Here is a 68,629-nt window from a genome sequence, read left to right as displayed (position 1 = left end):
TGTTCCTGAGTTGTGCAATACTATAGTCTTCAACTACCAGCGGGTTTTGAATCATGAGCTTACAGGGCTCCACTATATCAAAACAATTCGTATATCAAAAACACATAAAACTACGCTGAGAAATTCGTACGTTTTCTAATTAGCCTACCGCAAGCGATTTGAAAAAGACTTTGAATTTTAGATTCAAACACCAAAACATAAGTATAACATGGAAAGGAAGCACCAATTTGGAAACACGTCAATTATGTAAAGTGGTTCGTATCCCAAAAGGAAAGCGCAACGGTTTCATTCAGCAAATCCCTCACATCCGTCACCCATCAAGCAGACGGCAATTCAAACAGGAAGGAAGAGAGAGGATAGACAAATCTAATTGAGCCACCACCGCAACAACCATAAAACGTAAACCACCCCCCCAAGCAAAAACCATCAAACTGGTTAACAATAATCACCAAGCACAACACCCATTCAAAACTCACCTAACATGACCACCAAAGCACCAACAAACCCACGTCCTGAACCAGTATTGACAGTACCCCAACAAACAACCATTCACAGCCCCAGTACCTACAACATGACCACCAAGCAAACCAACCCATTCAAAACAGTAAAAAACATGTCCCACCAGACAAACACATTCAAACAGTAGAACTAACAATGACCCACACAGCAACAACCATTCAAAAGCAGAAACTAACAAATGACCCACCAAGAAAACAACCCATTCAAAACTGTAAACTAACAAGAACCCATCAAGAAACAATCATTCAAACGTAACAACAATAGACCCACCAACATACACCCATTCAAAAACAGTTAAACAACATGCCAACAAGCAAACACCCATTCAAAAACAGATAACTACATGCCACCAGAACAAACCCATTCAAACTAATACAAAACCCAAAGAAAACAACCCATGTTCGAAAAACAGAACAAAATAGACCACCAAGCAAAACAACCCAATTCAAAACAGTAAACTAACATGACCCCCACATCAACCCATTCAAAACAGTAAACAACAATGTCCCCACCAAGAAACAACCCATCAAAAACAGATAACAATGAACCCCCAACAAACCCATTCAAACGTAATAACAAGACCGCACCAAGGAAAACCATTCAAAACAACTAACAATACTCACCAAGGAAACAACCCACCAAAAACAGTAAACATAACAATGACCCCAAAAACCATTAAACAGCTAAACTAACACTGACCCATCCAAGAACCCATTCAAAAACCAGTAAAACATGCCCCAACAACCCATCAAAAACAGGAATAACAATGACCCCAAGCAGACACCATTACAAAACAGTAAACTAACAATGAAACCAAAGAAACAACCCATTCAAAACGAAACTAACAAAGACCACCAACAAACACCCTATCAACAGTACTACGCAAACAGTTATAGTAGGGGAATTAAAAACAACCTCTATAATAAGAGTATATCCACTTGATGCGCGCGCGTAATAATTGGTGTACATTCATCATGACAATCACCTCTGACTTGGAGCCAAAGCCTCAGTAAATAATAGTGTTTAATTCAACTTCTGTAACACCCAATCCTATATTCGGTGTAATACACAGACAGAACAAGTTCTAATCAGAGAACTGGAACCCCTTAACACGTTACTTCCAAGAGACACCGCTGACCACATTGGCAATACATTTAACCAGCGAGTATTACTCAGCCTTCAGCTATAAGCATAACTTCATCTCATTCTTCTGTGGCAACGGATGTCATACAGGATACTCTTAAAAAAGAGAACCTGAATTAATGCCTCATTCACTCAAAGCATTGCACAGACCTTGCATTGATGATTCTCTGGGAGTGATGGACTTCCAACATTTGAGCTTATACCTATCATCTTGCTTTATGTTCGTTCCCAAACTCGTCTTGGTGAATGTTTTTTTTTGTCCCACACTACAACTCTTCAAATAAATCACTGATGGTAGATCTGTTATTTGAATCAGCTGCTTATGCTAGGCAAACCAATCACATTCACCCTTAGGCGAGAGACCGAGTTTGGGGAACCTATTAGTCATAGAACGAGATACATTAGATCAGATTCATCTGCAGCTAAGGAGATGGCCTCTATCCACTAACACTGTGGCTCTCACTTGCGGCAAATGGAAATCTGTCCACTAGACACTGTGGCTCAACGTCTGTCAATGTGATTCTGCCAACGAGACACTGTGGCTTCAACTTCGTCAATGACATATCGTCCACTGACACTGGGCTCTACAACTGCTGTCAGAGGACCTCTCACGAGCACTTGGCTCTCAACTGCGTCAGATGACGTCTGTCCACTAGAACTGTGGGGCTCTCAACTGCTGCAGATGAGACTTCTGTCCACTGAACACTGGGGCTCTCACTTGCTGTCAATCGAATCGCCACGAACACTGTGCGGTCGCTTGCTTAGATGACATAGTCCAATGAGACACTGTGGGCTCTCAGCTTGCGTTCAGTGTACACTAAACTGACATGACCATTGTGTGATCTAAACATATCTCAATCACTATTGTTGAATCTTTTTTTTCCAGATCACACCAAAAGATACATTCAATATACATCGATTGGGATGGGAATTATGCTCTTTTTGAATTACGTTGCTGGTTCCAGACTGGGTTGAACTGATGCCTGATGCATGCCAGTTGGCTATGAGGCATAATTAAGTATTAGGTCATGTTGGAAGACGTAATGGAGGTTGACATGTCAGTACAGGAGGTCCATCTGCCAGCCAAGGAGCTCTCCAGACTGCTAAGACTCGGTGTGCCACTCATAGTTTGCTGTCTGATTCTACAGTACTGATATGACTAGTGGTTTGATCCTCAACCATTTAGACACAATGGATGGTTGTCACACTATTTGGATAGTCCATCTGTAGAGCATCCAACTGCAGAGCATCTACAGATGGACTATCCAAATAGTGTGACCAAACATTCTGAAAATGCCAGTGCTGTTCTTGTAACAACAACAAAAAATCTGCTTTGATTCTGACCCGTCACCCACTGACAAATGTTTCCCGGTGCGACTATTTTATGTTCTATCAATATCACCATTTAATTATTAATTGTGTATAGTGTTTAGTTTGCATTATCATGGATGTCACATTAATGATTAAATACTGGAGCCTGATCAATCACAGACATTTTTATCCTCTCGGGAGGTGGCAAACTCAATAGCAAGCAGGTTCAACAGATTGAAGGATTTAAAAGCTTAACACATTTCCCCAACAGCTGCGCAATGAATCATTCCTCTGATGTTACCTTTGTCCTCCTCTCTTCTCCTGTGCTGCAGTAATGCCTTTAGGAACTGTGTCTCGCTGTGTTCACTGCATACAGACCTCTTAATTTCAGGGTTTAACCTGAGATTGTTCTTGTTTCACCCACACCTGTTATTTTCCACGTGCTGGTGCTGATACACTTACATTCAACCAAGGTTGTTTACTGTTGATGACAGATTGCTATTGAATTCAGCAAACAACGCTACAGTAAAGTGTGTACTTCAGCATAAAATGTCAAATATAATTGTTTGTAGAAAATATCTGTTGTGCCCGCTGTTCAGCATGCTATTTATTGATCACCCACTGCTTTCCTTTGAAAGACTTGCTCAGGGGACAACAACATTACAACACACACACACACACACACACACACACACACACACACACACACACACCACACAACACCACAACACACACACACACACACACACACACACACCACACACCACACACACACACACACACACCACATACATTGTCCTGCAGGATTTCAGATACAGAGCTGTTCGTCCATAGAGATACTACGTCAAAGTTGGGTTGGATAAAAACAAAGTGGTTTTGTATTGATGTGTCAAGAACGCTACAATAATTCACTGCGTTTCCAAATGCTGAGGAGAATGCCTGTCTTATTGTGACAAGTGGTCAAACCATGAAAGGCACCTGTATATTATAACTTCATTGGACTTTTTAGGGCTTTATTTCTAATGACTATCATTAATTTGTGCATTTCCATTGACGTGTGCATACTAGTGCTAAAAAATATTTGAAAAGAAATGCCACTGTAAGTAGCGTATTAATGTTATTTTGCTAAGCAAATGTATTAAGAGTAAAAAACTATATACTCAATTACAGAACATCTTACTATGACTCAAATGACATACATTACTATAACTCAAAATACAGACGTCTTACTTTAACTCAAAATAGAGACATCTACTATAACGTAAATTACAGACATTTACTATAACGTAAATTACAGACATTTTACTCTAACTCAATAACAAATATCACACTTTATCTCAAATTACAGACATCTTACTATGACTCAAAATACAGACATCTTACTTTAACTCAAAATACAGACATCTTACTATGACTCAAATTACAGACATCTTACTATAACTCAAAATAACAGACATCTTACTTTAACTCAAAATAAACAGCCTTACTTAACTCAAATAGAAATTATAACTCAAAATACAGACGCCTTACTTTAACTCAAAATAGAGAACATCTTACTATAACGTAAATTACAGACATTTTACTATAACTCAAATACAGAACATCTTACTTTAACTCAAAATACAGACGCCTTACTTAACTCAAAATAGAGACACTCTTCTAACTCAAAAATACAGACGCCTTACTTTAACTCAAAAATGACATCTTACTATAACGTAAATTACAGACATTTTACTATAACTCAAAATACAGACATCTTACTTTAACTCAAAATACAGACGCCTTACTTTAACTCAAAATAGAGAATCTTACTATAACGTAAATTACAGACATTTACTATACTCAAATTACAGACATCTTACTTAACTCAAAATACAGAGCCTACTATAACTCAAATACAGACGCTTACTTTAACTCAAAATAGAGACATCTTACTATAACGTAATTACAGAATCTTACTATAACTCAAAATACAGACGCCTTACTATAACTCAAAATACAGACATCTTACTTTAACTCAAAATACAGACATCTTACTTTAACTCAAAATAGAGACATCTTACTATAACGTAAATTACAGACATCTTACTATAACTCAAAATACAGACGCCTTACTATAACTCAAAATACAGACATCTTACTTTAACTCAAAATAGAGACATCTTACTATAACTCAAATGACAGACATCTTACTGTAACTCAAATGACAGACATCTTACCACAACTCAAAATAGAGACATCTTATTGTTACTCAAATTAGAGTCATCTCACTTTAACCTAAATTACAAACATTTTACTATAACTAAAATTGCAGACATTTTACTATAACTCAAAATAGAGACATCATACTATAACTCAAAATAGAGACATCTTAATATAACTCAAAATAGAGACATCTTACTATGACTGAAATTACAGACATCTTGCTATAACTCAAATTTCAGACATCTTACTATAAATAAAATTAGAGACATCTTACCAAGACGTCTTACTATAATTCAAATTAGAGACAATTTACTAAGACATTTTACTATAACTCAAATTAGAGACATCTTTCCAAGACATCTGACGATAATTTAAATTAGTGACATCTTACTATAACTCAAATTAGTGACATCTTACTATAACTCAAATTAGTGACATCTTACGATAACTCAAATTACAGACATATTACCAAGACGTCTTACTATAATTCAAATTAGAGATCTGTTTACTAAGACATCTTACTATAAGTCAAATTAGATACATTTTACTATAAATGCTTTCCTGCAGTCAAATGACTTCGTGGCCTCATGGGAGGAATGTTATTCATATTTTTCATGATTAATCATTGTTAATCATTATTAACATTATTTTAGAAACCTGCCAAAAATCCAGTGTTTCTATGTCAAACGGTTTTGTTATATTTCAGTCTTCTGTGATGTATATAAAGTGTAATATTGGGATGCAAACTCAAAATGTAATACATTTCAACTCTATATCTGACATGGTCCAGGTGTCTTCTTTCTTTAAACCCATAACCATGTGTTTGAGGTGTATACTTTTGTATCAAAGTAGATTTGTTTAAGACTACCAAGAAACATTGTGTGACCCTGATTAAGCTCTCTGCAGTAAAAGGATAACTGAAGAACAGAGAAAGAAGATGAACAGTAATCATGGCCAATGGCAAATAGAAATATCTGGTTATTCCATTCAAGTGCCCTAAAAAATTCAATTGGGTCTTTTTAAAGCTGAAAATCAATAGTTGGCATACTAAGCAATCATTTTGACCTTTACCTAAAAAAGTATGATTGCAGCCTATGACATGCATCAAACTGAGACCCTCTGGCAAATTGGGTGGGCAAATAACACAAATTACATCCATAATCACTGTATAGAATTAAATTCCCATTCGCTTTTATTGACCATATTTTTGTACAAATCAAGAAGAATCCATTTGTTATGTCAAAAGGTTTGAGTGTGTCAAGAACTACAACGCTGCTGGGTTTTTCACGCTCAAGAGTTCCCTGTGTTTATCAGCAATGGTCCACCACCCAAAGGACATCGAGCCAACGGCCAGACAGTGGTTGAAAATGGGTAATTGATGAAAGAGGACAAAGGAGGCAGACATGAATTGTGCAGAGCAACAGACATTACAACATTGGTGCTCAAAGACCCATAAAAGAATGCACAACTCGTCGTACCTTGACATGAATGGGGTATTGCAGCCGACGGACCTTACAGAGTTCCACTTCTTTCAGCAAAAAACGAGAAACTGCGGTTGCAGTGGGCTAAAAAACGAAAACACTGGACACTGGATAATTGTAAAAATAGCCTGGTCTGATGAATCCCAGTTCCTGCTGCTTCACTCTGATGGGAGGACTAGGGTATGGATAAAACCACGAGTACATGCATCCATCATGCCTTYTGTCTACATTGCAGGCTGGTGGCAGGGCAGGCTTAWTGCAGGGGCTTACCGGGGCAGAAATTAAAATAAATTAATAAAGGAAATATTTACAGTATATATTGTACAGTATATGTAATATATATATATATTACTGCCTATCACAGGAGGATTCAGGAGCCCGCTCTTAATGAGTATAGACAGACTGTCTTGTCTGCTGCCACTCTGCTAATCGTCGGTAGGGGGCACACGTGGGTAACTGGAGGGCCCTGCCTTGATTGGGCAACTGACTAATAAAAAATAAACTGCATAATAAATAAATGTGACTGGTCAATTGTGTGAGTCAGGGGCTAGGCCCAAGATGCAATAAAAATGTAAATGACTTTACTTTTTTWAATTAGTATTATTTTATCCAACCACAGGAGCCCTCACTCAATGTTCCAAGTACACTAGAGAGCACCATTTTGCCACAGAATATCAATAGTTTCAACAACAAAAAATAACTGTGGATTAAGTTTTATTACAAGCACATACAGGTAACTGCCAAAATAAAGGAAACACCAACATAGTGTCTTAAAAAAGTGTTAGGCTACCATGAGCTGCCAGAACAGCTTCAATGCGCCTTGGCATAGATTCTACAAGTGGACCTAAACCATGTCAGGATAATGCTCCCCACACCATAACATACTATTGGTATACCTCATTTACTCAAGTGTTTCCTATATTTTGGCAGTTACCGGTTGCCCAGAGTTGGAAAGGTGACAATTTGGCCAGCATGCACGTCAAATATACAGCTTGTTGCGTTGTGGCCATAGACATATAATCCATAGAAAGGTTTTGGAACCTCTTACGCTGGCATTTTGACAATTAAACTCATGGATACTGTCACGCCTGCTCCCGCTCCCCCTCTCTGGTGCTCGTGGGTGCCAGGCAGCCCATCATTATGCACACCTGTCACCATCGTTACGCMCATCAGRGTTTCATGGGACTCACCTGGACTATTACCTTATTGATTGCCTCCCCTATATCTGTCACTTCCTCAGTTTATTCCCCGTGTGTGCATTAATATTGTTTTCTTCCCCTTGTCCGGACGCTGTACGTGTTTTGTTTCATCMCTTCTCGTCTCCCAGCGTCTGTCCTCACAGAATGCAGACACCAATATTGGAAGCATCASGGAGTTGTTTTCGCTTTTTGTTGGCGTTGGTGACGTCGGGTCCGGGTGCCGCTGCCGAAGGAACCAGGGGTGCCTCAGCTGGCTCGTCGGGTTTCCATGCTTTAGCTGGCTCGAAAGGTTTTCTTGCCTCGGTTGGCTTGGCAGGCTCCCATCCCATGTCATGGCTCAGCCGGCTCGTCGGGCTCCCACACCTCAGTCGGCTCATCAGGCTCCCAACCCACGTCATGCCTCAGCAGGCTTGTCGGGCTCCTATGCCTCGGCTGGCTTGTCGGGCACCCACGCCTCAGGCCGCCCGTCAGGCTTGCCCAGGTGGGATGCCGGGGTGCCTCTAGGGGGGGGGGGGGGGGGGTACTGTCACGACTGCCCCGCTCTCTGGCGCTCGGGCTGCCAGGCTGCCCATCATTACGCACACCTGTCACCATCGTTACGCGCTTCATGGGACTCACCTGGACTATTACCTCTATTGATTGCCTCCTCTATATCTGTCACTTCCTCTAGTTTCTTCCCCATGTCTGCATTATTGAAATATATGCTTCCCTTGTCCAGACACTGTCCTTGTTTCGTTTCATGTCCATTATTTATTAAAATGTTCACTCCATGTACTTGCTTCTCGTCTCCCAGCGTCTGTCCTTACAGGTACACTAGCAACGCATGCCAGTCCTGAATTGAATGAGGAACTGCCATCTAGTGATTATATTTTTATGGTTGGTTGTCTGTTTGCCTTATGCAAATTTCAAAATATACAATTTCTAAATACAATCGTTGGAAAACATACAGTTTGGAAAGCAAATGCCAACTGCCTAAACGAGAAGACTAATCTGTCTGAAGAAACCAATAGAAAAACTTTTTTCAACAACTCCCAATTGTTTGGGAACAGCCAGCACTGTTTTTTCAAAGTAGCTAATCTTGAGATAGGCTGTTGCCAAGATGCACGGCCATCACCGTGAGTAATAGCCTATGGCTTCATCTTCGTCATTAGATGAGTCAGTGTGCCACTGGACATTTTATTTAGTGGCCTATAATGTAAACTCAGCAAAAAAGAAACGTCCTCTCACTGTCAACTGCGTTTTATTTCAGCAAAACTTAACGTGTAAATATTTGGTATGAACATAACAAAGATTCAACAACTGAGACATAAACTGACAAGTTCACAGACATGTGACTAACATAAATGGAATAATGTGCCCTGAACAAAGGGGGGGTCAAAATCAAAAGTAAGAGTCAGTATCTGCTGTGACCACCAGCTGCATTAAGTACTGGCAGTGCATTTCCTCCTCATGGACTGCACTAGATTTGCCAGTTCTTGCTGTGAGATGTTACCCCACTCTTCCACCAAGGCACCTGCAAGTTCCCGGACATTCTGGGGGAATGGCCTCAGCCCTCACCCTCGATCCAACAGGTCCAAGACGTGCTCAATGGGATTGAGATCCGGGCTCTTTGCTTGCCATGCAGAACACTAACATTCCTGTCTTGCAGGAAATCACGCATACGAACTGAGCAGTATGGCGGATGGCATTGTCATGCTGGAGGGTCATGTCAGGATGAGCCTGCAGGAATGGGTACCACATGAGGGAGGAGATGTCTTCCCTGTAACGACACAGCGTTAGATGCCTGCAATGGACAACAAGCCAGTCCGATGATGCTGTGACACACCGCCCCAGACCATGACTGACCCTCCACCTCCAAATCGATCCCGCTCCAGAGTACAGGCTCGGTCTAAACGCTCATTCCTTTGACGATAAACAACAAATCCAACCATCACGCCCTGGTGAGACAAAACCGCGACTCGTCAGTGAAGGGCACTTTTTGTCAGTCCTGTCTGGTCCAGCAACGGTGGGTTTGTGCCCATAGGTGACGTTGTTGCCGGTGATGTCTGGTGAGGACCTGCCTTACAACAGGCCTACAAGCCCTCAAGTCCAGCCTCTCTCAGCCTATTGCGGACAGTCTGAGCACTGATGGAGGGATTGTGCGTTCCTTGTGTAACTCGGGCAGTTGTTGTTGCCATCCTGTACCTGTCCCGCAGGTGTGATGTTCGGATGTACCGATCCTGTGCAGGTGTTGTTACACGTGGTTTGCCACTGAGAGGACGATCACCTGTCCATCCTGTCTCCCTGTATATACGTGTATTAAAGTAGTGAAAAGTTAAGGATTTGGTCCCATATTAATAACACACAATGACTACATCAAGCTTGTGACTACAAATTATTTGGATGTATTTGCTATTTGTTTTGGTTGTGTTTCAGATTATTTTGTGCCCAATAGAAATAAATGGTAAATAAAGTTGCTTTATTGTAAATAATATCATATGTTTCTAAACACTTCCACATTAATGTGGATGCTGCCATGATTACAGATAATCCTAAATGAATCGTGAATAACGATGAGTGAGAAAGTTACAGACACACAAATATTATACCCCCAAGACATGCTAACCTCTCACCATTACAATAACGGCGGAGGTTAGCATTTTTGGGGGGGTATGATATTTGTGCGCCTGTAACTTTCTCACTCATCATTATTCACGATTCATTCAGGATGAATGAGTGTACAAAACATTAAGGACACCCCCCCCCCCCTTTTTGCCCTCAGAACAGCCTCTGTTCTTCAGGGCATGGACTATACAAGGTGTCGAAAAGCGATCCAAAAGCTGGTCGATGTTGACTCCAATGCTTCCCACAGTTTTGTTATGTTGGCTGGATGTCCTTTTGCTGGTGGACCATTCTTGATACACACTGAAATTGTTGAGTGTGAAAAACCCAGCAGCGTTGCAGTTCTTGACACAAACCTGGGTGCCTGGTACCAACTACCATASCCCATTCAAAGGAAGTAAAATATTTTGTCTTGTCCATTCACCCTTTGAATGGCACACATATACAATCCATGTCTCAATTGTCTCAAGGCTTAAAAAATATTATTTAACCTGTCTCATCCCTTCTTTTACATTAATTGAAATGGATTTAACAAGTGACATCAATAAGGGATCACAGCTTTAACCTGGATTCACCTGGTCAGTTTATGTCATGGAAAGAGCAGGTGTCCTTAATGTTTTGTTTACTCAGTGTATATTGCCTTCTAATATTGTACAATCTGTGTTTCGCTTCATTGGCCTCGTCTATTGTTTGTTTGAATTCAAGGCCCTAGTTGGTGGTGGTGTGATAGTGTGGGGTGTGTTTTCATGGCACACACTGGGCCCCTTGATTAAAGTGGAGCAATGTCTGAATGCCACAGGATATCTGAACATCATTGCCAATCAGGTGCACCCCTTCATGGCAGCAGTGTATCCATCTGCAAATCGATTTTTTTCAGCAGGATAATGCCCCATGCCACAAGGCTAGGATTGTCCAGGAATGGTTCCACGAACATGACAGTGAATTCAGCTTACTGCAGTGGCCTGCCCAGTCACCAGATATCAATCCAATTGAGCATCTGTGGGATGAGATGGAACGAGCTATTCGGAGTAGAGATCCATTACCAGCCAACTTGATGAATTGAGGCTGTTCGGAGGGGAAAAGGGGGTGCAACTCAATAAAGTTATGAACGAAGGTGTTGAGTCATTTATTATTTATTTGTCTTATTGAGTCATTTATTCCTGATATTGCATCTGAKCCTGTAGATGTCCATCAAATCTTTCTTCCGTCTGGTGCTTCTTTAATGTAGACTTGTACAACAGCCAATTTGCTAAGTCGTCCTTAGTTAAGCTAAGTTTAATATCAGCCTTCCCCTGKAGCCAGTGATTACTCATCAATTGACCCCTCCTCACGCTCATCCTGAACAGATGTTCAGAATTACTCAAAGTACTAAAGTGATCGCTGACTCTGATATTTAAACACTTTCATGCACACCGTGGGGCTCTTGGCTCCAGATGTTGCTTACAGGAATTCATCATGGACGCTCTCTGAGCCTTGACACGCTGTCATGGTTGTAATGAAGACTGGAGATCAAGCCTCTGATGGGATTTCTCTCATCAGACCTCATGGTTTCAACTATTTTTTCTTCTAAGTTCATCGGACTTCCTTTATGTCTGAGATGGAGTTGATGGGCAAAAGGATGACCTTGCTGTAAAACAGTATTACCCATCTCAGGGCACTAGAAGGTATCAAATCAAATCAAAATGTATTTGTCACATGCGCCGAATACATCAAGTGTAGACCTTACTGAGAAATGCTTACTTATAAGCCCTTAACCAACAGTGCAGTTCAAGAAGAGTTAAGAAAATATTTACCAAATAAACTAAAGTAAAAAATAATAAAAAGTAACACAATAAAATAACATTAACGAGGCTATATACAGGGGGTACCGGTACCAAGTAAGTGTGGGTGCCTGGAGTCTCTGACAATATTATGGGCTTTCCTCTGACACCGCCTATTATATAGGTCCTGGATGGCAGGAAGCTTGGCCCCAGTGATGTACTGGGCTGTACGCACTACCCTCTGTAGCGCCTTACGGTCAGATACCAAGCAGTTGCCATACCAGGCGGTGATGCAACCGGTCAGGATGCTCTTGATGGTGCAGCTATAAAACCTTTTTAGGATCTGGGGACCCATGCCAAATCTTTTCAGTCTCTAGAGGGAGAAAAGGTTTTGTCATGCCCTTTTCATGACTGTCTTTGTGTGTTTGGACCATGATAGGGGACTAAGAACACACCCCTGAGGGGCCCCAGTGTTGAGGTTCAGCTTGGCAGACGTGTTGTTGCCTACCCTTACCACCTGGGGGTGGCCCGTCAGGAAGTCCAGGATCCAGTTGCAGAGGGAGGTTTAAAGACCCAGGGTCCTTAGCTTAGTGATGAGCTTCATGGACACTATGGTGTTGAACGCTGAGCTGTAGTCAATGAACAACATTCTCACATATGTGTTCCTTTTGTCCAAATGGGAAAGGGCAGTGTGGAGTGCGATTGAGATTGTGTCATCTGTGGATCTGTTGGGGCAGTATGRGAATTGGAGTGGGTCTAGGGTATCCGGGAGGATGCTGTTGATGTGAGCCATGACCAGCCTTTCAAAGCACTTCTTTGCTACCGACGTGAGTGCTGCGYGGCGGTAATCATTTAGGCAGGTTACCTTCGCTTCCTTGGGCACAGGGACTATGGTGGTCTGCTTGAAACATGTAGGTATTACAGGCTCGGTCAGGGAGAGGTTGAAAATGTCAGTGAAGACACGTGCTAGTTGGTGCAACATTCACAAAGCCGCAGGTACTCAAAGCCGCGGCTTTGTGAATGTTGACCTGTTTAAAGGTCTTGCTCACATCGGCTACCAAGAGTGTTATCACACAGTCATCCAGAACAGCTGGTGCTCTCGTACATGCTTCAGTGTTGCTTGCCTCAAAGCGAGCATAAAAGGCATTTAGCTCGTCTGATAGGCTCGCGTCACTGGGCAGCTCGCATCTGGGTTTCCCTTTGTAGTCCATAAGAGTTTTCGAGCCCTGTCACATCCGACGAGCATCATTTACCTTTTGAGTTCATCAGTGGCTTAGTTTTTGTATGGGCCTGATAAGTAACCTCATAGGGAAGTACTTGAATCCCTCAAACTATAAAGTGCAAGGACCCTAACCCTAATAACACCTACACAATCAACACAGACACACAGATGATCCGGCTTCCTACTCAGCTACAATATCAATACAGCACTGGTCACAACATGACTACAGCTATCTGACATGGCCTCAGACTACAGACACATCTTACTATAAACAGGAGCGTGGGTAGATGTGGACTCATCTGCCAATGATAGTTCAATTGAGTACAGGCTTAACTGAATGACAACAGAGACAGAATGCAATATGGAATTTTATTGAATAGTTTGGGGTAGGACTCATCTCCAGAGGCTGATGACAGGTTTCCCTATCTGAGGCAGATGGCATTGAAACCCCTCCCCCTGGGAGAACGAGGTTCAGATGACAGGTCTTTGGGTGGTGGGGAGGTGGAAGGTCATGGGAAGACTGTTGTTTCTAAACAGTAAGTGGGTGACATAAGGTTTGAGTTGACATATAAATACTCCCCTAGATTTATGCCCTTTGGTTGAAAGAACGGAAAGTGATTATTGGACGAGTGAGCCCATAGGTTAATCATCAAGCGTGATGGAATTGCCTTAGTGTTCCATGCTCATAGGTTGAAGTTAATAGGTGAATGACATTCCTTGCGCTTGCTATTTGTGAATGAGGAGGAAAGACGTGATGCTATGCTGATGAGGTAACGTTATGACACTACCTTATAAATACAATGACTTGCGAAAGTATTCACCCCCCTTGGCATGTTTCCTATTTTGTTGCCTTACAACCTGGAACTAAAATGTATTTTTTGGGGGGGTTGTATCATTTGATTTACACAACATGCCTACCACTTTGAAGATGCAAAATATTTTTTGTGTGTGAAACAAACAAGAAATAAGACAAAAAAAAACTGAAAACTTGAGCATGCACCCCCCCAAAGTAATTACTTTGTAGAGCCACCTTTTGCAGCAATTACAGCTGCAAGTCTCTTGGGGTATGTCTCAATAAGTTTGGCACATCTAGCCACTGGGATTTTTGCCCATACTTCAAGGCAAAACTGCTCCAGCTCCTTCAAGTTGGATGGGTTCCACTGATATACAGCAATCTTTAAGTCATACCACAGATTCTCAATTGGATTGAGGTCTGGGATTTGACTCGGCCAGTCCAAGACATTTAAATGTTTCCCCTTAAACCACTAGAGTGTTGCTTTAGCAGTATGCTTAGGGTCATTGTCCTGCTGGAAGGTGAACCTCCGTCCTAGTCTCAAATCTCTGGAAGACTGAAACCGGTTTCCCTCAAGAATTTCCCTGTATTTAGCGCCATCCATCATTCCTTCAATTCTGACCAGTTTCCCAGTCCCTGCCGATGAAAAACATCGCCACAGCATGATGCTGCCACCACCATGCTTCACTGTGGAGTTGGTATTCTCGGGGTGATGAGAGGTGTTGGGTTTGCGCCAGACATAGCGTTTTCCTTGATGGTCAAAAAGCTAKATTTTAGTCTCATCTGACAAGAGTACTTTCTTCCATATGTTTMGGGAGTCTCCCACTTGCCTTTTGGCGAACACCAAACATGTTTGCTTATTTTATTCTGGCCACTCTTCCATAAATCCCAGCTCTGTGTTAAAGTGGTCCTATGGACAGATACTCCAATCTCTGCTGTGGAGCTTTGCAGCTCCTTCAGTGTTATCTTTGGTCTCTTTGTTGCCTCTTTGATTAATGCCCTCCTTGCCTGGTCCGTGAGTTTTAGTGGGCGGCCCTCTCTTGGCAGGTTTGTTGTGGTGCCATATTCTTTCCATTTTTMAATAATGGATTTAATGGTGCTCAGTGGGATGTTCAAAGTTTCTGATATTTTTTTATAACRCAACCCTGATCTGTACTTCTCCACAACTTTGTCCCTGAKCTGTTTGGAGAGCTCCTTGGTCTTCATAGTGCTGCTTGCTTGGTGGTGCCCCTTGTTTAGTGGTGTTGCAGACTCTGGGGCCTTTCAGAACAGGTGTATATATACTGAGATCATGTGACAAATCATGTGTGACACTTAGATTGCACACAGGTGGACTTTATTTAACAAATTTTGTGACTTCTGAAGGCAATTGGTTGCACCAGATCTTATTTAGGGGCTTCATAGCCAAGGGGGTGAACACATATGCATGCAACACTTTTCCGTATTTTACTTTTTTAAATTTCACTTCACCAATTTGGACTATTTTGTGTATGTCCATTACATGAAATCCAAATAAAAATCCCTTTAAGTTACAGGCTGTAATGCAACAAAATAGGYAAAARGCCAAGGGGGTGAATCATTTTGCAAGGCACTGTACCTGCTATGCTGATGAGGGAACGTTATGACACTACCTTATAAATACCTGCTATGCTGATGGGGTAAGACAGGAAGCGATGTGAATTATATTGTTTTTACTAGATGGATTAAAACTGACAAGCCATTCAGATCAGCCTTCCTGATTTAGTAAACTACATTACCTGAGCCSTGACTCAGTCTTTCCCTGAAGGGGAAATCTGCTCCCAGAGTGTCAATGAAACTAGTTGTTAGTTGGAAATAATATGATATAAAAAGGTGAATGTCACCGTCTCACGGACGGAATTTCAAATGATCATCCGTGCTCCATTTGTCACACCTCCTAACAAAACYAGTTAAAATGACAGAGATACCTGTGGATGGAAAAGAAGAGAAGTGTTTTGATGAAAAGGTCTTGAGTCTCGGGATATGAAGTGAGCTGATTTACCTAATAACATTTCTTCTTTGTTGGCCTGCAGCTAAAGACTGGAGATATAAATCTGAACAATTTGTGGAACATATCCATTTGGCCCCCAGTCTAATGAGGTGGTTGAATTTAGCAAATCAGTCTAAGGGTCAAAATGATTGCAATCGGAAACCAGTCTAGCCCCTGTCAGTTTGACTTATTAACTCATTGAGTATGTTTACARGCACAGTAATAATTCGATATTAAACTAATTATGGCAGTAGGCAGATTATGCAATAGTCATGTAAACACCTTACTCTGCTTATCTTAATTGGCGTAAGGACAAAWTTGAAGTAAGCATACGCCAATTAAAACACCTGGTTTTCTTAGGACATGTAAACACCTTAATCGTCGTTCCAGCTGTGTATTTGATCTGTGCAGGTGCTAGCACACGTTGTCCGAGCCTCCCTCTTTAGTGCGAGTGAAGTGAGTTCGGAACAACTGAATGTAAGCCAAAGGAGGTTAGTGCACCTTTGTATTTGTTATGGATCCCCACTAGTTCCTGCCAAGGCAGCAGCTACTCTTCCTGGAGTTTATTATGGATCCCCATTAGTTCCTGCCAACGCAGCAGCTGTGCCTATGCTTCACAGTCCCTGCTGTTCCATAAGGGGCATTTATTTGTATCTGTTTTTTAAATCTAATTTTACTGCTTGCATGAGTTACTTGATGTGGAATAGAGTTCAATGTAGTACTGCTGCACCTCCCATAGTCTGTTCTGGACTTGGGGACTGTGAAGAGACCTCTGGTGGCATGTCTTGTGGGGTATGCATGGGTGTCTGAGCTGTGTGATAGTCGTTTAAACAGACCGCTCGGTGCATTCAACATTTCAGTACCTCTCACAAARACAAGTAGTGATGAAGTCAATCTCTCCTCCACTTTGAGACAGGAGAGATTGACATGCATATTATTAATGTTAGCTCTCTGTGTACATCCAAGGGCCAGCAGTGCTGCCCTGTTCTGAGCCAATTGCAATTTTCCTGAGTCCCTCTTTGTGGCACCTGACCACACGACTGAACAGTAGTCCAGGTGCAACAAAACTAGGGCCTGTAGGACCTGCCTTGTTGATAGTGCTGTTGATGTGTACAGACTTCACCCCATCCTAGCTACTGTTATAACAATATTTTTGGACCATTTCCATTTACAATCCAGGGTTACTCCAAGCAGTTTAGTCTCCTCAACTTGCTCAACTACCACATTATTCATTTCAAGATTTAGTTGAGGAAGAACGGGCTCGTTATAATGACTGAAGCGTAATCAGTGGAACATCAAACACATGATTTCCAGGTCCATTTGCTCCCCTTTCACGTGCGTAAAAAATTACGCACGTGAACGATCGTGTACACGCTGGAATTAGAATGCACAGTAGTGAATGAGAGAAAACAGACGGACTGTCAACGGAGTCGCACGCTTCAAATTAGAAAGCAAGTCTATTTTTATCGAGTCTGCGTGAAGCAATGCTGATGAAGTGAGCTGATAAATTGCCAGGAAATAGACTGTGCATTGTTACGTCGGGAGTTGTGACATGTATATGTAAAAATTGTCTATTTAGTGTTGATAAGTTGAGCTGTCAGTGCCAATAATACATGTTTGAAAACAATAACTTTATGCCTACCTTTGTTGATTTCGAGCACAGGCATATAGCCTAGGCAGGCTATGGCTGGGAAACTTGAGGAACTCCATTCAAGAGAGAATAATGTTATGTAGAAAGAATGAGACTAGCTAAGTTCTTTATAAACTGCTACAACTCTAGTCACGTTCGTCCCCTGTTTGCTGCTATAACAGCCTACACTCTTCTGGGAAGGCTTTCCACTAGATGTTGGAACATTGCTGTGGGGACTTGCTTCCATTCAACCACAAGAGCATTAGTGAGGTCGGGCACTGATGTTGATCAATTAGACCTGGCTTGCAGTCGGCGTTCCAATTCATCCCAAAGGTGTTCAATGGGGTTGAGGTCAGGGCTCTGTGCAGGCCAGTCGAGTTCTTCCACACCGAACTCGACAAACCATTTATGTACAGACCTCGCTTTGTGCACGGGGCATTGTCATGCTGAAACAATAAAGAGCCTTCCCCAAACTGTTACTACAAAGTTGGAAGCACAGAATCGTCATTGTATGCTGTGGTATTAACATTTCCCTTCACTGGAACTAAGGGACCTAGCCCGAACCATGAAAAACAGCCCCAGACCATTATTTCTCTTCTACCAAACTTTACAGTTGGCACTATGCAGGTAGTGTTCTCCTGGCATCCGCCAAACCCAGATTAGTCTGTCGGACTGCCAGATGGTGAAATGTGATTCATGTCCAATGGCAGCGAGTTTTACACCATTCCGGCCGACACTTGGCATTGCGCATGGTGATCTTAGGCTTGTGTGCAGCTGCTCGGCCATGGAAACCCATTTCATGAAGCTTCCGACGAACAGTTTTTGTGCTGATGTTGCTTCTAGAGGCAGTTTGGAACTCGGTAGTGAGTGTTTTTACGTGCTAGGCGCTTCAGCACTCAGTGGTCCCATTCTGTGAGCTTGTGTGGCCTACCACTTCGCGGCTGAGCCGTTGTTGCTCCTAGACGTTTCCATTTCACAATAACAGCACATACAGTTGACCGGGGCAGCTCAAGCAGGGCAGACATTTTACAAACTGACTTGTTGGAAAGGTGGCATCCTATGACGGTGCCACGTTGAAAGTCACTGAGTTCTTCAGTAAGGCCATTCTACTGCCAATATTTTTCTATGAAGTGCTGGGTGCTCTATTTTATACACCTGTCAGCAACTGGTTGTGGCTGAAATAGCGGAATCCACTAGTTTMAATTGGTGTCCACATACTTTTGTAGTGTATAAGGGGAGTCAAAAGGAACACACAATAATAATTTACAAGGTCTACATAGCGAACATAACAAATGCAACTGTTTATTATGGTTTTCCCTTCAATTAAATTGGCATACGCAATGTAGTGTGTGAATTGACGCTCTCTAATCTCGCATGCAAATGTTGACGCTGGGGTCTCTCTGTGTGGTTTCGGCTTTAGAAGTAGTTTTCACATACAAACTTTATATGTCGGAACACAGAATCAAATATGCTTCACAAAAATAACATTGCCATTGTGGTAGAACGTTTATTTTGGTATGTGATTTTTCTKAATTTATCAGGTAGCATGATTTCAGATGTGTCCATGTAAACATGATTATTAAGGAAATCGTTTTCCTTGCAAAGCATGTAAACGTTTTAATCGAACTATCCACAACAATCACATTATTGTGTGCGTGTAACAGCACTCGTTGAATTCTCGAATGAGCTCTGAGAGACCACCCACGTAATCTGTTTATCTGAGGCAAATTATATTAGGCGTACAACAGTCTGTGATACTCATCTTCATACCAATCCCATCACCAGATGTCAACAATGCCTATCATCAAATCAAATAATGCCCTCCCTGTAAACAGACAAGGCGGGGACCGACAGGTGAAATAACAGAGAAAAAACTAATTAGGAAAAAGGCTCCATGAACGTATCACGAATAAGCTATACCGATATTGTGTTTAGGAAGACAGCAATATTCTTAGGGTTTTATGATTTGTAAACCCCGAATAGCCTGTCATATTGCCGGTGACCGGGTCTTTTGGGCTGGAACGCACTACTCTTCATCAAGCCAATCCATTGTGTCTGTGACAGCCGTGGAACGGGGCCGGTGTTGCACATACAACGCAAATGATTGCATTTTCCTTTTTGGGCTGCGTGCGCCTCGATGAAGTCGCTCATAGTGCTGTACTCATGTGTTCGCCGCGTTGCGGGAGCGTGTAGCGGCCTATCAATTTCGCATTGTCACTTTACAATCTTTTAAATCATACAACTTTAAAGTTATTGGTTTTACTTCATTAGTTCTGGTCCATTACATCGTCATCCAAGTAGTGGCACCCAAATTAATAGCAAAGTCTACATCTACAAGTTCATCATTAAAACCTCAGTAGCATAAACTGGTGATAAAAGCTTTTTTTTATCTGGGCTCTTATTGGATGAGCTGCTGAAAAGGTTTCGCTGTCAGAATATGGGGGGCTGTGAAGGGAGTTTACCTGTGTTCTTCCTAATCATATTTTGAGTCATAGCAGTGAGTATGCTTTGCTAGGCTCCAGGGAGCCTATTTAAAGAGATCCATCATTCTCTGAGAGGCCGGGTCTACAGACTTCACAAGAGCTCCAGTGACAAGCAGCAGAGCCTAACAGACCTAAATCCATCATCCCAATCAGCTATTAAAGGAACCCCAAATTATACCATGAAAACGCAATACCCCACACAACGCAACCCACACACACCCCCCAGTGTCAGATGATTTATAACCTGACGATACTGTACCTCAGATAGCTCATATGTCGATTTTTAGACCTGCCAGTTTGGGGGCATTGTTAGGGTATTTTGGATGGGAGTTTACGATGCGTCAGAGATGATCTAGCTCTGGTGGTGGGTGGAGAGGAGTTTGTCTGCCAGGGTTGTGACAGTCAGGATGGTGCCCTTAGCCCTTTTCTCCTCACCCGACTGAGTCGCCCCCGCAGAGGGTAATGATGGAACCCTCTGTGCAGCTAAGAAATACAGCACTGCGAGAGAGCCATCAGATCKAGACAGTATGTCGAAAGAGAGGCACCAATAAAAATGACTCCCTCACTCTTTCTTTGTCTCTGTCTTTTTATATATATTTTTCTCATTGCCTGCTTCTCTCATGATCGGTACCTTTCAAAAAGCTATTCTCAAAGTCTCGCTCTTCACTTTGGTAAACACTACATCACCCGCTTGACTATTGTATCGTAATGTAAAGCCAGCCAGTGTTCCTGTCAATATAAACGGCCTTGTAACTTATGGRCGTTAGTGTCTTGGCGTTACAGCTTCTGTTTTAGTTGCTGAAGGTKCTGGTTGCACTGTTTTATCAGTACCCTTGTGGATGAGCGGCAATGAAAATGAGAGGAAGAAAGGATGCACAATAACTGTCAATCCATTCTCCTTTCAAAACTCTTCTGAGACACACTAAATACTGCTTCTGTATTGGAGCAGAGCAGGGGAGATGTTTTAGAATTCTCTTGCCGGCGTCTGTCTCTAGTGGGAAGACATCCGGGCTCTAGATCATTTGCGCTGTAAATCCCCATTTATTATTAAGCCTCACAGTGTTGAAACTGTGGCACCTTTTGAGTTGAAGTCATTGGTAAGGAGGTCATGTTATTCAGACAAAGCTAAGGTTTTGCATAACTATGATTAAGGCAATATTTTTGCGTTTGAGGCTACACTTTWAAAAAAAGGTGCTATCTAGAATCTTTGAAGAACCCTTTTTGGTTGCAGGTGGAACCCTTTCTACAGAGGGTTCTACATGGAACCCAAAAGGCTTCTACCTGGAACCCAAAAGGGTTCTCCTATGCGGACAACAGAAGAACCCTTTTGGAACTATTTTTTTTTCTTCATTTGGCCATACGGTTGTCCTTGTGCAAATAAAGATGTGAATGTTTCCAGACTGGTGGGTTTAGTCATTTCCACAGTTGTCTCTGGCCTTGGTAATGATTATGTTCTATGAGACGAAACTTGAACCTCATCTGTCACTCCCTGCAGGACGCGGCACATTGTTTTTAATAGAAAATGCCAGATGTAAGAATGGCCTATTGATTTTTTCATCATCCTTATAATGACAATCAGCTCCATAAGTATCTGGGGAAATTCCAAGTGCCATTATTTCAAAATGTCATGATCAGTTCCTTTTCCCACCAGGGAATAGAAYAATGTTGAGAATTTCCAGAGGCATGAATAGCTGTCTGCTCAGAAACTCCTTCTCTGAATGATGTTATTAACCTCTCATTGTAGGACCCCAGTTTCACTGGGATCTCTGGATGAGGGGGGAGGCCACAGTGGACACACACTTGCTTACTGTCTTCTATTTGTGGCTGAATATACTACTGTACCTATGGGTGTTTACATTCCAATCGTCTTCAGAAATAATTAAAATTCATTCATCGCCTCTCTATTCCCATTCAGTGTTTGAAATGTGATGGCACACACTTATTTGATCACCATGATTACTAATCCTATGCCATTCCCCCATTGTCACGCAACCGATTCATCACCCAATGAATGTACTGTTACAAAACAAAATGACACAACATATTGAAATCACTTACACACAACAAACAAACATATAGGGACGCACACACACACACACACACACACATACACCACACACACTCACACACACAGACACACACACACAGCAGCATCTCAGATACATGAGCCAACAGTCTGTCTTGGGGGGAAACTGGTAAACGTCTCTGCCACTCTTCCTGTCACATTTGTCCGGGAAGCAAAGACTGTGGTTTCCCAATAAAGCCTCTCTCTCTCTCTCTCTGACACTTCACTGGGTATTTGAAGTTCAACATGAAAACCCCTGACAGAATTAGAACTTTGTCCGTATTTCTCATCACATATCACCTCATCAATGAGGTGAGGACCTTGCTTTTCATCCCGGCTCAACAGAACAGCCTGAAGGAAGCAGACACCACCTTGAGCTCTCTCCATCTATCACTTTCATCTAGATGTGGGGAGAGACACGAGCTCAGTGTGGCAGACATTTACAAGAGCTTCAATGTAATATTGTGAAATGCAGAATTGAATAACTACATTTCACATAATAACTTACATCTGCTATAATGCTGCTGAGTCATAGACAGGTGGCTAGAGCTACATGAATGGGTCAGTTTAAGGTATATTTCATTGTGCTTTGTCCCTGGAGTCAGACAACAACATGTAGGCCTACTACCATTTCATGTGAAGTAAAGTCTAAAGATGATATGTCTCTTTTCAGCTCTAGTGGTGAAACAAAAAAACCTTTGAAACAACGGGAAATGTTCCGATAGCCATGATGTGTTGGACATGTCAGATGCAGTGTTTGCATTGGCTTCTAAAAGCCATATGAGTAGTGTTCAAAGTCAGACTAAACACAAACACATGTCAGACGCCTAATAGCAGGTGGAGAGATTGCAGACACATTGAATTCAAATGGCAGCCTGACAGTTTGAATTTGCTGATTCACTAAGTTCTGACATAATGAATCACTTTGGTCCCATAGCGGGGACATTAAAGTGATGAAAGGAGAGTAAAGGCGTAGCARGGGTGTATCAGTCTCACCTCTCTAATTGACGACCACCGCTTTGATGGATTGGAGATGTCAGAGAAAGGAGGCAGGATCGATAAATATTAAAGTTGATGGCTTGTTTTTCCTCAGGCCAAGTCCTGTACAATAGGAAAGACTATGATTCCATCTCACAGTGTTAAAATGGTTCTCTGTCTAGAGGACAAAACCTAATTCGGCATTGAATGAATGACAGTCGTCATTATGGACGAAAGGCAAGGGGTGTGCCTYGGTCCACCTAACAAGACATGTTTTTTTTAATCAGCACCTCACTGAATGAGAGCTGGCTTACGTGCATTTTTCATGGCTCCTGTGATTGTGACAGTACAGTACAGTAGAGAAGAAACAGAATCCCCTATGGGAATACGGATGGACAGTTCTGGAGCACGTCACTGGGTAAATCCATTTTAATTCAATCACTTTTTGGCAGCACCCCTTTTGATTTGAACGAAACCTTCCGTACAGTACATGTTTGCCCATGGTAGAAGTGGTAAGAAAGGGACTTTTTGGCYTTGACCCATTTTGCATATCCCACCATACCATGAGACATCCGTGACGATCACTGGAAAAGATCAACGTTTGCATTTGATATCAATTTAAAGCTTAAAACAAACAGTTGTCAAACTACAGTATTTGCTAATAWWTWTWTTTTTTTWATGTAATAAAAATTGTGACATTATTTAACCTTTAATGTCAATAAATACTTAAAAATGCGTAAAAACTAAAAGAAAAAACATATTTGCATATGTTGGAGGTTATTTTTTTATATTTAACTAGGCAAGTCAGTTAAGAACAACATCTTATTTACAATGACAACCTACCGGGGAACAGTGGGTTAACTACCTTGTTCAGGGGTAGAATGACAGATTTTTACCTTGTCAGAKCGGGGATTCGTTCCAGCAACCTTTCAGTTACTGACCCAACGCCCTAACCACTAGGCAACCTGCCACCCCTGTTTAGACCCTATTTTACATAATATTAGGTTTGGTAAATGTACAAAATACAATTTTTATTTCCACTTTCAAATGGTACCACAATCATCCGTAGGAGACCATTTAAGTTGGCATTCGATGGTGGGTGGTAGCTCTTTATGGTAGTAATTATAAGTAAAAATGTAAATTCAATTTAAATGTCAGTGATGTCCCAGTTAAATTGCAGTCGTCTGAAGAGACAGGTCCATTCTATGGATTTTATTACTATGATTGAAATGACACCCACCCTGTATTCAAGAACATGTTGTGTCACAACACAAAACCTCAGATGATGTAAAGTAGGGTTTAAGCTACAACACATGCAAATCTGAAAAAATTGTCCTAACCCTACCCCCCCCCACCCCCACCCCCACACACACACACACACGGTCTAGAAATTATACAATTGTTTGACAACCCTGTGTGTAAGCTTTTAATTATATAATTCTCAAACGTAGATTCTAGTGATAAAGACATGGATGTTTCATGGTAGGGTGGGGTATGCAACATTGGTCAACTTTAAGAACCTCTATCTCCTGAATGTTTTTGCATTCAGGTCCAAAAAGTCACTTTCTGACCACTTCTTTCATGGGCAAACATGTATGTTTTGTTTAAGTCAAAAGGGAAGCTGTCAAAAAGGGAATGAATTCATATGGATTTACCCCACTGGCAGAGGGCCAAGCARGCCTGATCCACAGCACAGGTCAGTTTCATCATATCATATCAAACACATTCAAGCACATTTACATTATATGTAAACAGTAAACACATGAATGTCTAAAACATTGTTTTATAACCTAGTAAACGCATGACTGTTCTATTCCAAACAGTTCCTGGTCTGATCCTCTTGGCAATAAGTGACAGTTCTCTTGTTTGCTTGATACGCATTACACAGGATTGCTCAGCCACTGCTGTCTCATCACATTGTTCCTTCCTGGTGGAGGGAGGCTGAGGCTTTTGACAACTAGAGCCACCAAGCCACACCAAGATTAGGTCTGGGCTGGCAGGACAATCCCACAACACCTCTGCCAGCCTGCATGCCAGCCTGCATGCCAACCTGCCATCCTGCCTACTACCAGGGGGAGGAGGAGGGGGGCTGATGGCTGCTACACATGGATGCTCCTTATGATGCTCAGCAGTCGAGCTGGGCAACACATCAGCAACACATAACTATATGGCCGGCTTCCTCACCAATCAGATCAATTCAAGCAGAGAAGACTGCGATTTTCCAAGCAAGGAACCCACTCACAATGTGTTGTCATTAAGAGTCTATCACCTACATCAGGGATCATCAACTAGATTCAGCCAKGGGGGYAAAAAATCACGAGCGGACGGACAGAGGGCTGGAAGACAATTACAAATAATTTGTAGACTGCAAATTGACCGCAAGAATCCCAAACTTAAATAATATTTCACTAAAACAGTCATTTCAAACCTTGCTTACATTTCTATGCYATCACATAGTGTAAATCTCTCCATTATGTTTGGTAATTAAGATGGAGCTGATTTSCTGGTGTTTTTACAGTTTTTATGTCCAACTATAAAAAACGAAATTAAATGTTTTTGTGGCTCAGAAAACTGAAATCAACCACGGCCAAATTCAGTCCGCGCGGTCTGCCAGTTGGGGAACACTGTCCTACACCATCCGTTGATTTATAAGAAAGAGGCATACCAGAACTCCAACGTGGCTTTATCTAGGCTGACCTTTGACCTCTATTGCCTCTCTGACCTCTATCACAGCATCATYCTCCCTCCAGGTCTTCAACACCTTAATAACACCACAACCTTCTAGGACAGTTTATGGCACACAGTAGACCATTTGTCATATCATGCCTGTTATTGAGATAATGGATAACTGAACCAGGGAAATGTATGTATTTTTTATGTTTTTGTGAACAATCTCTAGGAGTAATTRGAGTTTGAGTACTCCAGGGTTCTACATTTGTCATGATTATTCGATAGGATATACTGTAGCTTGGTTTGTGAAAATGTATGCCTCAAAAGTCTCCTGTGTCTGTGTCAAAAGTGGATCTGCTGGGAAAGGACTTGACTGAAAAACTGAAGTGCATGTGCATCAATTTATTTTCCTCTAACCTGCTGTACAACTGAAGGCTAACCTTAAAGGAAGCAAACGTTAAGCTTAAATAATCTTAATATTTTTTATATGCACATTGTGACCACAACTACGTTTGAGAAATCTTTTGAATGGTGACTGGGGCCACATAATTGTTTATGTCATAAGGAACAGAGATACTTGTTTACACAGTCACCTAATATTCCTCCACACGGAGGTGGATCTTCCTGTACATTGCCTCTTTAGGGTTATTTGTAGTGAAAGGATGGCCTGGAATGGCTGTTTAGATACATCTGTTTTCAAAAGCAGGCATAGCTGCGGGAAGATGTTTTGAGTAGGGGGGGCTGATTGTGTGTGTGTACAATTTCTAATGTGATCAGTAGCCTAAACATAGGACAAGATTCGGTAATAGTAGTCACTGCAGCCTAAAGTAAATTTAAATCAATTTGCCAAAATTATACATTTTACTCCTGTCTAGACATAAATAATATAATTCAAAATGCTTCACCTGAGAGCATGACTTGGCCACAGAGTATCATACGCTTCTTTTAAAGCTGTGGATTGTTTCAAATCCATTTGGGCAGTGTATGTGGCAATAGGCCTAGCTGATTATTGYGATGCAGCTGTCAGTGAAAAGCAATTCATCTAAAATATGTGTGTATGATAATGTGTCTTCAGTATCATTTGAAATGTAGAGACAAGAAGAGGGAGAACAAACAAACAAAATGTCAAAACACAAAAATAAAATAACACCATACAAATAAAAAAGGACAAAACAAAACAGATTAAAGACAAATCGTTTTCAGTATTTCCAAATGAAAACCGTCTATTCAAATTTCCTTCTCAAAGGCTACCATCCCAGAGGGAAAGAGATAAAAAGATGGAGCAGGGCAATGTTATCTCACATTGTTGTTAATTAGCTCTTGCCAGTGGGAGATAGCATCTGACCAATTGACCAGAGTTTTGGTCTTGGCCCCACGAAGTCTGGCAGTGGATCTTTCCAGCTGCGCAATGTCCAAGTACATACGCAATCAACATCTGCAAAGGGKAATACCCGGTTCAAAGCAACTCCTGAGAATAGTTTTTTTTTGCCTGCTGTTAATGCAGCCATAACAATCCACCTCTCTTGATAAGATAACAGGGCTACAACCCAACAGGAGGAGGGATGGGTAAATTGGTAGGCTTCTGCCAAGAATATCATTTAAAAGACTAACAACATGAACCCAAAGAGACTTTACTGGTACACAGCTCCAAAACAAACAGTATGCATATAATTACTCACTTCAGATTGGGTATATTTATTACAAAAATCACTATCCACAAGCTCCGTTTTGAACCTTCACTCTGGGGTTAAATAAAACCTTTGAAATTAATAGTTTGATGGGCAAGAATTACAAGTTGCATATCGTGGTCCAATACCATTCAAACCCTTCACGTTGTAGGTCCTTCTCCCAGATCTCCATGGCAGGTAGATGTTTTATATTATGAGTCACTGGCCTATCATATAGTGAGGACACCGTTCTGTCTTTCCCCGGACATGAAAGTCGTTTCAGTGGGAGCTTGGTTTGGTGTCCTATTGTACACTGTAGGTTCTCAATGTTGTATGGAGTCTGAGATTAAAKATTTAAAAATACAGGAAGAAACAGGGAGAGAATATGACTCTTTCAGATGTTGAAAGGAACGAAGCCCTTGCAGGTTGAATATATCCTTCAAAATATTAATACCTTCCTTAGACCAAGGAGAGAATGTAAAGGGAATCAAATCAAATTATTATTCCAAATAGGAGATAACTGCAAGTTGTGCCCAGATAATTATTGATTTGGTACCAAACAGTCAACACATGTTTTATAATAAAGCCCATAAAAGATGAGGCAGTTCTTTTCTTTATCCCAGAAGGTCCTGAATTCTAATTGGGTGAGACTTGGCCTCCTCTATTTTRCGCCAAGGCACATCAGATGAAGAGTCAAGCAAAATAGTCAGTGACCTCAGCTGAAATGCCCAATAATAGYGTTTAAAGTTGGGTACAGAGAGCCCTCCAAACCTTTTTGMCTGTTGTAAGGTACTGATGCTAATTCTAGGACATTTCCCATTCCAAATGAAATATCTCACCTTAAAGAATGAAGTTGGGGGAGGAAGAGGAAGCATTGAAAACAAGGAATTACTACTACGGAGGACATTCATTTTAATAACCGAAACTCTCCCAGAAAGAGTAAATGAAGCGACCATCTACTGAGATGTTATTTTACTGTTTTCCAATTTTGCAACGAAATTCACATTAATGATGAGCTGCAAATTAGATCAAATTTGGATGCTGAGGTATGTAAATCCCTTATTTTCTAAAGTGATAGTGTCACGTGTGCTCCCTCTCCGGCCTCTAGGTCACCAGGCTGCTCATTATGGCGCACACCTGTCACCATCGTTACACYCACCTGTGCGTCATCAGACTCACCTGGACTCCATCYCCTCCCTGATTACCTGCCTTATATATGTCACTCCCTTTAGTTCCTTCCCCAGGCGTTATTGTTTCTGTTCCAGTGTCATGTCTGTGTGCTGGTCGATGTCCGATCAAGGGGGCTGCCTTGAGCGGACATCGGTGCCTTGCTCAGGGGTAGAATTACATATTTTTACCTTGTCAGCTAGGTACGGGTTATGCTTAAGGTTAGGGTTAGGGGAAGGTTAGCTAAAAGGGTTGAGGTTAGGGGAAGGGTTAACTAACATGCTAAGTAGTTGCAAATTAGCTCAAAAGTAGTAAGTAGTTGAAAAGTTGCTAATTAGCTAAAATGCTAAATATGAGATTCAAACTCGCAACCTTTGGGTTGATAGATATTCGCGTTATATGCCCAACCAACCACCATATTTTTGMTTTTGCCTTACGTTACCAACTGTCTTATGTAACCATACCAAGTGTAACATATCATACTAATTTTGGTGTCCCGGATTTAGTTTACTATGTTACGTCTTGTCTATGAGACCAGGCTGATAGCACTGACTCTTCCGMATTTTCAGATTTTCATGTTGGTTTTCATCAAAAATGCATAAAAATCCAGAGGTTTCCTTTCAAAAACAATCAGCAGGTAAGATGGTTTCCACAAGATAGCACAGCCACAAAGTCAAAATTGTCTGTATRGTAGAAAATCATGAAAACAAACATTTGCTTAATTTAAGGTTATGAATAAGGTTAGCAGTGTGGTTAAGGTTATGGCTAAGTTTAAAATCACATTTTAAGAAGATAAATTGTAGAAATAGGCAGGGGGTTATGACTTATGGTTATTGTAACTAATGACGAGCCGCGTAGATGGGGAGAGACAATCTATCCAAACACTATATTAAGTATGACTTTAATGAGACCTTTTACACCATTACTTGATGCTAATCTACCCAGACTCATTGAACATGTGTATTCACTCACTATTATTATTTTGTTGGGGTGTTTTAGAGATTTCAATTTTAATGGAGCTAGGCTAACACAACACTACTGTCCCCTCCAGCAGTTCAGTTCACATTGTCAGATCTCCCCCACTACCTTTCCAGACACATACACAGAGCCAGTAATTGGACTGCTGCGTTTGTTCCGCCATGAATATTCAAGGTCTCGCACAAAACACAAACAACATAATACACATTTAAGAAATTCAATTCCTGAGCCTGTTTATAAACACATTTTGAAGGCGAAGGAAGGGAGTCGGGATATTGTACAAAGTCACTGGCAGTAATGGTCCCCTGGAGACCCGCGCCTGAGAGGGATGCAGGTAGCAGACGGCCTCCATAATTCTGAATCTTTCAATTCAATCTGACAGAATCATTCCTACATGAGAGCTGTCAGCTCGGTGCGAGACGTATTTGTCAAATGTCATTCTTGGTGGCTCAGAGGGCACACTGAGTAAATTAAAAGGCTTGCCTACTAGGAGCAGAGGAAAAAAGTATATTCCCCCCACAGTGGAATTGTAACCCATATCATATGCATTCCTCGCTCTCCTTTTAGCCAGAGGCTTGCAGTAGATGGAGTCATTCCCCAACAGTACAGATCTTATTTACAGAGAGACAGCATTAGGATTCTAACATGTGCATTCTTCAAGCCTGTCTGTGCTATCAGTTAGGTTGTGAATAGGCCATTGAGACTGCACACCACCATCCATCTGCATTTAAAAACTTATTGTGGGTATTAACATGTTCCACTGGCACTAACTAAACTAATAAACTACTTTAGGGGTGATTGATACTGTAACTGTATGTTTGTTCTGGTTTCAGGTGTTTTGGCGCCATCAAGTGTATACACTCTATAGAGCAACTAACTCCTGCCCAAGATATGGACAGCAGGTATGGACTACTGTATGGGGGCCCCAGGACACTATATCTATCTGAATCTGAATATTTGTATAATTTCCAGACAGATATAAACATTCTACGTGGATCCAGTCGTTATCATAACTGTTTTACAGAAGGAAAAAAGTGTCCAGTCTGGACTCTGAATACAYACGTAACTTAGAATTACTGAAAGATAAATGTTCCAGTGGCAGTATATATGTTATTCAGCTGTTGAGCTCTTACAATGTGTGTACTTTGTATACACAAATGTGTCTAACGGAAATGCACTAGGCCAGGGTTCTCCAACTGGCGGCTTGCAATTTTCATTGTTGGACATAAAAGACCGTAAAACCCCCAGGAAATCAGTTCCAAGTGATTTACATTTTGGAAATCTGTTCCCAACTATTCCCATGCCATGCAGAATAGAGAGACGTGTTCGTATACAAATGTAAGCAATGTTTGAAATGATTATCTTTAATCTGTTTGGGCTTCTTGCGGTCAATTTGCCATCTACAAATTATTTGTAATTARGTTCCGGCCTCCTGACCAACCACTCAAGAAATAATCGTCCACGGCTGAATCTAATTGATGATTCCTGCACTAGGCTACAATTAACATTGCCATAGCATCTCGTCTGAATGGCGGAAGCAGTTAACTGTCTGTGTAACCTGGGTGGTTGAAGCCCTGAATGTTGATTGGCTTAAGTATAAGTGTGGTGTTTTCTCCCTAAAAGCTGGGCACAGATGTCAAATCAACGTCTATTCAACATCATTTCTTTGAAATGACGTGTAAAAAATGTTGATTCAACCAGTGTGTGCCCGGTGGGTTGTTTCTTCTGACTGAATGCGAGTGCTTAACTGTAATCGTCCTGGTCTGGGAAACAACTTGAAGAAAAGACCTATGATGCAATGCCATTCAAGGCAGCCTACAGCAACATAAACGGATGAAATGTTTGGATGCGTAAATCTAATGATCAAACACGTTGCGGGGGAATTACAGAACAATAGCTGACTTCGTGCGGAAAARGTATATTGCAGCACTACCAAAAGGTGCACACAGAAAGAATTAACAATAAACAGATTCAAAAATATTACACAGCAACTGTATTTTAGCTTACTCTTATGTGACTCTTATCAGTTTTCAATATGTTAACGTTGACAGTTTTTGACACGATACAATGTGACGTGCCCAGGAGCATCGAGGGCCAAATGAAACTGTGGTAAGGTGAAATATTWATCTTAATCTCTGCTCCTCATAAATAGCTAAATCTCAGCAGGCAGGCAGAACCTGCAGATGGTGACTATATGGACAGCAGCAGCAGCCACAGGCTCGGTCCACACAAGTCATCTCACCACATCGCTCCTGCACAGCTCTCCGGTGTTTCCTGATGCATTTCAGACTAACTCATCTGTGAGAATCCATTTCAAATCATGTCTTGAGGACTATGAGCCTGTATTGCCTGTTACAACCATTGGGTACAACTATTCTACCTCAAACAGTCTTATGTCTGGCAGCGCCTGACTTCCAAGCATAATGTGTCTTGGACTGGTACATCTCTGCTCAGTGAATAGAGAGAGAGATCTTGTCATTGCTCTGGGGTTGCGTGCCGTGTGGCGGGGCTGTGGTGACATCAAGCAGGCTGTGTGTCACTCCTTTCCTCCCAGGGCTAAGAGCCAGATGCTGTTGAAGGTCTGTCCTCCCGTCGTTCTCCTTAACCCCCAGTGGAAAGACACCAYGCTGTGGAAAGGAAACATGGCACACCTCTGGGCCCATTACATGCTGCAATACTACTAAGCCTTCAGTAGCACCAACTCCTCAGGCGGTAGGCTACCTCTGTCACATTCACGACCCTGTTGTATACTGCTCATTCATGTAATTGCATTACTTTTTTTTTTTTTTTTTTTAATGGTGCTGAAACCACAAAAGTGCTATATTGAGATGATATGGTAGCTATAGAGACAAGGTGAAATCAGTAAATAAAAATGGGCTAGATGAGCTAGTGACGAGACAAAACCTGAGGCTCTAGTCAACAACTCTTCTTTTCAGCACTCACGTTATACTGTAAGCCATGTCWTTCTTCATTTCATCTGCACATAAATGAAAATTGGAGTGAGGAGAAAATACATTGATTCAAAGACTACAAGGTAAAACAACCAGATGTTCATTGGGAATACATTTTATTAGTAATAATAATAATAATCTGCCAAATATACAGCCATTATTGAATCCATCTACATATTATACATATTAATATAGGTCATTTACAAAAGTAGTAATTAGTCATCAATTTCAATCAGATATGAGKGAAACAGCAGATGCATCATAATTTCCCCTGCATTTCATGTTACTGTATACGTCAGACGTGATCAGCTTTCCGTCAGGACGGACGGACAGCAGAGTCAACGGGATGAGAGGATACATGGGGTATTTCCATAGAGAACATTATGACAGCACTGACACTAATGCATATTATTCCAGACCACAGGAAGAAGCATGAAACCCAGGGCTCGTATTTACAAAGTCTCAGTAGGAGTGCTGATCTAGGATCAGCCCCCCGCCCTGTCCATATGTTATTCATTATGCAAATCTTAGGCAAAACTGATCCAATATCAGCACACTGAGACTCTTTGTAAATAAGGGGCCAGAACAATAATTACAAGCTGGAAAATAACCTGATTCCGCGAATCAAATATCTGATTACTTAGCTACAGTTTGCAAAAAAAAAAAAAAAAAAAGTTTAAGTGTTTGCAAAACAGAGAAATTGACAACATTATCTCACTTCTGATTGGCTGAAGTCTAAAGACAAAATCCAGTCTTGCCACATTTCTATCAGGTATTATAGAAAACAACTTACACAACTTTTCCACACAGGGAAAGTCATTGGTTAGTTCACAGCAAAGGAACAGATTTTATACATTGGCTATATTCATTTGTTTTTCAGTGCATTATTGAACAAAAAAGAAAGAACAGCAGACTTAAGCAAATACAAAACAAACATTTGTTAACTTCCTGTCCATGAACTATTCAAAAGACACAGGTTTACCCTTAAAATAGAACTGGTGTGTAAACAAGATCACAAATCATTGTAGAACAACTCATAATTGACTGTACCAAGATGTAACGTACAGTCCTTGTATAGAGTCAAATGCATTACAACCACAACGTCTAAAGGAGCTGCAGAGCATGTCAACTGTAAACAACCATCTTAGAGGTACCTTATTCTGTAACGATTTGCACTACTGTACTTCCATATACACGGACCACTCATAGCACATCTATAAACACAAAGTAGCATAAGCCTATATGTTCTGAAATGTTGAATTTAAAGTGCTTATAGGTTGGTTATGAGTACTTCATGAAGATGAGAGTTACTGTAATGTAAATCAGTATCTACAATTTAGAGAATTTTGCTAAAACAAACAATGCCCTGGTGCAAAATGCTGAAGCTGGTCGCTTGCTAAGGAGTTGGAACAATAATAAAAGACATTATGAGTAAATGTAACAATGTAAAAGCTGCCAGAATGATAAATGTCTGAAATTAATATGGAATAAAAAGAAACAAGTCAGTGATAATAACAGTGAAATATCTTTAAAAGACTGTAAACATTTCTCATAAAGGTTCTTCCTCCTTACCATTTCAAATATGTACTAAATTGTCAAGTTGAGAGTATCATCCAAAATTATTTTTTGTCTTTTGGTATGAGTTTCAAATCAAACACAGAAATGGAGCATTGTCTGCATATCTTTGAAAATATATGCATATCTTTGTTAAAAATAAAATCATAGACATTTTATAGCTATCATGGTTAAGAAGAAGCAAATGGAAAACATTTGTCTTCACCAACAACAAAAAAAGAGACACCATCMTGATAGGGAGATCACACTGTGGAAGCACTGTCAGGGCCCTGACAACACCACAAGGATCTAATTCACTTCCAGGCCTTCAAGTTTAGAACACTAGCCACACCTTGCGCCCTCTCTCCGAAAACCACCAGTACTTTGGCATTCTAACATGAATCACTAGATCAACAAACTCAAGCTCTCTCTGGGCAGTTTGTTAATTCATTATCAGAGTAGCGTATTGCATTTCTTTACAATTAAACAGACCACGACACAGTGTACAAGTGGGCAGAGGGAGGACAATCCATGTCATCTTAATCTAATGTGGACTGTGAGATGTGACGACTAACGAGGAGCTTTGTTCCGGTACACTGYTTTCTCACTTGGACAAATCACCCTTTCTCGGGTGCTCGCATCTTTCAAATTGCAGAAGGGAAAGGGACATTTAGACCATAGACMTGCCTGAAACTTGTAGAGTTTTCATTTGGGGGGGAGACCTCGCAAGTCACATTAGTATCTTTCTCTTAACATCTCCTCCCAGAACCTAAATGACCATCTGATGAAATTATGCAAGATTTTTGTTCTTGTTTTTTGTTGTTGTTCTGGGTAACATAATTTAAAAAGTAGCACTGCCGAGGACACAGGTTTTAAGAAGAACAGGCAATTTGTCAGCAAAATATATAGAGAACAGCAATGCTAAAAGTACTTAATCTGTACGCGTATAATAACTTGGTTAAAATGTGAATKATTCTGTCAACGTTCTGAGAAAATTTAAAGACAAAAGGATGTGAAATCTGAGATCTGAAAAGACTTGAGCAAAACTATATAAAACATACAACATACGATCAGCAAGCCAACAAATCAAGGGTACTCTTTAGAGATAATCCTGTGAGTAATGGTTACAGTCATTTACCTGAGTTAGATACCTGTTAACAGTGGTTAAAAATCAAGAAGCACATACATCGGACAAAGAGTTATGGAGTAATGACTTCATCGATATAGTGCATATAGTGCAGAGAATCACAGGGCGAGGGGAATAGGGACTGTGGGCGCTACAACTCCTCCATTCACACAGTAAAAGACAGATGGGTACACTTAACCAATGGACAGGCAGAGACACCACTGAAGAGAGAAGGTTATTGGTGGAGGATCTGCTGCAGCACCTCCAGCAAGTGTTTCAGGCCGTAGATATAGCCTTGATCCTGGCTCTCACTGGGGAAGACGTGGGCAAAGTCAATCATCCTCACATCCACTTCGCTGGCCCTCTGCTCTGGATGCGGCTCCCCCCGGCCTCCCACCCCCAACCCAGCCTCTTCCAGTTGGGCTTTGATACCGTTGCCGTTGGGCTGTTCTGCTGACACCAGACCTGAGCACTTCCACGTGCTGTTGTCCTCCTGGGTGTTGGGGCCTGTCGTGATGGCTCCGGTGGCATTGCCATGGTGACCCCGGGTGCAGSCCTTCTTGTTGTACATGGCGTACATGGTGGACAGGCTGTAGTCAAGCGGCACGGCAACCTGGATGTTGTTGTTGTATTCCAACACTTCTTCATTGGGCTCGCAGCAGGCATCAGCGGGAGACATAGTCTTCTCTGGGGGGCCCCTGAAGACATGGCCCTCAAAGCTGGGAGGGGGCAGGCCCTCGTATACAAACAACAGAGAGCTGGCGTAGAAGGTTAACTGGCTCTGGCCCTCGAACCATCGCAGGATGTTCTGGACCTTCAGGATACTGGCAGCGATGGCGTCTTTTCTCAGACTCCTCCCATRAGAGAAGAATTTGGATAAACCTGGGAGAGGAACGGGAAAGTAAATTGTTGTTGTTGAGGAATCCAATGTTTACTGATAAGAAATAGACAATGCCTGAAGCTTTTTCTTAATTGAGAGCAAGTTGAGCTAGTGASTACAATCTACACCAGGGGTCTCCAATTACATTTAACTGTTGGACAATTTTTGAGCGGATGATCGGGGGGCCAGAGCATGGTTTTAAAATAAATAGTACACTGCAAATTGACCGCAAGAATCCCAAACAGATATAGTATTCGACAAAAACAGAATCATTACAAACCTTGATTACATTGGGATACGATCACATATGCCTCTAACTAAGTGTGGGAATACTTGGGAACAGATTTCCTCAATTAAAATCACTGAGCTGAATTCCTGGTGATTTTATTGTCTTATGTCCGACAACGAAAATGATATGCAGTACCAGTCAAAACTTTGGGCACACCTACTCATTCAAGGGTTTCTTTATTTTCCCTATTTTCTACATTGTAGAATACATAAAAGCTATGAAATGACATATGGAATCATGTAGTAACAAAAAAAGTTTTAAATCAAAATATATTTTCTATATTTGAGATTCTTCAAACCACCCTTTCCCTTGACAGCTTTGCACACTTGGTATTCTCTCAACCAGCTTCATGAAGTAGTCACCTGGAATGCATTTCAATTAACAGTTGTGCCTTGTTAAAAGTACATTTGTGGAATTTCTTTCTTTCCTTAAMGCGTTTGAGCCGATTAGTTGTGTTGTGACAAGGTAGGAGTGGTATACAGAAGATAGCCCTATTTGGTAAAAGACCAAGTCCATATTATGGCAAGAACAGCTCAAATAAGCAAAGAGAAATGACAGAACTTTGAAAGTGCAGTCGCAAAAACCATCAAGGGCTATGATAAACTGGCTCTCATGAGGATCGCCACAAGAAAGGAAGACCCAGAGTTACCTCTGCTGCAGAGGATAAGTTCATTAGTTACCAGCCTCAGAAATTGCAGCCCAAATAAATGCGTCAAAGTTCAAGTAACAGACACATCCCCTGTTCAGAGGAGAATGCYTGAATCAGGCCGTCATGGTCGAATTGCTGAAAAGAAACCACAACTAAAGGACACCAATAAGAAGAAGAGACTTGCCAAGAAACACAAGCAATGGACATTAGACCGGTGGAAATCTGTCCTTTGGTCTGATAGTTTATAGTTTCAACGGCAGTGTCTTTGTGAACGCAGAGTAGGTGAACGGATGATCTKCACATGTGTGGTTCCCACCGTGAAGCATGGAGMTGTGATGGTGCTTTGCTGGTGACACTGTCTGATTTATTTAGAATTCAAGGCACACTTAACCAGCATGGCTAACACAGCATTTTGCAGCGATACYCCATCCCATCTGATTTGCACTTAGTGGGACTCTCATTTGTTTTTCAACCGGACAATGACCCAACKCACCTCCAGGCTGTGTAAGGGCTATTTAACCAAGAGAGAGAGAGTGATTAAGTGCTGCATCAGATGACCTGGCATCCACAAATCACCTGACCTCAACCCAAATGAGATGGTTTGGGATGAGTTGGACCGCAGAGTGAAGGAAAAGCAGCCGACAAGTGCTCAGCATGTGGGAACTCCTTCAAGACTGTTGGAAAAGCATTCCTCATGAAGCTGGCTGAGAGAATGCCAAGCTGTCATCAAGGCAAAGGGTGGCTACTTTGAAGAATCTAAAATATATTTTGATTTGTTTAACACTTTAATGGTTACTACATGACTCCATATGTGTTATTTCATAGTTTGGATGTCTTCACTATTATTCTACAATGTAAAAAAAATAGTAAAAATAAAGATAAACCCTTGACTGGAGTGTGTCCAAACTTTTGACTGGTACTSTATATCTTATATATATATATTTTACTTAGTGCCCAAATCAAAATCACACACGTGCCTGAATTTGCCCCGCGGGCCGCCTATTGGTGAACCCTGACCTTCAGCCTGTTGATATAGACAGAAGGATATGTGTATTTTGTGACAGGATTATTATTGTTTTAGGAGCTCACCATCTTTGATGGTGTCCTTGAGAAGGCCTCGCCCGTAATGTTGATCATACGAGTGATATTCGTCAGAGTTGATCTTGTACACCTGGAGGGTTAGAAAGACAGAAGAATTAACGTTAACGCAGATGCAGTACATAGGCCTGTTTTCACTAAAAAGCAAAGCTGCACAACTTCAAAAGGAGATGAGTCTCTATATAAACGTTCGCCTCAACGTGACCTCTCCATGATAGAATCACGGGTGGAATATGCCCTCTGCTGGAGAAATTATGTATAAACACAAACTGCTCAAAACAATTATATTATGACGCACACATACAGTGGGGCCAGGAAGTATTGGATCTCTTAAAAAAAGATGAGAAAAAAATACAATAAAAAAAATGACAAAAACAAAAAACAAATCATTGATGGATTTGCTACATTTGCATATATATATATATTTTTTAAATTTGCATTACTTGTTAAACAAAATCTCTTATTCTGAGCAATTGTATTAGCATAAAATAATTGTAAATGTTTTTGAGCATACTATATAGCTCAGTATTTGTATTTAGTCTTTTTGCTCATCTTTATCAAGGGATCCTATAATTCCAGGCCCCACTGTAATGTGACAATGTACAGTACTTATGTCTCTGTGATATTAATAGCAATGCGAGTAGAACTCAGTCTGAGGACACAGAGACAGTCATTCCATGTCATTGCTGAGAGGAGCAGAACTATTTACCAGAGGGATTCCTGCCTCTATCACTGCAATCAGGAACATCATTATCAGCAAGAGTCTCATCACCCTGTGGTCACACACTGCAGACYAGCAGATTTTTCCATGATCCGAGCCAAAAAGCCTTTGCCCTCCCCTGGGAAAACTACAAACCCTGCTCCTCAGATGCTCCTTGACTACAGAGTATGTCAGTGGGTGACTCGTGCTGCAGGAGGTATGCATTCTTACAAAGCCTAGGCTATAATTAAGCAATAAAGGCCTGAGGGGGTGTGGTATATGGCCAATAAACCATGSCTAAGGGCTGTTCTTAAGGACGACAGAGTGCCTGGATACAGTCCTTAGCCGTGGTATATTGGCCATATACCACAAGCCCCCCGAGGTTCCTTATTGCCATTATATACTGGTTACCAACATAGTTAGAGCAGTAACAATACATGTTTTGTCAAACCCATGGTATACGGTCTGAGATACCATGGCTTTCAGCTAAATCAGCATTCAGGGCTCGAACCACCCAGTTTATAATGAATCTTATTCACTTACTAGTTTAGTTCATTAGGATCCCCATTAGCTACTGCACATGCAGCAGCTACTCTTCCTGGGTTTCACATAAAACATGCAAATATATGACAAAGTACAGAACAGTCATAGACAAGGACAATAAATAATAATTTATAATAATTTTAACATGAAAAAAGGTCATAAGAGTCATATATTGGAAAGACAGACAASAAAAATACTTTACACACTGATACATATTATATACAGTTAAATTGGATCTTTACAAAGAGGTACAAGATGTATTAATGTTTTTTGTTTTTTTAAAGATAAACTTGTTTTTTGCCTGAGTAACCTCTGGTGGCAGAGCATTCCAAGATGACATTACTCTATACATAACTGAGCAACACACCATGTTAATTAGTAATAGGAGTGGTGAGGTGGGTGAGTAGACAGCATGGTATGGCTGAGCTTAGTGCAGATCCTAGGCCATAACTAGCAATATATATATTCCTGAAGTGAAAACTAAACCGGTGGTCCTCAACATCACCGGATCATTTATTTGCTGGTCGAATAGAGTTTGTGCTGTACAGTTCGTATTCCAATGAGACAAACAGACCATGTAGCCTAACTGAAGCATGTTCACTGTTTATACTCTACTGTTTATACTCACTGGAGAAGACCAGTTATCATGTTACCACCATGACCCTCAGAGATCTGTGAGGAAAACCCAGAGGAGAGGACGGCATAATGCTGATTGGGATAAAAGGAGAGGTCCAAGTCAACAGATCTGAGATCAGTCAGAAGCTAGCTCCATGCTGTTCTACTCATGGATGGAGGCTTCCTATTACTGACCTCCATAGAGGCTAAACACGGCTCAACTGTCTACGAGAATGTATCAGTCTCAAGCTTGACTTTTGAAAAATATTATTAAAATGTTCAATAAAACTATATAGCATGTGGCAGTCCAGCTGTATTGAAATCCTTGTGAATGMAATTTGATCGTTTAACAAAGTTTAAGAAAATGTATGTTTAGAGTTTAACAGATGCCAAAGACTGGAAGCTGCTCTATACTTAGTCCACTAAAAARACAACAATCAAATGAAAATGTAATTTTATTGGTCGCGTACACATATTTTGCAGAGGTTAATCGCAGGTGCAGCGAAATGCTTATGTTCCTAGTTCCAACAGTGTAGTATACATAACAACACACACAAATAGTCATTTTTGAATGACTACCTCATCTCTGTACCCCACACATTCAGATAATTGTACGGTCCCTCAGTCTTTGCAGTGACTGAGTGGGGAAGTACATAAAAGGCCTCATTGCCAAAATCTCCAAGTATGCCTTTAATGGCTGTTAAAGGAGAAAACTGAGGATGGATCAACAACATTGTAGTTACTCCACAATACTAACCTAATTTACATAGTGAAAAGAAGGAAGCATGGCAAGAGTAAAACATTTCCAAAACATGTTTGCAACAAGGCACTAAAGTAATACTGCAAACAATGTGGCAAAGCAATTCACTTTTTGTCCTGAATACAAAGTGTTATTGGATTTGCCCCAAGCATACAACCTATTACTGAGTACCACTCTCCATATTTCCAAGCAAAGTGGTGACTGCATCATGTTATGGGTACAGTGCCTTGCAAAAGTATTCATCGCCTTTGGRGTTTTTCCTATCTTGTTGCATTACAACCTGTCATTTAAATTMATTTTTATTTGGATTTATTGTAATGGACATAAACAAAATAGTCCAAATTGGTGAAGTGAAATGCAAAATAAATTACAAACGGAAAAGTGGTGCGTGCATATGTATTCACCCCCCTTGCTACGAAGCCCCTAAATAAGATCTGGTGCAAACAATTACCTTCAGGAGTCACATAATTAGTTAAATAAAGTCCACCTGTGTGCAATCTAAGTGTCACATGATCTCAGTAAAAAGAAAATCTATATACACAATCTAAGTGTCACATGATCTCAGTAAAAAGAAACACACACACACACCTCTTCTGAAAGGCCCCACACCTGTTCTGAAAGGCCCCAGAGTCTGCAACACTACTAAGCAAGCGGCACCATGAAGACCAAGGAGCTCTCCAGACAGGTCAGGGACAAAGTTGTGGAGAAGTACAGACCAGGATTGGGTTCTAAAAAAATATCAGGAAGTTTGAAAATCCCATCCCAAGAATAGGGCACCACAACAAGCTTGCCAAGAGAGGGCCAACCACCAAAACTCACAGACCAGGAAAAGGGGGCATTAATCAGAGATGCAACAAACACACCAAAGATAACCCTGAAGGAGCTGCAAAGCTCCACAGCGAAGATTGGAGTATCTGTCCATAGGACCACTTTAAGCTGTACACTCCACAGACATGGGCTTTACGGAAGAGTGGCCAGAAAAAAAGCCAATGCTTAAAGAAAAAAAATATAAGCAAAATCGTTTGGTGTTTGCCAAAAGGCATTTGGGAGACAAGGGGGTGAATACTTTCACAAGCCACTGTATGCTTGTAATCGTTAAGGACTGGGTAGTTTTTTCAGAACAAAAAAAGAAAGTGAATGAGCTAAGTACAGACAAAATCCTAGAGGAAAACCTGGTTCAGTCTGCGTTCCACCAGACACTGAGATTAATTCACTTTTCAGATGGACAAAACCTAAAACACAAGGCCAAATCTACACTGGAGTGGCTTAACAAGAAGGGTGAATATCCATTACTGTTTTGACTTAAATCTGCTTGAAGATCTATGACAAGACTTAAATGGTTGTCTAGCAATGATCAACAACCAATTAGACAGAGCTTGAAYAATTAAAAATGGGCAAATGTTGCACAATCCAGGTGTGGAAAGCTCTTAGAAACTTACCCAGAAAGAGTCAGAGCTGTAATCACTGTCAAAGGTGAACCTAGCATGTATTGACTCAGGGGGTTGTTTTAGGTTACTTTTTTACAAACATTAGAATTTTCTTCCACTTTGACATGAGTATTGTGTAGATCTTTGACAAACAATGAKAATTAAATCTATTTTACTCCCACTTTGTAACAAAATGAGGAAAAAGTCAAGGGGTGTGAATACTTTCTGAAAGCAAGATGATGCAGGACTAGAATACAGTACGCATATGCAGTGGGTAAAACATTGTTAATAACCTCTTGAAGCWAMGGGGCAGAATTTTTATGWTTGGAAAAATAACGTTCCRATTGTAAGCTGCCTATTTCTCAGGTCCAGATGCTAGAATATGCATATAATTGACAGAGTAAGATAGAAAACACTCTAAAGTTTCCAAAACTGTCAAAATATTGTCTGTGAGTATAACAGAACTGATTTTTCAGGCGAAAAAGCACTGTTCCATTGCCTGCCTTTCGTCCATTTAAAGGGATATCAACCAGATTCCTTTTCCTGTGGCTTTCTCAGGGTGTGAACAGTCTTTAGACATAGTTTCAAGCATTTATAGTGAAAAATTAGCGAGATTTATCAAAACTCGTCAGTGGATACACGGATGTCCCTCCATTAGTTGATGCGCGCGACACTGGTTGCTCGACATTTTCTTTCTCTCCAGTACTGAATAGTTTACAGTCCGGTTGAAATATTATCGATTATTGATTTTAAAAACAACCTGAGGATTGATTATTAAAAACGTTTGACATGTTTCTACGAACTTTACGGATACTATTCGTCAAGCCTTGATGACCTGCCTAAGGCTGTGGAATACTGAACATAACGCGCCAAACAAATGGAGGTATTTTGATWTWWAAAAAATCTTTATCAAACAAAAGGAACATTTATTGTGTAACTGGGAGTCTCGTGAGTGCAAACATCCGAAGATCAAAGGTAAGCGATTAATTTTATTGCTTTTCTGGCTTTCGTGACCAATCTACATGGCTGCTAGGTGTTCTTAATGTATTGTCTAGTGATCGATAAACTCACACAAACGCTTGGATTGCTTTCGCTGTAAAGCATATTTTCAAAATCTGACACGACAGGTGGATTAACAACAAGTTAAGCTGTGTTTTGCTATATTGCACTTGTCATTTCATGACTATACATTTTTTTAGCAATTTTTTGGGTATTTGGCACTCTGCAATTCAGCGCTTTTGTGGTTGAAAATGATCCCGCTAAAGGGATCCGTGCGTCAAGAAGTTTTAAAGTGACCAGTGACTATGTACATAGGGAAGGAGTCTAAGGTGCAGGGTAGAATACTGGGTGGTAGCCGGCTAGTAAAAGTGACTATGTTCAGGGTACTGGCGGAGTCCCGCTAAGGGTGACTATTTAACAGTCTGATGGCCTGTATAAGTGTTTCCTTTATTTTGGCAGTTACCTGTATGTTACAATGTTACATAGGCATGCTTTGGTCCTTGGGGTGGAGATGAGGTCTTTGCTCTTCTGTAAGTCATTATGGAATGGTAGAATAGCGTTGTGTTGGTATTGGCCCTGTGTGATTGATTTGTCAGTGATGACCAAACAGAGAGACGTCAGAATGGACCTGAATGAGGTATTGAACTCTTCACATAAACATTAACCTTGTGAGGTGTGGAGCCAGTCTGACAGGAACTGGGGAATTGGAAGGTCACGGCAGACTAATGAGATGAAATGCCATTCCATCTCAAAATACCCAGGCAAACAGCAAAATGAGCTTAAAACCAACGCCTGACCTAAATAACTTGTACAGTACCAGTCAAAAYTTGACACACTTACTCATTCAAGGGTTTTTCTTTATTTTTACTCTTTTCTACATTGTAGAATAATAGTGAAGACGTCAAAAACTATGAACACATGGAATCATGTAGTAACCAAAAAGTGTTAAATCAAAATATATTTTATATATTTGAGATTCTTCAAACCAGCCTTTGCCTTGATGACAGCTTTGCATACTTGTCATTCTCACAACCAGCTTCACCTGGAATGTTTTTCCAAAAGTCTTGAAGGAGTTCCCACATGCTGAGCACTTGTTGGCTGCTTTTCCTTCACACTGCGGTCCAGCTCATCCCAAATCATRTCAATTGGGTTGAGGTTGGGTGAAAGTGTAGGCCAGGTCATCTGAWGCAGCACTCCATCAATCTCCTTCTTGGACAAATAGCACTTACACAGCCTGGAGGTGGGTTGGGTCATTGTCCTGTTGAAAAACAAATGATAGTCCCACTAAGCACAAACCWGATGGGATGGCGTATTGCTGCAGAATGCTGTGGTAGCCATGCTGGTTAAGTGTTCCTTGAATCCTAAATACAAATCACTGACTGTCACCAGCAAAGCACCCCCACACCATCACACCTCCTCCTCCATGCTTCACGGTGGGAACCACACATGCAGAGATCACCCGTTAACTTCTGACGCTAGGGGTCATATTTTATATTTTTAAATAACGTTCCCAGGGAAGCGGACTATTTCTCAGGTCCAGATCGTAGAATATGCATATAATTACAGATTAGGATAGAAAACACTCCAAAGTTTCCAAAACTGTCAAAATATGTCTGTGAGTATAACCAACAAGGAAAATTCTAAACCTGAATCATTTTTTATTTTTTTTATTGTGTTTCATTTCCCGTCTTTCTTCCATTAAAGGGTATCAACCAGATTCTTTTCCAATGGCTTCCCAGGCTGTGACCAGGTTAGACATAGTTTCAGGCTTTTATTTGAAAAATTAGCGAATTTTTCAAAACTAGTCAGGTGTCCTTTGATTAGTCCTGCGCCGAGAGGGGTAGCTCTCCATTTTCTCCTCTTTTATTGAATAGGTTACGGTCCGGTTTAATATATCGATTATGTATGTTTAAAACAACCTGAGATTATTATAAAAAACATTTGACATGTTTCTACGAACATTACGGTATACTTTTGGAATTTTCGTCGAACGGAACAGGCTGTGTTTTCTGAACATAACGCGCAACCCAAATGGCGTTTTTTTTTATAAAAGAATATTTATCAAACAAAAATAACAATTTGTGTAACTGGAGTCTCGTGATGCAAACATCTGAAGATATCAAAGGTAAGCGATTAATTTTATTGCTTTTCTGACTTTCGTGACCATGCTAATTTGGGGCTAGCTGTTCTAGCATTGATTGATACACTCACAAAAGCTGTGATTGCTTTCGCTGTAAAGCATATTTTCAAAATCTGACATGAGTAAGGTGGATTAACAACCAGCTAAGCTGTGTTTTGGTATATTTCACTGTGATTGCATGATTCTAAATATTTTTAGTAATATTTGGCGGCCTGCAAATCAGCGGTTGTTAGGAAAATGATCCCGCTAAAGGATCCGTAGCGCCAAGAAGTTAACCTACTTTGCGTCTCACATAGACACTGCGTGGAACCAAAAATCTCAAATTTGGACTCATCAGACCAAAGGACAGATTTCCACCGGTCTAATGTCCCAAGCACATTGCTTGTGCTTCTTGGCCCAAGCAAGTCTCCTCTTCTATATGGTGTCCTTTCAAAGTAGTGGTTTCATTGCAGCAATTCGACCCTGAAGGGCCTGATTCACACAGTTCTCCTCTGAACAGTTGATGTTGAGATGCGTCTACTGCATTTATTTGGGCTGCAATTTCTGAGGCTGGTAACTAATGAACTTATCCTCTGCAGCAGAGGTAACTCTGGGTCTTCCTTTCCTGTGGCGGTCCTCATGATAGCCAGTTTATCATAGCGCTTGATGGTTTTTGCAACTGCACTTGAAAAACTTTCAAAGTTCTTGACAATTTCCAGATTGACTGACCTTCATGTCTTAAAGTAATGATGGACTGTCATTTCTCTTTGCTTATTTGAGCTGTTCTTGCCATAATATGGACTTGGTCTTTTACCAAATAGGGCTATCTTCTGTATACCACGCCTACCCTTGTCACAACACAACTGATTGGCTCAAATACATTAAGGAAATTCCACAAATTAACAAGGCACACCTGTTAATTAATTCATTCCAGGTGACTACCTCATGAAGCTGGTTGAGAGAATGCCAAAAGTGTGCAAAGCTGTCATCAAYGCAAAGGTTGGCTACTTTGAAGAATRTCAAATATATTTTGATTTGTTTAACACTTTCTTGGTTACTACATGATTCCATATGCATTATTTTARAGTTGATGTCTTCACTATTATTCTACAATGTAGAAAATAGTKAAACTAAAGCAAAACCCTTGAATGAGTAGGTGACTGGCACTGTATGTATGCAAGCATGAAAATGATAGATGTGACTGACTGTAGACCCAGAGTCTCTGTTTCATCTGTAGACCCATAGTCTCTTTTAAAAGTATGTAGTTCTGTCGTTGAGATGTTTTTTTTCTATTAAAAGTTTCTGTATTATATCATGTGTTGTGTGGACCCCAGGAAGAGTAGCTGCTGTTTTTGAAACAGATKATTGTGATCCTAATAAAATAGCAATAACAAAATGCACCTAAATTATCCTTCCAGTCTCTAATCCTGCCACTCTGGTTCGGCTGCCCAGGCAGGTGTGTGAACACCTGGTAAACACCCTTGGATGGATTGTCATTGTGTTCCTGCGATTACCATATTAACGGAAAACAACTCGTCTGACATATCTCCCTCTCTAACTTTAAGCATCYGCTGTCAGAGCAGCTTACCGATCACTGTACCTGTACACAGCCAATCTGTAAATAGCACACCCAACTACCTCATCCCCATATTGTTACTTAACCTTTTGCTCTTTTGCACCGCAGTATCTCTACTTGCACATCATCATCTGCACATCTATCATTCCAGTGTTAATGCTAAATTGTAATTATTTTGCCTCTATATTACCTAATCTTCTACATTTGCACACACTACATAGATTGTTCTATTGTGTTATTGATTGTATGTTTATGTGTAACTGTGTTTTTGTCACACTGCTTTGCTTTATCTTGGCCAGGTCACMGTTGTAAATGAGAACTTGTTCTCAACTGGCCTACCTGGTTAAAATTAAATACAAAATTYTTCAATACTAATTTAACTGGTTTTGCAACTATACTGAACAAACGTGTAAATGCAACAATTCTGGTGGGTATGCAGGCCATGGAAGATCTGGGACATTTTCAGCTTCCAGGAATTGTGTACAGATCCTTGTGACATGGGGCAGTGCATTATCATGCTGAAACATGAGGCGATGGCGGAGGATGAATGGCACGACAATGGGCCTCAGGATCTCGTCACGGTATCTCTGTGCATTCAAATTGCCATTGATAAAATGCAATTGTGTSTGTTGTCCATAGCTTATGCCTACCCATACCATAACCCCACCATGGGGCAGTATGTTCACAACGTTGACATCAGCAAARCMCTCGCCCACACGACACCATACACGTGGTCTATGAGGCCAGTTGGACGCACTGCCCAATTCTCTAAAATGACGTTAGAGGTGGCTTATGGTAGAGAAATTAACATTCAATTCTCTGGCAACAGCTCGGGTTGACATTCCTGCAGTCAGCATGCCAATTGCACACTGTGCATTGTATGACAAAAAAACTGCACATTTTAGATGGCCTTTTATCATCCCATTTACATTTACATTTAAGTCATTTAGCAGACGCTCTTATCCAGAGCGACTTACAAATCCCCAGCACAAGCTGCACCTGTGTAATGATCATGCTGTTTATTCAGCTTCTTAATATGCCACACCTGTCAGGTGGATGGACTCTCTTGGCAAAGGAGAAAGGCTCAATAACAGGGACGTAAACAAAGTTGTGTACAGAATTTGAGCGAAATAGCTTTTGGAATCCATTCACTTCTGGGATRTTTTATTTCAGCTCATGAAACATGGSACCAACACTTTACACGTCGCGTTCATATGTTTGTTTAGTGTCAATGGAGTTGAGCTCTGGCAAAAGCGCTCAAAGTTTTTCTTTAAAAACYTATTTTTCAACCTTGACAGAAATAAACTATTAATATAATGAACACAGTGGAAATCAGAAGTGAACTAAACAACCTTTCTTATAGAAACAACCTCAAATTCTGCCCTTTCCCTACCGTTARAGTCTTAATGGTTACTAATGCCAAGTCAACACTAATGATTATCTAATAGGCGGTTACTCTGAAATTGTTGCCCGAAGCTTTATGGGAATCTCAGAACACGGTCATTCAACAGCAAGCAGGAACAGAAAGCTGGAACAGCAATCAGGAACTCCCCAGTGAACTAACAACGTTAAGCTCATGTAATGATTTGCATGATATTGATCAATTGATGCCAGGTTTGTTTTAAGGTAACTTTTATACACTAAAGTAGCTCATCATTAACTAGTAGCCAATGATTTATGATATGATGAAGATACAGAAATGACTMTGTTTAGCTTTCTACCTAGCGCTGTATAATAAACAACTTCTATATTTGTATGAGTGGTATGCATTCATTTTTGATAGGCTACTTGATGAAGCATACGTTAGCCAGCCCAGCAATGCTTTATGGGCTATTGTCTTGAGAAAATAAACCCTCAATTGTCTGCACATTCTTGTGAATAGTTGCATTATTCAGGAGTGTAACTTGGTTTAGATGAGAAGTTGCTCACATAGTTGATTAATAGTTTGTTAAAGGATGCTACTGTGATATTTACTGTAAATATTGCTGCCGAGCAAGAATCCCGAGTTGCCAAGCTGAACTTTAAATTGAAAAGTAGAAATATCTTTGCGACACCTCTCCACAGACTCATTAGTCAGAATAAGCCCTAAGGTACTGCCACCCAGGATTCATATAGCCCCTCTCAATAAAATGACATTAGCAGATGGAGAGCCCTTTTCAACCCAGTGGGGGGGACCCATGAGGCTGAAGAGGAAGACTCACCCTCATTCCGAGAAGCAGGAAGCCAATCTCCTCCATGAGAGGGTACTTCTTGATCTGCTGGTCCCGCTTCTCTTGGGAGGCGTAGGGGTCGTAGCTRTTCTGGCCGATCTTGACYTCCATTATACAAGGCTTCTGGAACCGCCGAGTCACGTCCTCCAGTTTCAGGTACAGCTCTGTGATGTCATCAGAGGGCGCAGAAACATGGCATGAGAGACGTTAGAGATTTAGACATATAAAATCAACACATTTAGCCACTAGAATGATAGAAGAGGCGGTGTTTCACCCCTACAGCCATACAGTATTTCTAGTAGCAAAGCACTGCCATGATTGTTTACATTTATACACCGGGTGGGTCTAATCCTGAATGCTAATTGGTTAAAACCGCATTCCCGCCAGTGTATTTTTGAACYAAGTGCTGTCCTAGGATCAGTTTCTGCCTTTTAGATCCAAATGACTTATGATATAATGGGCAGGGAGGACCTGATCCTAGATTAGCACTCCTCCTCAGAGTTCCTTTATGAATACAGGCCCTGGTACATGTTGAAGTAATGCTGAAATAATGTCCTAGTGATTGTCCTAATGATTTCTTATGGACCGGTGTTTACCGTCAGGAGATTCAGGCGAGGACCAGGTGCCAAAGTATTTAGGGAGGTGATGCTGGAGGTCCAACAGACACGGGTCGCCACAGTCCTCAGCYTAGACCTGGAAGAAGCAAAGCACATCCTTGAAGAATCAAATCAGCTCATGTGACAGAACTAATCACCATCTCTATGTGGGAATTTCAGTGTCTTATTTGATTAGGGTGTTGTTTAACCAACATGTCACATGTAGGGGTGGCAGCTAGGCTAGCGGTTAGAGCATTTGGCCAGTAACCGAAAGATRGCTGGTCGAAAACCCGAGCTGACAATGTGAAAAATCTGCCGGTGTGCCTATGAGCAAGGCACTTAACCCTAATTTACTCCAGCTACAATACTATAGCTGATCCAGTACAACAACAAAAAATTCCCAGCACCTGTCCGGTGTATGTGAGAATAAAAACGTTTTCTTCATTTATTTTTATTAGAAGTAATGCATAGTACAATACAAACATCATTTTCCTTCCCTTTTATAGTTCACTACCATGAAATGATGGTGGAAGTAGCCAAGTTGAACTACCAATACATGATTCCTCTGTAAGAGAGTGTTGCCAAAGCAACCATTTCATCTTGTGGACATTTAGTCCACTTTAACAATAGGGGAGTAAGCGGTTCCGGTGGAAAGCCCTCATAACCCTCTGGCTAAATGTTGCAGTGGACACGTCGAGACAAACACCTTTCATAAGCCCTTCAATAAACAGATAGCCCACTGGTTTATATGCAGAGAGTATGCCGACCTTACCCAGTGAGTTAGTAAAGACGTGGACTACATTACTGTGCAGTGTTGCCTGCTAGGCTTCCTCAATAGCTACTCAGGGAGAATGAAAGATAGAAGGGTTTAAGGACTATTCACTCACTTTTTATTAACTCATTTAATCTACACATCAACTTGAACATAAACTTTGTTCAAACTGACATGGYAAAATTGTTCCCAAGTACACAAAGTAACATTTTGTAGACATTAAAAGGGATGACTTTTTGCGGACTTCATGTAGAACGGAGAGTAATTTCATAGAGAATACTGTACTGTAAAAATAGMTGTACTTTCAGATATCACATTTTTWATKWTTTTTTTCCAGCATCAAAATARACGGATGGTTACCTTGCTGTAGAACTGCATCTCTCTAGGACCTCTGGGAGGGGGCTGGAGCTGTTTGAGTACTGTGCCATCGGGATGTTGCAATATGCCTGTTGTAACAAAAGTTGTGGGTCATTCTGACACTTAGTAAAGATCTAGTACTAGTTGCCACATAAAGGCCTAGTTCGAATATTTCAAAAAGACATCCTCTTCCTGCTAAATAACCCCTGATCAGACATGCCTATGTGGCTGAGGGGTCCCTAGCTTTCACAGCTATGCAGCCATGTTAGTGGCTGAGGGGTCCCTAGCTTTCACAGCTGTGCAGCCATGTTAGTGGCTGAGGGGTCCCTAGCTTTCACAGCTGTGCAGCCATGTTAGATGTGTAGTTACTTCAAGAGAAAAAAGAAGGATACATTTCTAAAGAATTCAGACAGGGCTAGGGTTGCAAAGCTACTGGTCATTTACCAAGGTTACCGGAATCTTCTGTAATGTTGGTTTTTAAACAGGTAATCTATGGCAATCTAGGTAATTTATACATGAATCACACTTTTTTATAAATACATTCATATTGTCTGAGTTTCTAATGGYTAGACCATATGGTTCAAGAGAAAAATAGCATAATTAAGGAAAAAAGCATCTAATCAACAATGGTATTATTTTGAATTAGCTRTGTAACTCTTCCAACTATTGACTATATTCACAACTGCCACTAGTTTGGTGCCAAAACATTTACAACAAAGACAAATTGACATGGTCAAATAAAARATTKWAAAATATATAAAGGATATTTCTTGCTGAAACCCTCATATTAAACATCATTGCTATTCACTAAGTGATGGTTTATATTTAGGATAATGTTTTACAGCTTTGTCATTCTATTTGTTTATTTTAAAATCATCTTATTTGATTATTTTACATGTGATAAGGCCACACAGAGAGCCAGAGATAATTACAGACACCTGTGATAATCTGAAGTACCCAAAAATGCCACTAGATTTAAAATCAGATTTAAAAAGCTTGAAAGTTACAAAAATGTATATAGTAATATACACCATACCTTTGCAAACCCAGACAGGTCCAAACAGATTGCCATTTGGAAACCTGTAATACCTAACTGAGAAGTGCAAAGGTTAACTTGTGTTTTACATGAAGTCATAAAACGATGGACCTTATTCCAAAACACCTGAACACCAGTAACCTATAAAGTCTGACACTATACACTCAGTGTGTGAGACTGCTCTAATATAAGTTGGGAGTTGGAAAAAGCATTGGACCACACTCCTCTCTGAGATATGTCAGAGRTTGACTGCCTCGGGCACAGCTTGATTCTTACAACTGAAATCGCTTGAAATTGTAAAATGGTAGGAAATGAACACTCCCAAGTATCAGCGTTTAATCAACTCAGAGGTTAGCTGTATCAAGAGTATTAAGTGACCTAAATACAAATGTGACACCTATTCCCTCCTGAGTGTAGGATTCAACTGAAAGGCTCTTAGCAGAGACAACCAGGATTAAATCCCATTTACACTGGTGCTCTGTCACTGTCTCCCAGGCCAGAAATAATACATTGGTTGTTCCCACTCTTGACAGTTCAGTTTTAGCTAAGGGAGTCTTACTTCAGGCATTGGATTTTGTAAGCCTATTTCATGATTTAGGTTATAGCCACTGGCAAGTTGCAGGCTATAACTAAGTGGACGATCAGGAGTGATGAAGAACCACCTCCCACTGATTCGGTTGCAAAACATTTCTTAAACAGAAGCAAACAAAACAAAAACGGCGAGAGACCTACKTGAATTTGTCCAATAGAAATTCGTTTTAACTGTTTGGCTAATGATTACAACCCTGGGTTTCAGTTCCTACATTACAATAGTTAGAGAGCTGATACTACGTGCATCAACCGAAGTACACAAAAGACTTCAAGCAGGTGCTCTATTCTGTTATTGACTGACATGATGAAACCTATAACAGTGGCTTCCTTACTCAGGATTCTTGTCCTGGAAATAAACAATCCTGGGAAGACAGTGTAGCCTACTTCTGTCAGCTTTTCTGAAGTATAGTAATTGAACCAAAGGAGAGCTATTCCACCATGCAGACCAATATTACACAATGAAATGCCACTCACTAGTGGATACACATGCACCGTGGCGAAAGGAAAACACATTTGATCAGTCACTGACCTACTTTATCAACGCCATACTTATGACCGGCCACCTGATGGGAGAGCGGAACACATCCGTCCAGGTGCGCCGCCTGCGATCCTCCCTGAGCGTTCTTCTCCTTCACCGAGCCGGAGAGACAAGTCCCCAGGTTCACCATGGGTCTATTGATTTCCAGTCTTCCCAAAGCTAAAGATGAGTCCATTATCTGATGTTGAGTTGACATTCGCAATTCAATGGCTTTCAATAAAATAAAATAGGCAATCTTTAATTCACATGTTGATATCAGTTTGGTAATCTGAGCAACCCCCCACACAATTTCGAGCACCGAGGGGTGTCTTCATCGAATTCGTCAAATGGGCTCGCGTTCAGCACTAAGTCTAACCTAGTATTTAAAATGTAGCAAGGCTCCAAAAGCACTGCTACAATGAGTTTCATATCTTGGTCGGCAACATTAATACAGTCTGGCCACATCCCACTTCCTCAAGAGAGACGTATACACTCCTCTCCCGAAACTGTTTTGATGACACGACCGATATTTGCGCGCAATGTCGAAAAGTGGAGTTTCCTCTAAACTACTTATAGCGCGACCCGTTTAGATTGCTATTTGGAAAACACATACATTACAAACAAGCCCCGTTGTTTGCTGCTTACATTACACGTCCCACAATGCTAAAAGACAGTCTGCTAATCGTGACATCACATCTGACGTACAGGCTCCTTGACGCGAAATTGTTTATCAATAAGAAAAACAGCATGTGAAACAATATATTGTCGGACACGCTATCGATGTCTTTGAAGAGTTGCAAGGACCTTCACATTCGAACCTTATCCAATGTGTGTGGCTGGGCGGCTATCCCATCTAGCTAGCTAACGTTACCTAACAACACTTTCGACACTGCCCCTACTGTCGCAATTATATCTACTTCTGGCAACAGCTTCAGCGCAGWGGCTTTTCCATCACTGTCGAAAAGATTGCCTATGATCGTCAACTTTCTAGGGTCGTCACTAGTTAACACAGCCACAAAGTCARAAACCCCGCCTACTTCTACAATTGATCTTCTTAAAATCTGATTTTAAACATAATCTTAACCGTAACCACACGGATAACCTTATGATTAAARCTAACCTTAAATTAAGACCAAAAAGTACATTATTGTTTTCATACATTTTTATAGTAGTGTAACGACCCTGGGTTTATAATCGCGGAAATCGACTCTGCCGCACGAGATAGCGCGCCGGACCTCGGGCTAGGAGGTCGAGGGTTCGAGACCTGCTCCCTGCCTGTTTCATTACAATATCGCCAATTTTTACTTTGTGGCTGTGCTATCTAGTGGAAACACTTTCTAGGCGTGAGTAATTTTGACAGTATTGCAACACAAYATTATCAACCGTTTAATCGAGAATAATATGCCTACCGATGATGCCTGCATTATAGGTAAGTAAGCGAAACGTAAAACCATGATTCGATTTAATTTAAAGCTGCATATTTTTCCTTTTTATACGACTGACCAAATTCACATAGAAATGTTTTATAAATCTGTCATTCTCATTGAAAGCAAGCCTAAGAAGCTGTATATCTGTTCTATGTACGTTGTTTCTATGCTTCCCGTTCTTAAATTTCGTTTTTGCGTCTTTTACTTTTGCATCTATTACAGCTGAAAAAACAATATTTTTGGTTACGGAAATTTTTTTCTTTTTACAGGTTTGGATGGTACAATGATTCTCTAAACATGTATTTGTTTTGTCACATAAACTAAAATTAGGCGAACTATTCGAATTTTAGCAACCAGGGAATGGAGGAGCGATTTCTGCGTATTGCATCTTTCATGTTTTCTATTTGCAGAAGGTCTCAATTAGCCCCAGCCGTTGATCATGACTCTCAGTTCCATTACACATAAAAGTCATTGGACGAAGGCAAGTAGCAAAGATATGCGACTATATGCTAAATAGCCATGTTCATAACTGCTGCCATGCTCTAGTGTATTCGCACAAGTATCAAGTATGAATGTACCCATTCATCACAATACACACCTTTATTAGGGTTCCCACACGGCCATATTCCCATGTTACAGTGCTTGTTTACAGAAAGCATACGGAAGACAGAGTGGACTACCTGTGCTAATTACACCTGTGTGTAAACGGAAGACAGAGGCCACAAAKGTGTTGCCACTGAAAAATACTGTAGGCTGCAACTTTGTTAAAATTGGTTAGATCAGTGTACAGTAAGTGTGTATTCTCCATTTGTGAAATTATTTTGATGTGATATAAAAGTAGAGGGATTTATGTTTCTAGAACCATACCGCAATTGAGAATTGATTCACGTTTAGATGGACTATTTGGCAGTTTTGTCTTCAGAGCCAATTTGCCCTTTAAACAGAACATGMAAGGTCCTTGGACTAAGGAGTAATACTGGGCTATATTAGCCCATCACTGTGCACAAAGCAATTTCATTTATCTCATGATTATGTCATTTTGAAACACTAATATGGAGTCCTCCAACATCATCCCTTGTTTTCTTTCCAGTGCTCTGATGTCTCATCATGTACATAAGACTCAATAACAAATCACACTGTAGTGGGAATTGGGCCTTATCTGTTTGAAAATCACGTAATCATAATTGTGCCTTATCTTGTAAACATGGTTGGATGTATGAACAAGTTAATTACATTTGAAGAGGTCCACTCAATCAGCATCACTTTGGGCACAATTACAGTGATTTCGGAAAGTATTTAGACCCCTTGACTTTTCCCACATCCCACGTTACAGCCGTATTCTAAAATGTATTATTATAATTTTTTAACTCAGCAATCTCCACACAATACACCATAATGATAAAAAAACAGAAATACCTTATTTACATAAGTATTCAGACCCTTTGCTATGAGACTCAAAATAAATTGAGCTCAGGTGCATCCTGTTTCCATTAATCATCCTTGAGATGTTTCTACAACTTGATTGGAGTTCACCCGTGGTAAATTCAATTGATTGGACATAATTTGGAAATGCACACATCTGTCTATATAAGGTCCTACAGTTGACAGTGCATGTCAGAGCAAAAACAAAGCCATGAGGTCAAAAGAATTGTCCATAGAGCTATGAGACAGGATTGTGTRGAGGTACAGATCTGGGGAAGGGTAACTTCTGCAGCATTTGAAGGTCSCCAAGGACACAGTGGCCTCCATCATTCTTAAATTGAAGTATTTTGGAACCACCAAGACTCTTCCTAGAGCTGGCTGCCCGGCCAAACAGCAATTGGGGGAGAAGGGCCTTTGTCAGGCAGGTGACCAAGAACACAATGGTCACTCTGACAGAGCTRTAYAGTTCCTCTGTGGTGATGGGAGAACCTTCCAGAAGGACAACCATCTCTGCAGCCCTCCACCAATCAGGCCTTTATGGTGGAGTGGCCATACGGAAGCCACTCCTCAATAAAAGGCACATGACAGCCCGCTTTGAGTTTGCCAAAAGGCACCTTAAGACTCTCAGACCATGWGAAACACGATTCTCTGGTCTGATGAAACCAAGATTGAAGGCCTGAATGCCAAGCGTCACATCTGGAGGAAACCAGGCACCATCCCTACGGTGAAGCATGGTGGTAGCAGCATCATGCTGTAGGGATGTTTTTCAGAGACTGGGAGACTAGTCAGGATCYAGCYAAAGATGAACYGGGCAAAGTACAGATAGATCCTTGATGAAAACCTGCTCCAGAGCGCTCAGGACCTCAGYCWGGGGSGAAGGTTCACTTTCCAACASAACAATGACCCTAATCACACAGCCAAGACAACGCAGGAGTGGCTTCAGGACAAGTCTCTGATTGTCCTTGAGTGGCCCAGCCAGAGCCCGAACTTGAACCCAATCGAACATCTCTGGAGAAACCTGAAAATAGCTGTGCAGCAACGCTCCCCATCCAACCTGACAGAGCTTGAGAGGATCTGCAGAGAAGAATAAGYAGAAACTCCCCAAATACAGGTGTGCCAAGCTTGTAGCGTCATACCCAAGAAGACTCGAGGRTGTAATTGTTGCCAAAGGTGCTTCAACAAAGTACTGAGTAAATGGTCTGAATACTTATGTAAATTTGATATTTCATTTTTGTTTTTATAAAAACCAGTTTTTTCTCTGTCATTATGGGGTATTGTGATGTCCTTACGGGGTATTGTGTGTAGATTGATGAGGGGAAAAAACTATTATATACCGTACCAGTCAAAAGTTGTGATATTTCAGTTTTTAAAAATATATATATTTACAAACATTTCTAAAAACCTGTTTTTGCTTTGTCATTATGGGGTATTGTGTGTAGATTGATGAGGGGGGAAAAAACTATTTAATTAATTTTAGAATCCGGCTGTAACGTAACAAAATGTGGAAAAAGTCAAGGGGTCTAAATACTTTCCAAATGCACTGTATACTGTTTAAAGGACCACCCATAATGCATTTTGTTATTATTATTTTTAAATTATTTTACCTTTATTTAACTKGGCAAGTCAGTAAAGAATTTGTTCTTATTTACAATAACGGCCTACTCRGGCCAAACCCTAACSCGGACGAAACTGGGTCAATTGTGCGCCGCRCTATGGGACTCCCAATCACGGCCAGTTGTGATACAGCCTGGAATCAAACCAGGGTCTGTAGTGACTGAGATGCAGTGCCTTATARGGCTGCGCCACTTGGTAGCCCCATTTAATATGAATTTAATATAATCATAACATTTAGATGATGTAAGGATTTAAATCAAGTAGTCTAAACAATCCCATCCGGGAACAACACCAAATGTACTGAACAAAAACATAAACGCAACATGCAACAATTTCAAAGATTTTACTGAGTTACAGAATTTAAGAMAAATAATCTTTTTGTGTGTATGGAACATTTCTGGCAACTTTTATTTCATCTCATGAAACATGGGACCAACAATTTACATGTTGTGTTTATATTTTTGTTCAGTATAGATTCCCCTAAAACATGAATATAACATGTAAAGAGCAATGGGATGTCTGGTCCACCAGATGGCAGAGCAGACCTGGGCCCATATCCATGTAGCATCTCAGAAAAAGTCCTAGGAATCCTGAGAAAAACTGGTAAAAGACAACWACAAAAAACTCCCAGCTCAGAGTAGGTTTTAGAATGATGTTAATTAAGACACTGCTCAGACAAACTCTGAGCCAGGAGTAAAATCAATTAATGAAAGTTTCTCAGCTGGTAATCACGACAGTTTGAGGTARCGCATGGACATTGTTGCAAATGATGGGGAATAACCAATCGCAATGAGGCATAGCCAGCTATGAACACTATAGCAGGCAACCACGGTGAATGTGACTGTACATCAAATGTTGCAATAGTAAAACGATTGATATAATGTTGCTGACAGGTTCACTTTCCTAATTATCTCCTAATATGTTGGAATGCATAACTTTTTTTTAACCAATTTTGATGGTTGTTAAAAGCAGAATTTTGACAATATTACCATTATCAACACACAGTCGGCATCAAGTCACTTGCCGATAATGTTTCAAACGACGTTGCATACAGTGTTTGAAAGGTCTATCTTTTTCATCAAACACAGTCAAAGTTAACAAAAGCCAAAGATGTCTAAATTTGCCCAATATATAGGCATTCCCAATTTGGGCAGATTTTTTAAATTTGTTTTTTAAACAATTAACGATATTGCTCTCCAAAGGGATAACTTGAAATAACATAGGTAATTAAATAATCGAAAGAAAAACATTTAATTAGCCTATTTGTTATAAGTATTTAGGKATATCATGTGAAATAGGCCTCGTGAAATCATTGTCAATGGCACAAGAGATACTGTGATTATTTATGGATTAATGATATAGAAATATCAAAACATTATTTTAACAACTCCAAGGCAATTGCATGTGGCGCAGGAACCATTGACTCACTGCTTTTTCTGTTATCAAGATACCTGCTGGTAACTCTTTAAAGGGTTAGGACAGCTCATGAGGTCTCCTAAATATTTGTCGACTATGACTAAAGAGGCTTCATGCATAGCTTTTATTTTTACCCTGAAGAGTAGGAGTAAAACGTCTCTATTCTCAGCACTTATGACCAATTTTCTACTCTGAAACGCTTTGTGGATACAGGCCCTGGGCAATCTGTATCAATATGGAAAAAGTGCTGCATCAATCTCCCAGCCACCCATCTCTTTCTCCTCTACTTCTCTCCCTTTCTCTCTCCCGTTTCCCTCCTTCTCTCCTCTCTCTTCCCCTCCCTCGTGTTCATCGTTTTGTGTCAACGGTGCAATTTGAATGAAGGTATGGTGAAGGTTATGTGTGTGTGTGTGTGTGTGTGTGTGTGTGTGTGTTGTTGTGTGTTGTGTGTGTGTGTTGTGTGTGTGTGTGTGGTGTGTGTGTGTGTGTTGTGTGTGTGTGTGTGTGTGTGTGTGGGTGTGTGTGTGTGTGGTTTCTATCCAGCAATTAGGTGCCTGTCATCCTGCTCTTTTAGATCAAAGGACCACAGTTACCTAGCAACCTGGCGATGGGACGAGAAAGAGTAACATAGATTAGAGACAGATGGAGAGAGGAGGAGGGACTCAGAGGTAGGCAGCGAGACTATCACAATGGTCTCTGGGAGAGAAGAAAGAAGGCTGTGAGTGTCACTAGTTACCACAGCCACAAAGTCATAAACCCAGCCTATTTCCAAATATGGATAGCTGCAGGCCAATATGGCGATCGGAGTATGGGCGAGTGGCTTGCGTCGAAAGGAGTGGGTGTATGAAAYCGAATCAGCTAATTGGGCAGATTTGTTGGCACTCAAGACCTCTTTTGCGTGGCTGATTGGGCTGCATGACGAGTCAATAAGCAGTGACCAGTGCACTGGTGTTGTATGGACATGCGTGCTGACCTAATCGTGATGCCCAGTGGGAAGCTTRCTATTGGGTATCATAGTCGTGTCACCGGCGGTAATCAAACGCYGCCAATTTTTTTCCTTCCCATGATTTTATTTCAAATAGGATAGCGGTCTACACAAAAAATAACTACTATTGATAACCATCTAGATGTCACCTTTATACATGCACATACAGTCTACTCAATGGGGATGGCAGGAATGGCAACAGCACCAGGACACAGTGGCCTTAGCTCCTGCTTGACAAGCACTACTGTCCAGCAARGGCATGGGAAGTAGCTACCTTGTGTCAGGGTGACAGTCACAGTAAGCACACGTATACGACYCATGAAGAAACAGTACACGCATCATCAGTACTTTAAATAAAAAAATAAAACATGTTATCGTCAATTTTATAACTGAAAATGTACAATTATTAGTGAAAAAACTAACAATGAAATACGACTCATCCTCTGGCTTAAAAACAGAAGTCRGAAGTCTTGCGGTATGGTAGCTCAATGTAGGATAGATGCATGGTAAGAAATAGAGGGAAAAGCACAGCTCAGTCGAAACTGTCTACCCTATAGCAGAGGACATAGCCTATAGCAGAGGACATAGCCTATAGCAGAGGACATACCCTATAGCAGAGGACATACCCTATAGCAGAGGACATTCGACACACCTCACTCCTTTCCACACACCCACTACTTTCCTTTCTACACACCCATCTCCTTTCAACCGACCCACTACCTATCCTTTGTGGACACACCCTCTCCTTTCCACACGACCACTACCTATCCTTTTGACACACCCCTCTCCTTTCCACACGACCACTACCTATCCTTTTGACACACCCTCTCCTTCCACACGACCACTACCTATCCTTTTGACACACCCCTCTCCTTTCCACACGACCACGACCTATCCTTTTGACACACCCCTCTCCTTCCAACACGACACTAACCTATCCTTTTGACACACCCCTCTCCTTTCCACACGACCACGACCTATCCTTTTGACACACCCCTCTCCTTTCCACATGACCACTACCTATCCTTTTGACACACCCCTCTCCTTTCCACACGACCACTACCTATCCTTTTGACACACCCCTCTCCTTTCCACACGACCAGTACCTATCCTTTTGACACACCCCTCTCCTTTCCATACGCCCACTACTTTCCTTTCGACACACCCTCTCATATTGGGATGCAGCTACCCCCTTCTCCCTATTTCTACAATTTCTCTTCTTAAAATGTGATTGTAAACCTAACCTTAACCACACTGCTAACCTTATGGCTAATCTAGGCTCCCGAGTGGCGCAGCGGTCTAAGGCACTGCATCTCAGTGCAAGAGGCATCACTACAGTCCCTGGTTTGAATCCAGGCTGTATCACATCCGGCCATGATTGGGAGTCCCATAGGGGCGGCGCACAATTGGCCCAGCGTTGTCCAGGTTTGGCCGGGGTAGGCCATCATTGTAAGTAAGAACTTGTTCTTCACTGACTTGCCTAGTTAAATAAAGGTTAAATAATAAAATATAAAATAAAATGATGCCTAACCATAACCTTAAATTAAGACCAAAAAAGCACATTTTTGTTTTCATGAATTTCTGATGGTAAGTGTCAATTCTCCCTCCAACATAAAGTTTAACAGCTTCTGTCCCCTAGTTTTATTGTAACACTAGATACCACACACACACACATAAACACACACACGCACGCTCTCTCTCTCTCTCTCACACTGTCACGACTTCCGCCGAATTCGGTCCCTCTCCTAGTTTGGGCGGCGTTCGGCGGTCGACGTCACCGGCCTTCTAGCCATCGCCGATCCACCTTTCATTTTCCACCACCAACCGGGGTCTCCACTAAGCACTCCTCCTTCTCCTGGTCCCAGTGGGATTCGCCTCTCCCTGCCCCAGGAATACAATGGGACGACTGCGAACTGCCAGGGGTTCCTATTAGAACTGGACTTGTACCTGGCAACTGTCCACCCAGCTGCTTCGGGCCGTGAGAGGGTGTCCGCCCTTGTCTCGTGCCTCACCGGGAAAGCCCTGGAGTAGGCCAACGCCGTGTGGAGAGAGGGAGATGTGGCATTGGACCAATTTGAGGAGTTCACCAGTCTTCGACCACCCGCCCGAGGGTAGAGCGGCGGGTGAGCGCCTCTTCCATCTGAGGCAGGGGACGAGGAGCGCACAGGAGTTCACCTTCGAGTTTCGGACCCTGGCTGCCAGCACAGGATGGAACGACAGGGCCCTGATCGACCATTATRGCTGCAGTCTGCGCGAGGAAGTCCGTTGGGAGTTGTCCTGCAGAGACACCACCCTCACGTTCGACCAGCAGGTGGATCTGTCCATCCGGCTGGACAACCTGCTGGCTACCCGCGGACGTTCAGATCGGGGTCTGTTGGTTCCATCCCCACGCACCCCCTCTCCGATACCCATGGAGCTGGGAGGGGCGGTGCGCAGGGAGACCGGAGGGGGTTCCAGCTCGTGCACCATCTGTGGCCGCAGAGGTCACACTGCCGGTCGGTGTCGGGTTTGTTCCTCTAGGTATTGAGGCAGCAGGCAGGGCGCTCTGGTGTCACCCCAGGTGAGCCGGCACCATTCTRACCCAGAGCCCTCTGTTGCACATATGTTTGTGTATGTCACTTTRCCTGAGTTTTCCCCGCATTCCCAGCATAAGGCGCTCGTCGATTCAGGTGCAACTGAGAATTTTATTGATAGAGCGTTCGCCCATAGTTTAGGGATCCCCATTGTTCCCATGGCTGTGCCCTTTCCCGTTCACGCCTTAGATAGTCGACCATTAGGGTCAGGGTTGATTAGAGAGGTCATCACTCCTCTGGGCATGGTGACGCAAGGGGGTCACAAGGACAGAATTAATCTCTTCCTTATTGACTCTCCTGCGTTTCCTGTGGTGCTAGGCCTACCCTGGTTAGCTTGTCATAACCCCACTGTTTCTTGGCCACAGAGGGCTCTCACGGGGTGGTCGCGAGAGTGCTCGGGGAGGTGTTTAGGGGTTTCTGTTGGTGCTACTACGGTGGAGAGTCCAGACCACTCTCGACCAGGTCTCCACCATGCGCATTCCCCCTGAATATTCTGATTTGGCTCTCGCCTTCTCCAAACAAGAACGGCGACTCATTACCACCATACCCATCGACGGGGCCGATTGTGCAATAAATCACTGGTAGCCCTGCACTTCCCAGGAGCTCACGATGTATCCCTCTCACAGGCGAGACGGAGGCTAATGGAAACAATATGTCCTCCGACATCTTGCCGTCAGACGGGTACATCCGGTCCTTCACACTTTCACACACCTCCTCCAACGTTTCTTTTTTGTGAACGAAAAAGGAGGGAGGTCTGCGCGCCGTGTTATTGACTAATCGGGGTCTGAACGCAAGACTCACTGTGAGGTATACGTTTACCCGCTACCTGCTCAAAGACAGCGATTGAGTCAATGCACCAACACCTAGATCTCAGGAGCGCAATTACAACCTGGTGCGTTTCCGGGAGGGAGAGAGTGGAAGAACACGGCTTTTAGTACCACTCAGGGCACTATGAGTACCCCTCGTCATGCGTACGGGTTTGATGATGCAACACAACCGGTTCTTCCAAGCCTTTAGTAGAACCGGAGATTTCAAGGGACCTGGCACGGCAGGGTGTAGTCAGGTGTTATATTGATGACATTCGAATATATCCCGCCAAGTGCCAGAGCACTGTGTCCCTATGCGCAGGGTGCTATGTCACGCCTGTTGGAGCAAATGGACCTGTACCGTCAAACGCTGAGAAAATGCATGATCTTCCAGCAGTCCGTCTCCTTCCTAGGGTATCTGCAATTTCCACCATCAGGGGTTTGGACGATGGGAGAGTGACCGGCATTTCAGCCGTGCGTAATGCCCCACAACTCCCACCAACGGGTAACAGGAGGTGCAGGTTCTTTAGGGTTTGCCAACCTACTACCGGAGGTTTATCCCAGGGGTTTTTGTCAGTAGCGGCTCCCATTACCTCACTGCTGAAAAGGGGGGCCCGGTACCGGCTTGCAGTGGTCCAGCTGACGGCGGACAGGGCTTTTTAGTCACCCTGAGGGCTCTGTTTACCTCGGCTCCCGTGCTGGCCCATCCGGAATCCTCTTTGGGTTCATAGTGGAGGTGGACGCATCCGGGACCTGGATAGGAGCTGTGCCTCCACGCCGCTCGGTACGCCCACTAAGCTTCCGCCCCTGTGCCTTCCATTCTCGAAAGAAGCTTCAGCCCGGCGGACGCGAAACTATGACGTGGGGGAACCGGGAGCTGATTTGCTGTCCATCAAGGCCTTGAAGGCGTGGAGACATTGGCTTGAGGGGGCTTAGACACCCTTTCTCATCTGAGCACTGACACCAGTAATCTGGAGACAATCCGGGCGGCGGAGGAGACTGAACCCTCGCCAGGCCAGGTGGCCATGTTTTTTCACCTATCCGTTTTTTGTGTTTTACACCTTTCCTACAGACCAGGCTCCCAGAACCGTTAAGGCACGAAAGACGCTTGTCTCGGCTGTAACTGACACAGAGGAGCGGCCCATGGATCCCACTCCCATACTCCCGCCTCCTGCCATGGTGGCGCCGGGTCAAGTGTGGGAGCTGGAACACGGACATTGAGCAGGCGTTACTCAAAGCCCGCTACCGTCCAAGAGCCCGCTCCGTAACCAGTGTCCCGCTCGGCGTCTGTACGTCCCCGTCTGCTGTTCGTACCGGTTGATCTATTGGCGCCCACACGTCAACCTCCGCTGGTACATCCTGGGATTGGTCGGACAGTGCGCTGTTTGAGCGGGAGGTACTGAGTGGGCCTACCTTGGCTAAGGACGTGAGGGTTTATGTTTCCTCCTGCTCGGTGGTGCGCCCACGTGTAAGGCTCCTAGGCAAGCCTGCCCAGACGGTGAGCTACCACCTTACCCGTTCACAACGGCCTTAGGTCGGGCACCTGTACGGTGGAATTTTCTGACCGATCTTTTCCACTTCCACAGGGTAACATACCGCGACTCCTGGGTACGTTGTGGATCATTTCTTTCTCTACACGTCCTGTTCGTCTCTCCCTCTGCCCGGTCCTCCCTATCGCCCTACCAGACTGCGGAGGACCTTGTTCTACGCCACGTCTTCCGGCACAACGGGGTGCCTGAAGGATATAGTGTCTGATCAGAGGTCCCCAGTTCACGTCTAGGGTCGGAAGGCCGTTCATGGAACGTCTGGGGGGTGCTCGATCAGTCTACTTATCAGGGTTTCACACCCGTGGACGTAATGGGGCAGGTGGTAGACGAGTAAAACCAGGATGTGGGCAGGTTTCTGCGGTCCTATTGCCCAGGACCAGCCGGCGGGAGGTAGGGCGGCGTTCCGTGCCCCTGGGCCGAGATGGCACAACATCGCTTCGCACTCTCCTCCACTAACCTCTCCCCTTCCAGTGTGTACTGAGGTACCCAGTCGGTTCTGACGCCTTTGGCATCAACCCGAGTCTGACCGACGGTTCCCCTGCGGTGGAACGACCTGTTCAGGCGCGCGGAGGACGACATGGAAGCTGGTCCCGTGTTCACCATTCAAGCAAGGCCGTGCATGCGCCTAACGGAACGAACGCAGATCGCCAACCCGGCAGTGAGGCTGGGTCCGCGGTTTGTGGGGCCAATTTAAAGTCCTGAGAGAGTGAACGAGGTTTGTTGTTATAGGGTCTACGAACTTCCACCCGACTACCGTACGTATCACGCACTCCGTGTCCCATGTTGTGTCTCTCCTCAGGCCGGTAGTGGCTGGTCCACTCCGCAGAGTCATGAGGTGTCGGGAGGTTCCTCCGACCCCTATGGACATCAGGGGGGGCCCCGGCGTAACTCCGTTCAGCGTCCATACTTGGATTCGAGGCGCGGGCGCGAGGGGCCGTTCAGTATCTCGTGAAGTGGGAGGGGGTACGGTCCGGAGGAGAGGTGCTGGGTTCTGGTCGAGAGACCTGTTGGACCCTTCAATGCTGCAGGAGTTCCACCGTCTTCGTCGCGGATCGCCCGGCGCCATCACCCTCCGGGTCGTCCCAGAGGCCGGTGTCAGCGGCGCTGCTGGAGCCGCCGCGCAAGGGGGGGGGGGGGGGGGGGGGGGGGGGGCTTCCCACCGAAGTCGGTCCCCATCTCCTAGTCGGGGTTTCGGGTCGAGCGTCACCGGCCCTTCTAGACCAATCGCCGACTCCAACCTTTCATTTTCCATTGAGTGAATTTGTCTTGTTCCTTCCCTCACACTCGATTTTCAATTGTCATCATTAACCATTTGTGGTAATTTAAACCTCTGTTCCCCCAATGTCCTTGTTCGGAATTGTTTCTTGTAGTGCTTGTGTACGTTATGCTGGTGGTTACCGGGTTTAGTTTGACCCATTCATTGATTGTTCTGTTTACGGTGGTTTTTATGTTTATTAAACGACACCGTTGTAAATCAGTTTTCGCTCTCCTGCGCCTGACTTCTCTGCCGCCAGTACGCACCCCGTTACACACATTAACACACACACTCTCTCTCTCACATAAAGATACAGGTGTGTGTGTGTGTGCGTATGTGTGTGTGAGAGAGAGTGTGCTTTCAGCCACTTTGTTCGGAACAGATAAAGATAATTAAATGAGTAGCTAAACAGAGTGCTGCTGGCGTCACCATGGTAGCGCTTTGATCTGCTACGTCTCTGTGATAGTATCATCAACTCATCAGCCTACACATACACACACACACACACACACACAGCAAAACAGGGCACTTCTTGTAGATATACACTTCTCTTTGGCCCAGACAGCCCTTCTCCCTGAAGTGTGCACTCGTTCACTTCCCCTTCTCCCTGAAGTGTGCACTCGTTCACTTCCCCTTCTTGCTGAAGTGTGCAATTATTGAACTGGTGGAAGAAATATGGTGTGGACTCCATATTAGGGTGGCTATTTGAAGAATCCCAAATATAAAAAATATTTTCATTTGTTTAACACTTTTTTGGTTACTACATAATTCCATGTGTTYTTTCATAGTTTTGATGTCTTCACTATTATTCCACAATGTAGAAAATAGTACAAATAAAGAAAACCCCTTGAATGAGTAGGTGTGTCCAAACTTTGGACTGGTTCTGAATATATACCTGTAGGTGGCTCAGTGGCCTGAGGAACTATAACTATCAATCTGTAGCCTTTCCATTAGGACACACCGACACACACACACACACACACCGACACACACACACACACACACACACACACACACACACACACACACATACACACACACAAGCCTATCTGCTCTGCTGTCACTCTCCACCTGTTGGTCAGGTGATCAATAGTAATGTCTGTAGAAGGTTGTAATGAACAATAGATATATACCCGTGTGTGTGTGTGTGTGTGTGTGTGTTTTTAATGTTATTTGCTCCTAGACCTTGCAATCATTCTCTAATGTCAGGGCCATATTATCATTATAAATGAGAGTTAGGTAGAAGAAGGATGACCTCTACCACACACACACCTCTCTCTCTCTCTCTCTCCCCCTTCTCTCTCTCTCTCTCTCCATCCCTCTGTGACCCATTGAGTCTCTTTGAGAGTGGGAGTATCTGTCTGACCAATATAGACCAGAGCACCGCTAAACATCAGGCATTCACACACACTATAACACACACATACACTCTAACACACACTGTAACACACACACAGACACACTATAACACACACACAGGAACTCACTGTAACACACACACAACACACACACTGTTTAACAGCACAGCACATTCACTGTAAGCAGACAAGAATTCACTGTAAACACACCACAGATTAACTCAGCTGTAACACACATCCAGACACTCACTGTAACACCCACACACACACACCCACTGTAAACACAGCAGACATTCACTGTAACACACAGACATTCACTGTAACCACACAACAGATTAACTCACTCCTAACACACACGAAACACACACAGACACCTCACTGTACACACACACAGACACTCACTGTACACACACCCACGACACTCACTGTACACACACACAGACACCACTGTAACAACACACACACACACTGTAACACACACGACATTCACTGTAAACACACACGACATTCACTGTAAACACACACGATACTCACTCTAAACAAACAGAAACCACACACAGACACTCACACTGTAAAACACAAAGACACTCACCCTAACAACACACAAGAATACAGCACTCTAACAACGACACACAGACAACGCCCTGCTACACACACACAGATTCACACACAACACACACAACACCGACACAGTCTGCACACTCTAACCAACAGAAACAACACTCTGTATGCTTGACAAACTGAAGTTTTATTTTTGGGCAGTATTTTCTCATCAGCCGAGTTCACATAACAACATCATGCACACACACACACACAGACACGCACACACAACGTGCACACACATAACACATACACGAACAGATGTGGCCCTGACCTTCTCTCTGCTGAATGGGCATAGAAGTCCGGGGTTACTTCTCACTGTCAGCCTGTCAGAAGACTACAGGAGGGAGAGGGGAGAGGGGTGGAGAACTGAAGGAGGGG

General features: G+C 42.2%; 1 protein-coding gene across 1 annotated transcript; it reads right to left on the bottom strand.

The window, feature by feature from the left end:
* Positions 1-32,930: 32,930 nt before the first annotated feature.
* Positions 32,931-54,148, bottom strand: LOC111978066 (inositol polyphosphate multikinase-like). Its single transcript, XM_024007853.2, is given in 6 exon segments — positions 32,931-36,393; positions 38,419-38,500; positions 49,368-49,540; positions 49,973-50,069; positions 51,105-51,190; positions 53,258-54,148. Coding segments are annotated over 6 exon segments (1,290 nt in total). The 5' UTR covers positions 53,463-54,148; the 3' UTR covers positions 32,931-35,746.
* Between the last annotated feature and the right edge of the window lie 14,481 nt (positions 54,149-68,629).

The sequence above is a fragment of the Salvelinus sp. IW2-2015 genome, linkage group LG18, assembly GCF_002910315.2.
Source record: "Salvelinus sp. IW2-2015 linkage group LG18, ASM291031v2, whole genome shotgun sequence".
Taxonomy (NCBI): Eukaryota; Metazoa; Chordata; class Actinopteri; order Salmoniformes; family Salmonidae; genus Salvelinus; species Salvelinus sp. IW2-2015.
Note: the sequence above shows the minus strand (reverse complement) of the source record. Positions and strands in the feature narration are given on the sequence as shown.